This window comes from Salvelinus alpinus, chromosome 12 (assembly GCF_045679555.1).
Source record: "Salvelinus alpinus chromosome 12, SLU_Salpinus.1, whole genome shotgun sequence".
In the NCBI taxonomy this organism is placed as follows: domain Eukaryota; kingdom Metazoa; phylum Chordata; class Actinopteri; order Salmoniformes; family Salmonidae; genus Salvelinus; species Salvelinus alpinus.
The window spans coordinates 5,540,468-5,612,556 of NC_092097.1; the positions used below are offsets into that span (position 1 = coordinate 5,540,468).

Genomic DNA, 72,089 nt, shown 5'->3' on the forward strand with positions numbered 1-72,089 from the left:
TGAAAATAATGAAAATCTAGCAAATCTAGTCATTTTTAAATGTTGATTATTTCTCCTTGCCATTATCATGCACCTGATAAGAAATTTGCATTTTATTTTGCAAACATATGATGGGGGTTCCTGTGTTGCCAGTTTCCCTGGGCGGGGGTCCCAGGGAAACTCCCAGGTCAAGAGAAGGTTGAAGACACCTGGTATAGGCTAATAGTTGAAGGTATGTGAAGCTTGTAGAACTTGTCCACTTTGGTTCATCATCATGTATATGGAAATAAGTTTTAGGCTAACAGACGGTATGCTATTTGCCAGATTCTTGCTGTGGGCACAAGCAGATAAGCCTGCCTGTTCACTGAACATGTGGATTTGTGTTCAGAAAAAAACATCTGGACTGTAGTTTATTTATTTGAAAGGACCTGCACAGTCTATCTCATTACAGTTCATAATCTGTTGATAAAGTGCACTGAGAGTCGGGACGCAAGTTCAGGGAGTGTGTTTTAATAAATAAATGTAACATAATACAAACCACGAACAACGCACAGACAAGAAACAGAAACAATGACACCTGGGGAAGGAATCAAGGGGAGTGGCATATATAGGGCAGGTAATCTAGGAGGTGATGGAGTCCAGGTGAATGTCATTATGCATGTACCGATGGTGACAGGTGTTCGCCTTAACGAGCAGCCTGGTGACCTAGAGGCCGGAGAGGGAGCATACGTGACAACCTCCACCCAATTTGCACATTCTATTAGCCCTCTCTGTGTCTGAAATTCGGCTACTAAAGAGGATGAGGTTATAAAATAGAAAAGATGAGACCAAAAAAGGCGTTGCTGTCTGACTATTTAAGCTAGAGTACCAGTCAAAAGTTTGGACATACCTACTCATTCAAGGGTTTTTCTTTATTTTTTACTATTTTCTACATTGTAGAATAATAGTGAAGATATGAAATCTATGAAATAACACATAATACATGCGTCTCACAAAGACACGGCAGTTGGAACCAAAAATCTAAAATTTGGACTCATCAGACGAAAGGACAGATGTCCATCGGTCTAAAGTCCATTGCTCGTGTTTCTTGGCCCAAGCACCCTTTAGTGGTGGGTTCTTTGCATCAATTCGTCCATGAAGGCCGGATTCACGTCTCCTCTGAACAGTTGATGTTGAGATGTGTCTGTTACTTGAACTCTGTGAAGTATTCATTTGGGCTCTGATTTCTGAGGCTGGTATCTCTAATGAACTTATCCTCTGCAGCGGAGGTAACTCTGGGTCTTCCTTTCCTGTGGTGGTCCTCATGAGAGCCAGTTTCATCATAGCGCTTGATGGTTTTTGCGACTGCACTTGAAAAGTTCTTGAAATGTTCCGGATTGACTGACCTTCATATCTTAAAGTAATGATGGACTGTTATTTCTCTTTGCTTATTTGAGCTGTTCATGTCATAATATGGACTTGGTCTTTTACCAAATAGGGCTATCTTCTGTATACGACCCCTACCTTGTCACTACACAACTGATTGGATCAACCGCATTAAGAAGGAAAGAAATTCCACAAATTAACTTTTAACAAGGCACACCTATTAATTGAAATGCATTCCAGGTGACTACCTCATGAAGCAGTTTGAGAGAATGCCAAGAGTGTGCAAAGCTGTCATCAAGGCAAAGGGTGGCTACTTTGAAGAATCTCAAATATATTTTGATTTGTTTAACACTTTTTTGGTTACTACATGATTCCATGTGTTATTTCATAGGTTTGATGTCTTCACTATTATTCTACAATGTAGAAAGTAAAAATAAAGAAAAACCCTGGAATGAGTAGGTGTCTAAACTTTTGACTGGTACTGTATGACAGATGGTGCTCTGAATTTACCAGTGAGAATTCAGATATTTACACATATATATATTCTATCTACAGAAATGTAATTTTGTAAAACTGAAATATTTATTAACAAAACATCACTCAAACAGTTCTTATTCTTAAACTTTATTACCGTCAACTATTGACATTTACATCCCAGTGGTGATATGACTGATTGCACCAGGTAGGCTGCAATCAAATCAACCGATCATTATAGACAGGGAGATTGACGTTACAACCATTCACATTTTTGGACCAGTGCCAACCACTTAATTCTCCTGACACGTGCTCAACCAGCTGGATTGTCCAAAATTAAGTGTTGATTTAGCAACTCCTTTTAACACGATATTGACAGCTGGACACGTGTATAAAGTTTACCGTATGCTGCCCAGTCAAAACAGTTCATGCATATGACGTTGTTTGTTTTGGTCTTCGGTTTTTTTTATGCTCACATTTTGTTTTGTGAAGCAAATCGAAGCCCCTTCGTCGGTGATTGGTCAACAGTATTACTCGTAGGAGTGGGAGCTGTGGACGGGATTATTCAATTTAGTGTTTGTCATTCAACGAGAGAAGATTCGTTTTCATGCACATTTCTTTCACTTAACGTAAAAGTAACATTTGTGTCGACGAGGCACAAGAAGTGACAGTCTATTGCATACCATAGGTCTATAACTGTAAGAAGGTATAGCCTACCACTGAAACGCAATTTAATTTATTTCTACACCTATGTTTAAACACCAATCACAGTTCGTGTTTCATAGTAAATTAAATTACATTGGAATTGCGTGACAAATGTACGCACCAAGTAGCCACATGAAAATGAAGTTAAAACAAATTCTTTATTTCTCCCATAAATCAACATGTTGATTCATTGCTTCTTCATCTAAATGAGTGGGACCCATCTAGTGGCAATAAAGGATATTGCAGTGACAGGTGGAAAACAATCCACTATACTTGCATTTGTGTATTGGATGATTGTTTATACAGTTTGGTTTGCTTACTGTATTTTAACAATATGTACTGTTGTCATTCAGAGCACCTGTGCATTAGATATAGATTAGGATAACTCAAAGCAATAACAAATTACACATATTTATACCTCATGAACATTGCTACAAGATTTAAATTCAACATTTATTGAATCAAGTAATGACAGGGAATTTGATAAAATTCTCAATTCTACAAACAGTAAAACGTTTCACAAAGACAAAATGCCATAGAAAAGTAAAAGGCGGCAGACATTACAAGGGCATGAAGATGACATATGACGACACATTAATTTCATATCATGGTGAGCAGTATGGAAGTCAAGCATTAAGCATGGGTTGGTTCATTAGGCACCAAACGTAATAAAATACATTGAAACATGTTCCGTTGCGTGCCCTAATGAACAAGACACTGGTCACAGTAATGTGTAGGACAGTTCATTGGTGTGCATCCCAAAGGGCACCCTATTCACTATTTAGGACACTATGGGCCCTGTTCAAAAGTAGAGCCCTATAAAGGGAATATATTTCCATTTTAGACGCAACCTAGGAGTTCCTAATTTGCTCAACCCTACCCTAGTAGGATCTCAGTCCTTATTTGCTTTGCTCAGGTCTGTGTGACATGGAGGTTGGCGTCTTGGTAGAGTTCTCCTCCACCCAGGGATGGGTCAGGAAACCCTGGATAGGGAGCCTGTGGAGAGGGTTGTGTTTCAGCAGCTTGCCTTTCAGGTCTCTGCTGCCGGTGCTGACATTGGCCGGGTACGTAAAATCCACCAGCAAGAACGAGAGGGTATTCAGAGATTTATTATAGGTATATAATACATGCCACATAATACATGATCATTTCCTCCTTTTAATGGGGTGATTGTAGTCTTTTTATTTTTATTTTTTATTTCACCTTTATTTAACCAGGTAAGCTAGTTGAGAACAAGTTCTCATTTACAACTGCGACCTGGCCAAGATAAAGCAAAGCAGTGTGACACAAACAACAACACAGAGTTACACATGGAATAAACAAGCGTACAGTCAATAACACAATAGGAAAAAAAGAAAGTCTATATGCAGTGTGTGCAAATGGCGTGAGGAGGTAGGCAATAAATAGGCCATAGTAGCGAAGTAATTACAATTTAGCAGATTAACACTGGAGTGATAAATGAGCAGAAAAGTAAATAAAAACAAAATGGGGATGAGGTAGGTAGATTGGGTGGGCTATTTACAGATGGACTATGGACAGTTGCAGCGATTGGTTAGCTGCTCAGATAGCTGATGTTTAAAGTTAGTGAGGGGAAATATGTCTCCAGCTTCAGCGATTTTTGCAATTCGTTCCAGTCACTGGCAGCAGAGAACTGGAAGGAAAGGCGGCCAAAGGGGGTGTTGGCTTTGGGGATGACCAGTGAGATATACCTGCTGGAGCGCGTGCTACGGGTGGGTCTAATCGGGTGCACCCAATCTCCTTCTCACCAAGCCCCGCCCCTGTCACTCAAGGAGCGAAGTTATGGTTGCTCGAACACCGATCTCTTCAGTCTGCATGGTCAGTGCAGCAGATGCAACAATATGTTGATTACCACTATGCCGCTTTCCTTAACATAAATCCACAAGCGTTTTATAATAACACTAGTTTGTGCATCTTACTCTCTGCGAAGAGCTAGTTTATATTGTCTTAGCAAGTTGTGGCTAAAATAAATTGCAGCTAATGCAAAATAGCTAATAAATGTACTAGTGGTCCATAGAAAACTATATGCTTTTGTTTTCGAGATGATCAATCTATCTCGAGGAAGGAGCTGGTTTTTACATCGTGCATATTTATTTCCATTTGTTGGTAAAGTCAGTTCTTGAACATTTTTTTATAAATACTTTTATGGTCGATAGCTGGTCAGGCAAACACTGCAGAGTACTAAACTGTAAACGAATCAACATGTGTGTACTATCCATACTAACACCTAGCTAACGTTACGCGATTGGTGTCTATGGTCAGCAAGTCAAGTTTCTTACCAAAATCTTAGCTATGACGATTCAGTAACAAGTTATGACTTCTCTCCCGTCATGGATTGATGAATATTGGTCAAATTGACACCAAACATCAATTTGGATCCCCTCAGTTCCTTCATAGAAGCCACTCCTCCATAGGTATAATTCTGTGAGCCTAATTCAGATAATGCATGTCATTTCAAGATGCCCAGCGCTTCATACCCAGCGCTTCCTAACCCACAGTATTTCAGTCGCACCCTACACTAGTCTGTCCAATGCATGTACACGGCTTGCTCCGTAGCAAGCTGCTCTATCCATTGGTGAAGTAATTTAATGTAGAGTTAAATGCAACCCACCCCCTCACATTAAAAAAAAATGATTTCAGAGGTTTAAAAAAAAATCCTCAATTATTTTTGTCATGTAAAGATGTATTGTATTAGGCTGAAGAAAAGACCAATCGGTTGACTTTAATAGGTAAGTCGTGCGTTGATAATAGTATATGAATGGCATCAACATTATCATCAAGTAACATACTCTACTGCACCTGTTTATAAGTACCATTGCATGTAAATAAAATTATACTTTACCATTGTTCAAATCTTTGCCACTGTCCAAATGTGTTATGAAAGTCATTGAAGTACAGTGCCTTCGGAAAGTATTCAGACCCCTTGACTTTTTCCACATTTTGTTACGTTACAGCCTTATTCTATTTTTTTTTAAATTTAAATTCACTCATCAATATACACACAATACCCCATAATGACAAGCAAAAACAGGTTTGTATGAAATGTTGGTTAATTAAAAAATAAAAAATGTTAAACTGAAATATTACAGTATTCAGACCCTTTACTCAGTACTTTGTTGGAGCACCTTTGGCAGCGATTACAGCATCGATTCTTCTTGGGTATGACACCACAAGCTTGGCACACCAGTATTTGGGGAGTTTATCCCATTCTTCTCTGCAGATCCTCTTAATCTCTGTTAGGTTGGATTGGGGGCGTCACTGCACAGCTATTTTCAGGTCTTTCCAGAGATGTTAGATCGGGTTCAAGTCTGGGCTCTGGCTGGGCCACTCAAGGACATTCAGAGACTTGTCCCAAAGCCACTCCTGCGTTGTGTTGGCTGTGTACTTAGGGTCGTTGTCCTGTTGGAAGGTGAACCTTCGCAACAGTCTGAGGACCTGAGCGCTCTGGAGCAGGTTTTTATCAAGGATCTCTCTGTACTTTGGTCCATTCATCTTTCCCTTGATCCCGACTAGTCTCCCAGTCCCTGCCACTGAAAAACATCCCCACACCATGATGCTGCCACCACCATGCTTCACCGTGGGGATGGTGCCAGGTTTCCTCCAGACATGGTGCTTGACATTCAGGCCAAATAGTTAAATCTTGGTTTCATCAGACCCAGAGAATCTTGTTTCTCATGTTGTGAGAGTATTTAGGTCCCTTTTGGCCATCTCCAAGCAGGCTGTTATGTGTCTTTTTACTGAGGAGTGGCTTCCGTCTAGCCACTCTAACATAAAGGCCTGATTGGTGGAGTGCTGCAGAGATGGTTGTCCTTCTGGAAGGTTCTCCCATCTCCACCGATGAACTCTAGAGTTCTGTCAGAGTTACCATTGGGTTCTTGGTCACCTCCCCACCTTCCCGAATGCTCAGTTTGGCTGGGCGGCTAGCTCTAGGAAGAGTCTTGGTGGTTCCAAACTTCTTCCATTTAAGAATGATGGAGGCCACTGTATTCTTGGGGACCTTCAATGCTGCAGAAAATATTAAGGTACCCTTCCCCAGATCTGTTCCTCGACACAATTCTGTCTTGGAGCTCTACAGACAATTCCTTCGACCTCATGGCTTGGTTTTTGCTCATGCACTGTCAACTGTGGGACCTTATATAGACAGGTGTGCCTTTCCAAATCCTGTCTGATCAATTGAATTTACCACAGGTGGACTCCAATCAAGTTGTAGTAATATCTCAAGGATGATCCATGGAAACAGTATGCACCTGAGCTCAATTCGAATCTCATAGCAAAGTGCCTGAATACTTATGTAAATATGGTATTTCTGTTTTTTATTTTGAATAAAGCTGTAATATAACAAAATGTGGGTAAAGTAATGGGGTCTGAATGCTTTCCGAAGGCACTGTATGTACTGTATTTGTAGTGGAAACAAGATAAGCATAGAGCTCAAGCATGAACAATTTACCCCAAAAATATTTATCTACCCATTTTAATATAAAACAGTTAATTTACCTTAGAGCCGATCTGATTTCCACACTGTCCGATTTGTACAATTGTACAGTTTCACACAATGAGCGAGCTACAGACTGCCAAAAAACAAGGGCCTCTGACATGACATGGCACAACCTCCTCACCAGGGCTTTTTACCCCAGTACAGAGGGCATCCGATGTCACTGCTACCAGGGTGACACCCAACCACCCAGTCACAGCATGCACCCTGTGATCCCTTCTTGACTTTAATTTGCATTGAACACAGTATGAATGCATGTTGATGTGCTGAACAAGTTTGATGTTTAAAGAGGCTATATAGAACGTATGCCTTTGGGGATGCTGTCAAGCATAAGGGGTCCCCTAAATGGATAAAACTAGTTTTGCACTGTCTCTTTAAAATATTTGAATCATGTCTTACTTCATAAAAGTTTTGAACCTCTTATTTGGCTGTTGACTGTGCACAGATCCTTTCCAATCTCAGTCCTGACTTAAATCTGCTTGAAAATCAGAGACAAGGTTTGAATATTGCCGTCCAGCAATGATTTCCAACCAAATTTACTGAGCTTGAGTGATTTTGACAAAAACAATGGAAATATGTTGCACTAAGAGTTGTGCAAATGTAACCGGCGTAAAATTGCTAGCTAGTAGCATTTCAATCGGTGACGTACTTGCTCTGAGACCTTGAAGTAGTTGTTTCCCTAGCTCTGCAAGGCCTGCAGCTTTTGCGTAGTGATAAGTAACGATGCTTCGAGGGTGACTGTTGTCGATGTGTTCAGAGGGTCCCTGGTTCGAGCCAAGATTGGGGCAAGGAGAAGAACAGAAGCAATACTGTTACACAAAGTTGGTAGAATCTTATTCAAAATGATTCACATCTGTAATTGTTGCCAAATGTGCTTCAAGAAGTATTAACTCTGGAGTGTGAAAACATACTATCAGGGCATATATTTTTTATTCATATGAAAAATAAAATGTTCTTTCACATAACAAATGTGGAGTAAGTTGTGTAGATTGTTAGGGGGACAAAGTACAAAGGGTGTGTAGACTTTCACTAGTGTCTGTATAATGATGTGTATAAACCCTGGATGGGTACCAGGGGCCGATGTATTGAAGCCAACTCCCCCACCATTGTAAAAAAAAATACTTTGGACGCTATAGAAATGCAATTTATTAATGTCTGCATTTGTTTTTAACACATTTATTTTATTACAGACACCTTAATGCATACTTTTAAATATTTTCTGGTTCTGTTTTCTGTTACTAATGTTACTGTCCCCACTACAACAACAAAAATACTTACATTTAAGTCATTTAGCAGACGCTCTTATCCAGAGCGACTTACAAATTGGTGCATTCACCTTATGATATCCAGTGGAACAACCACTTTACAATAGTGACTTAAATACATGTATTTTTGTCCTTGAAACATTTAATTGAAATATTGCAGAATTTCATTCATTCCTATGGAGGACTCCTACTAGGGAATGCCAATATATACGACTGGTGGCTTCAAAGACTCTCAATGGCCAATAACACAGTTTATATACGTCATTGGTATATAAACCGTTGAGTGATCAAGGTGGAAGTCAAATAAGGAGGCTGCATGTCTCTTTATCTCTGGTGTGTCCCTGATAATACCCACATCCATTGACATATACCCACATCAGCTTTGTATAGCTTGTTTCGCTAACACTCAGACAGGCTAGACAGATAGTAATGAGAAGAGCTGATCTGTAGGGCCTTGGCTTACTACAGCAGCTACATGGCATCCATCTATATATGACTGCTGGTAAACTGTCACAGACAGCGCTACCAAAGCCTTGACAGTGACATTTTGATGCCAGAAATGTTTCTGTAAAGTCATACCATTTAGAAGACAAACACGGTGACCAGGCCAGGACACACAGACACGGGAGACTAATAAGACATGATGACAACTAACTTTAGATCTTGATTTAACGTTTTTATTAACGTTTATATAATAAACCAATGTGGGAAATTGGTAACTTCGTGTTATGTAGACCAAAATTAGTTTGGTTTAATTAAGAGTGAGGATTGGAGTGTTAAGTACAGAATGGTGGGTCAACCATATGTACTCCAAACATTTTCTCTCATTGATAATAAGTTTACATCCACAAAACTGTAGAAGTGAGGTGAGGTTCTGTAAAGGATATTCTGATTGACCAAACATCATTCCAGCATTCAAATCAAACAAAATGATCATGTCATATTATGGACAACTCTGAAAGTTCTCCAAATACCTATATTTTGAACAGTCACCCATCAATGTTAATTTACTATAATGGAGAAATGCTATAGGTGTGTTCAGCTGGTAAGGATTGTTTTTAAATGACTATAAACAGATCATTCAGACATATTTTTCATTCAAATGTATTTGACCTAATGCCATATACATACTAAACAAAAATTTAAACGCAACATGCAAAGTGTTGGTCCCATGTTTCATAAGCTGAAATAAAAGATCCCATTTTCCATACGCACAAAAATTTTATTTCTTTCAAATGTTGTGCACACATTTGTTTACATCCCTGTTAGGGAGCATTTCTCCTTTGCCAAGAAAATACATCCACCTGAAAGCTGTGGCATATCAAGAAGCTGATTAAACAGCATGATCATTACACAGGTGCACCTTGTGCTGGGGATAATAAAAGGCCACTCTACAATGTGCAGTTGTGTCACACAACGACACACAAAAATGATAGGACAAAACACACATCACGACAAGAAAGACAACACAACGCTACATAAAGAGAGACCTAAGACAACAACATAGCAAGGCAGCAACACATGACAACCAAGGGTACTTCCTTGGTGACGAGTTGTGGCTGAGACAACAGATGTTGACTTTATACACTGAACCCTTTGAGAGAGGTAGTTAGCAAACCAGGCCAAAGACCCGTCAGCGACACCAATACTCCTTAGCCGGCCCACAAGAATGGAATGGTCTAACGTATCAAAAGCTTTGGCCAAGTCAATAAAAATAGCAGCACAACATTGCTTAGAATCAAGGGCAATGGGGACATCATTAAGGACCTTTAAGGTTGCAGTGACTCATCCATAGCCTGAGTGGAAACCAGATTGCATACCAGAGAGAATACTATAGACATCAAGAAAGCCAGTCAGTTGATTATTGACAAGTTTTTCCAACACTTTTGATAAACAGGGCAACATAGAAATAGGCCTATAACAGTTAGGATCAGCTTGATCTCCCCCTTTAAATAAAGGACGAACCGTGGCTGCCTTCCAAGCAATGGGAACCTCCCCAGAGAGGAGAGACAGGTTAAAAGGTCAGAGATAAGCTTGGCGATGATAGGGGCAGCAACCTTAAAGATGAAAGTGTCTGACCCAGATGTTTTTTGGGGGGGTCAAGTTTAAAGGAGCTCCTTTAGCACCTCGGGTAGTGGAAAAAGAGGGAGGAACGTCAAAGCTAGTCGCATTAGAAGGGGTGGCTGAGTCAAATAAGAATCCTGACTTAATTAAGTTTTGATTAAAGAGCTCAGCCATGTGCTTCTTGTCAGTAACAACCAGATCATCAACATTAAGGGACATGGGCAGCTGTGAGGAGGAGGGTTTATTCTCCAGGTCTTTAACCGTTTTCCAGAACTTCTTGGGGCTAGACCCACAGAGAGAGAACAGCTCCTTAAAGTAACTAACTTTGGCCTTCCGGATAGTCTGAATGCACTTATTTCTCATTTGCCTGAACGAGAGCCAGTCAGCCTGAGTATGCATGCATATGCTGAGCCTTTTTCCAAATGTAATTCTAGAGGTAGAGTAACTCTGCAAGATCATGTTCGAACCAGGGGCTGAACCTGTTTTTAATGATCATTTTCTTTATGGGGGCGTGTTTGTTAACAATACCACTGAAAGTATTTAAAAAAGAAGGTCCAAGCTTCTTCGAAAGAGGGGATCAAGCTGATTCTATACCATTTGACAGAAGCCAGTTCATGAAGGAAGTCTTGCTCATTAAAGTTTGTTAGCAAGCGTCTATGACAAACCAGGACAGGTCGTTTCACTGAGCAGCCATTACGAACACAGGCTGTAAAACAGTGATCACTAAGCTCATTACAGAAAATACCAGACTGATACCTAACAGGATTATTTGCGAGTATAACATCGAGGAGAGTAGCCTTTTCTGGGTGTTTGGAGTCATACCATGTGGGATTGGTCAGGTGGTTTAAGCATGTCTCAGTTTAGGTCACCTGGCAGGACAAATTCAGACTTAGTGTAAAGGGCCAGGAGAGAGCTTAGGGCAGGTAAGGATACAGGCCAGTTCTGATGGAGGACGATAGCACCCAGCAACAGTCAAAGTTTAATGCTTAAAACCAGCAAATCAAATTGTTTGGGGACAGACTTGGTGGAGACAACTGAGCACTGAAGGTGATCCTTGGTAAAGATTGCCACTCCCCCACCTTTGGAAGATCTGTCTTGCTGAAAAAGGTTATAACCAGAAAGGTTAACATCAGTATTCAAAACACTCTCCCTTAACCACGTCTCAGTAATGACCAACATATCTGGATTGGAGCTGTGAACCCACACTTTCAATTGATCCATTTTAGGTAATACGCTTCTAGTGTTAACATGCAGAAAACACAGGCTTTTACGAGAGCATAAATCTGTGAAGCAGATATCAGAGCTCAAGTCAGAATTGGGGCTAGCAACAGTAGATGGGCCAGGGTGTACATGCACATTTCCACATATAATTGGCAGTAATACAATCAAGGCACGGCAGAGGACAGGGAGAGCTCTGCAGTGTTGATTTATGATTGTGAATGTGCACCAGACTGCAACAAGATCATATTGTACAGCAATTTCATCAGGTAACATACAAAGCCGGTGAGAGGTGGTTAGAATAGGATGTGGAGGCCAAATGTCTGTGTAACCAATAGCGTCAGTGTCCCGAGTGTGGGAACAAACAGTCTGTCCCACGTTTGGGTAAACAAGAAAGTTCATAGTCAACAAAGCATGCAGGAGTCATGAGGCAAATAGCAAAATGCACAAGAACATTTTTTAATATATAACGACCTCGGGCTAGCCATTGTAAGGTCAGGGTCACTTTCCCCAACAGTGCGTGTGTACTGGAGGCGAGCGAAAGCTCGGGAGAGAGGCGAGAGTGTGGTGGAGACGGGCCAGGGCAGACGGTGAACAGATCACCAGGTGGAATCCAAGCAGCAGTGCAGCAGGCAACGGGAGTAAGTATCATCCATTTGGGAGAAGCTTTTATTTCTGCAGGCAGATTTCTTGTAGAAAATGTCAGTGGGTGGTCTCTGAACAACGGGAGGTGGCTTCAAAGACCTCTGGATTTGGGTTGGACAGGCGGAGTTACTCGTGCCACTTGTTGGGCCCAAAGGCCTCGACTCCTCTCACCTCAGTGCTAATTGAAGTTGTATCTGGTCTGTCCTAGCAGGCCTGGCAGCCTTAACTCAGCATTCAGTCCCCATAAAGTAAAATATATCATTGTAAAGTACTTTATTTTTCTTCTTCTCGGGTTTCAAAATAGAATCAGACCAAACACTACTCAGTTCCAGGTTGGATGGTGTCCTCGGGTCTCTGCTGTATAGCTTGAAAAAAGGAATCCTTGGTAGCAGTAATCCCTCCAGGTAATTTTGTCCAAAATTAGGTTGTTGGTTTGGAGTTCTGATCTGGAGCAAAGGCCATGCTGTGGAGGGTAGCATCCTTCATATGTCCCTGCCGAAAAATCCAAGTTTATCTAACTCCAAATCGATCCTTTTGTAAAAAACATTGAAAAATGCGAGAGCTCACATGCAGCCATCTCTCTCTCTCTCTCTCCCTTCTCTCACTGCTGACTGCAGGAACATCCACCAGAGCTGTTGCCAGAGAATTGAATGTTAATTTCTCTACCATAAGCCACCTCCAACTCATTGGCTGGGCCTGGCTCCCCAGTGGGTGGACCAATGCCCTCCCAGGCCCAACCATGCCCAGTCATGTGTAATCCAGATTAGGGCCTAATGAATGTATTTCAATTGACTGACTTCCTCATACAAACTGTAACTCAGTAAAATCTTTGAAATGGTTGCATTTATATTTTTTATTTAACTGTACTTTATGGGCTAAAAAAAAGTAGTAAAAGTTATGTTTTCTCCATATCCCTTTTGCCATAGAAGTATGCATTGAGTGAAAAACCTGAAACTAACTATCAGAGGTTGTGATTTGAACACTTTACTGTACTAGAGGCACAATGAATGGTTGATACAAGTTTGCATATACTCCTGAACCCAACAATCACCAAAGTAGCTTTGTAAAACCTCTAAAAACACCACATTATTTCACTCTTTGTCCTACTTATCAGCATTCTTGTTTTCATTGCAAAACACTCACATATAACAAAAATCTTAAAGCATTCAGCTCATTTTCCTGATTATGCACTATGCTTCCCTGGAGATCTCATTCATATTGGTGACCAGGGACTGGGTTAAAAAGGTCCACTGCAGCCATTTTACCCTAATATCAAATCCCTTCTGGGAAACAATTAAGTCTCTTACTGTGATGGGTGCACATTTTGGTTTTTTGCCCAAGCACTACAGAGCTGATTCAAATAGCCAACTCGTCATCATCATCAAGCTTTGATTATTTGAATCAGCTGTGTATTGCTTGGGCAAAACACTAAAAGTGCACCTGGGGACAGGGTTTGAGAAACCCTGGTCTGAGTTGGGGAGGGCAAAACTGTAAATTAGATGTTATTAACAGAGAGGTTTGGAACTCTTTAAAATGGGTCTATTAACTAATTTGCCGTATGGTGAAAACTACATCCCACAAAAACAGCCTGTAATTTCAGGTAGTCTTTCCAAAAGGCTCTTACACTAAAAAGGCATTATCGTTTTCACAATTTGACAGTATTATTCCAACCTCAGGGTGGAAATATTATAAAACACAGGAATATCACAACTGCACTGGGCCTTTATACAAAAATCTCTGTAAAATGATAGCACTTGTTTCCACTCCACCAAAAGTAATGCATGAACTGGGAAGACACCGGTAATACAAGTAACATTTCATTTGCATAATTTAAAAGAAAGCTAAGCTCAAACCATTGTGCTCCAAGCCTACCATTGTAGCATGGCATTACAATGCACACTTAGAAAATATTCCCTAATATTACAGACTTTATTCATTAAGAAATACAAAGAGTGAAACCGGTACATTTCAGAGACTTATTAAAAATACCAGAGATAAAAAACATTTCCACCACATGTAAACATTATAGCAGTGTTTGTGGCTCTGCTCTACTTCTCTCCAACTTGAAAATAAAACTATAAAACACTGTAGGAGTACAGTCAGTGTGGGGTTGGGGGGCGGAGGAGGAGTCTGAGGGGGTTGGTGTGGCAGGTAAGAGGGGGGCTAAGGCTGTAGCAGTCAGGTTGTAGACGTACACACTCTCTCTTCAGTTAGCAATTTTCTCAATCTCATCCAGATCATCTGTGTCCAGCTTCTCAATTTTCTTATCTGTGGATGATGGGGAATAAGGATTAGGTCATTCTAAAGACTATTGTCTTATGCAGAGAAATATAACATATTATTGTTTTTCCTCAAAAGAAAATGGATGACTAGCTAAACTGGATAAATCTCTGCCGTGGACATAAGTAGTCTGAAGTTATTTTGATCTTGGTTGATAATTCATTATTTCTGTGTCATATAGCATGCAGAAATTAATATAGAGAAATATTGCACAACATAACATTTCCATCGTGACTTACTGAAGTGATCCTGGATCTTGTTGAGGACATTCATGCTGAACTTGCTGTCCACCATGTTGATGGCCAATCCCCTCTTCCCAAAATGACCTGTGCGGCCAATCCGGTGCAGGTACGTCTCATTGTCTGGGTTACCGTCTCTGTCCACCGGCAGGTCAAAGTTAATCACCACGAAAACCTGCTCCACGTCGATACCTGGAGGGAAGGTCAGAAAGACAGATGAGAAAGGGTGGATGGACAGATCATTTGGCGCCGACAGATAGGGCTGCTGTGCTTCTAGCGCTTAGGAAACTTTGCAGTATTTAGTTTTTTGGGTGCCATTTCTTACATTATTAGCCCAGATTTTTTGGTGTTATTACATACAGCCGGAAATAACTTATGTATATCAGAGTGGCGGCTACTCAGAATTACGACAAGGAATATGATGTTCCCAAATCAGATCCTTTGTTAGTATCCCCCAGGGCAATTGAACTGATTCCAGAAGCTGAACAAAAACACAGCCGGGAGCGGTGAAATACTCGGAGTGGACTTCTAGTCCGACTCAGGAGGTGACCACCCACCGCTTCTGAGTATATTACTCGCTAATGTTCATTCTCTGGATAATGAAGTTGACGAGCTCAGGGCGAGGTGTGATAACAGAGGAACTCAAGTCCTTCTGTTCACCCGACCGTATTACCTCCCAAAATAATTATCTTTGGTTAGGGCCACAGCCATGCATATTCCCCCTCAAGCCGATACCACGACGGCCCTCAACTTCACTGGACTTTATGCAAACTGGAAACGACATATCCCGAGGCCGCATTTATTGTAGCTGGTGATTTTAACAAAGCAAATCTGAGAAAAACGCTACCGAAGTTCTATCAACACATTGACTGCAGTACTCGAGCTGTTAAAACACTCGACCGCTGCTACTCCAACTTCTGGGATGCCTACAAGGCCCGACCTCCCTTCGGCAAATCTGATCATGAGTCCATTTTGCTCCTCCCTTCCTATAGGCAGAAACTCAAAACAGGAAGCACCTGTGCTAAGGTCTATTCAACGCTGGTCTGACCAATCGAAATCAACGCTTCAAGATTGTTTTGATTCCGCAGACTGGGATATGTTCTGGGTAGCCTCTGAGAATAACATTGACGACCACACTGATACGGTTGGTGAGTTTATCAGGAAGTGTATAGGAGATGTTGTAACCACTGTGACTATTAAAACCTACCCTAACCAGAAACCGTGGATAGATGGCAGCATTCGGGCAAAACTGGAAGTGCGAACCATCGCATTAAACCATGGCAAGGTGACTGGGAATATGACCGAATACAAACAGTGTAGTTATTCCTTCTGAAAGGCAATCAAACTGTCAAAACGTCAGTATAGATACAAAGTGGAGTCGCAATTCAACGGCTCAGACACGAGACCCCGACATCTTGCTTCTGGACAAGCTAAACAACTTCGCCCGCTTTGAGAATAACACAGTGCCACCAACGCGGCCCACTACCAAGGACTGTGGGCTCTCCTCCGTGGCTGACGTGAGTGAGACTGGAATATGTTCCGCGATTCTTTCGATGGCATTGAGGATTACACCACATAAGTCATTGGCTTCATCAATAAGTGCATCGATGACGTCGTCCCCACAGTGGCCATACGTACATACCCCAACCAGACACCATGGATTACAGGCAACATCCGCACTGAGCTAAAGGGTAGAGCTGATGCTTTCAAGGAGCGGGACTCTAACCCGGAAGCCTATAAGAAAACCCACTATATGCCCTCGACGAACCATCAAACAGGCAACGCTTCAATACAGGACAAAAGTTTCATCGTACTACACCGGCTCAGACGCTCGTCGGATGTGGCAGGGCTCGCAAACTATTACAGACTACAAAGGGAAGCACAGCCGCGAGCTGCCCAGTGACACGAGCCTACCAAACGAGCTAAATTACTTCTATGCTCACTTCGAGGCTAACACTGAAGCATGCATGAGAGCTTAAGCTGTTCCGGACGACTGTGTGATCATGCTCTCAGTAGCCGAAGTGAGTAAGACCTTTAAACAGGTCAAGATTCACAAGGCCAGACAGATTACCAGGACGTGTACTACGAGCATGCGCTGACCAACTGGCAAGTGTCTTTACTGACATTTTCAACCTGTTCCTGACCGAGTCTGTAATACAAACATGTTTCAAGCAGACCACCATAGTCCCTGTGCCCAAGAACACTAAGGAAACCTGCATAAATGACAACCGACCCGTAGCACTCACATCTGTAGCCATGAAGGGCTTTGAAAGTCTGGTCATGACTCGCATCAACAACATTATCCCAGAAACACTAGACCCACTCCAATTTGCATATCGCCCCCAACTGATGATGCAATCTCTATTGCACTCCACACTGCCCTTTCCCACCTGGACAAAAGGAACACCTATGTGAGCATGCAACACCATAGCGCCCTCAAAGCTCATCACTAAGCTAAGGACACTGGGACTAAACACCTCCCTCTGCAACTGGATCCTGGACTTCCTGACGGGCCACCCCCCCCCAGGTGGTAAGGGTAGGTAACAACACATCTGTCATGCTGATCCTCAACACAGGGGCCCCTCAGGGGTGCATGCTCAGTCCTCTCCTGTACTCCCTGTTCACCATGACTGCATGGCCAGGCACAACTCCAACACCATCATTAAGTTTGTGAATGACAACAGTGGTAGGCCTGATCACAGACAACGATGAGACAGCCTATAGGGAGGTCAGAGACCTGGTCGTGTGGTGCCAGAACAACCTCTCCCTCAACGTGATTGGAGACAAAGGAGATGATTGTGTACTACAGGAAAAGGAGGACCGAGCATGCCCACTATCTCATGGACGGGGCTATAGTGGAACAGGTTGAGAGCTTCAAGTTCCTTGGTGTCCACGTCATCAACAAATTATCATGGTCCAAGCACACCAAGACAGTCGTGAAGAGGGAACGACAAAGCCTATTCCCCCTCAGGAGACTGAAAAGATTTGGCATGGGTCCTCAGATCCTCAAAAGGGTCTACAGCTGCACCATCGAGAGCATCCTGACCGGTTGCGTCAAAGCCTGGTATGGCAACTGCTCGGCCTCCGACCGCAAAGCGCTACAGAGGGTAGTGCATACGGGACAGTACATCACTGGTGCCAAGCTTCCTGCCATCCAGGACCTCTATACCAGGGGGTGTCAGAGGAAGGCCCTATTATGTCAAAGACTCCAGCCACCCTAGTCATAGACTGTTCTCTCCGCATGGCAAGCGGTACTGGAGCGCCAAGTCCAGGTCCAAAAGGTTTCTTAACAGCTTCTACCACAAGCCATAAGACTCCTGAACAGCTAATCAAAGGGCTACCCAGACCCCTCTTTTACACTGCTGCTACTCTCTGTTTATAATCTATGCATAGTCACTTTAACTACGTACATGTATATATTACCTCAACTAACCGGCGCCCCCGCACATTGACTCTGTACCGGTACCCCCTGTATATAGCCTCGCTTGTTATTTTACTGCTGCCGTTTAATTATTTGTTACTTTATTTTCTATTTATCACTTCGTTTTTTATTAACTTCTTAAAGCATTGTTGGTTAAGGGCTTGTAAGTAAGCATTTCACTGTAAGGTCTACTATACCTGTTGTATTCAGGTGCATGTGACAAATAAAATTTGATTTAAAAACGTATATGTGACACAATTTGATTTGAACATTTTACAAAGGTAGTGTACACAATAGTTTCCCAAGTAGAGATAGACCTGTGTAATGAATCAGTCTACTACAGCCATGTGCAGGAGTCAGAGTTGTTCTTGTATGACTACCTTAACTGAAAGTCTTTCTCTAAAAGAGCTCTCAGGTCTATGTGTTCTGATGCATGTCTGTATTGTCCCTGAGTGAGTCCTATACTGTAGACAATTTCCACTGGGGTCAATACAGATCATTCAATACAGTTAAATGCATTCGAAGCTCCCGTTAGTATGGTTGGTTGAGTAACCTCTGGCGCAGACGTTGGTGGTGACCAGGACCTTCTCCTTTCCTTCTCTGAAGCGGTTGATGACAGCAGCTCTCTGCTCCACCTGCATCTCCCCACTGAGCAGCGCCACCTGGTGGCCCTCCCGGGACAGCTCACCTGCCAGCCAGCCCGCCATCTTCCTTGTCTGAGGGAGAAGGGGGGACAGAGAAGGGGGATAAAGTATACTGAGAGGAACACCACATACGAAATCAACCCCCTACCCACTTGAAACCGCTCCCCTAGCACCTTGTGTAGATCTGAGTTGATCAAATAGGTGTAAGCAATATGGTAATACTGCTTACACTATTAAAAAATGTTCAGGTTTAAAGCTTGGCAGTTGGGATTGAAAATGTCCTGATATTCCACATCTCTTATCTGACAAGAAATAAAATATATTGTGTGTGTTTGAGATCGACTACACTGCAGACAGACTGCTCCGAGTCACTGATCTACAAATCACCTTGCTTTCCAAATAACTACTTATTACGTGATCGTGATTAGTGATTCTGCACCTGCAAACGTCCAGATTACTCGCCCCCCCGAATAACTCCTCTAACTCACATGACAGAAGATCATGGCCTGAGCGATGGTGATGGCCCCGTAGATGTTGCAGAGGGCCACGAACTTCTCCTCTTTGCTGTTACAGAGGACGTAGTACTGCTCGATGGTGTCCAGCGTCTCCTCTTCCCTCTTCAGCTTGATGATGTTGGGGTCTGGGACGATGCGCTGGGCAAAGTTCCACACAGTCTCCTCAAACGTGGCAGAGAACAAGAGTATCTGACACTGTTTGGGTAGCATCCTAAAATACAGAGCGAGAGAAGGGGGGGAAAGGGGTCAGTGTGGTGTGTTTTTTTAGACAATATCCTTAAACACAGAGGGCAGAGGGGATCTGTGTGTGTGCGTGCGTGCGCGCGCGCGCGCACGCACGCACGCACCTTTGAAAGCGAATGCTCTGGTCTTGGTGTCCCTGTGTAGCAATCAGGACATCAGCCTCATCCAGGACAAACACTTTAATCTTCTTGGGGTCGATGAATTTAAACTTCAGACACCAGTCCAGCATGGTGCCTGGCGTCCCAATCACTACCTGCTCCTGGAGCTGCGTGCCTCTTTGCACTGTGGGGGGGGGGGGAGAGCGAGATCACCCTTTTCTCACTACAGTGCTAACCCAAACCAAACTGTGGGTCTGGTATTTACGTGAGACTTGCGAAGCAAAAGTCCCGACTTTAGCCCTTCGTCGTACTACTTCTTATTCTTCCGCTGGCTACTCCTCTTACACCGTTTAAGCTAGAAACGCCATTCTAACTTTATAATGTGTAATCTGGGTTAGGTTCCTTGCGTACAACTTTGATTTGCATACATCATTTGCATACATCTTTAATAATTAGTCTTTCTTCTGGTCCATCCATTCACTTTAAAAATGGGACTTTTTTTCTTTCTCAACACTCTAAAGCAGGGGTAGTCAACTACTCTTTGAGAAGGTCCAGTGACACAAATTTACTAGGTGGCAAAGTTCCGAGTTTACATCGTCCTTTATCGGCACTGTGGTACAGCGTAGTAAGACAGTTGTCAACATGTTGTTATATAAAAATGTACATTAAATGAGACTAAGCATTTGAATTAATTACAACTTCCTTTTGAATGTAAACGTGCAACATTGCTAAAGAATAAAAGTGGTTGCATAATTGTTTATGCATAAAGTGTACTGTGAACCATTGTACATGGGCCTTGAATTAAAAAAATAAATTGCATGTATTCTGGAGAAGAAAGGAGAGTTGAACAGAAATAATAATCTGAATGCCAATCTGAACGTCACTGTGGGCCATGCATTATTCACGTAGAAGTCACTCTGGGCCTTTCCATTGCATAAGTGAGAGAAATTACACTGTCTCCTGCCAATGCTTTGAACTTTTGCACAAAAGTGTGAGAGCAACTCAAGACACTGGAGGTGTTCATTGGTGCGCTTGGTGCTGTATTTGTTTTTAAAAAGAAGTTCATTGTGGAGAAGACTGATTCACAGCTGTATGTGGAGCCAAACACGGTCAGGATGTGTAATGCCAGTTTCTTGAGAACAGGGACATCAGCTGCAGGCAGCATCTTTCCCCAAAAAGTTACAAAGTCAATCACCAGCCTGCTCCTTCAAAGACACATTTTCTTGCAGCTCAATCAACTCCATTTGCAGTGATGCAACATCTACCAATCTGAAGACCTGTTTTGCTTCTTCTGACAACTTTGTCATATTTGTGACCAAGAAGTGCTTCTGGATGAGCAGCAGCAGTTCTCTTCCAATAGTAAAGTCATCAAAGCGAGCCATGAAGTTATCCATCAGCTTCTGGATGAAATCAACATGGTTGGCAACATCTTTGTCTCTCTGCATTCACACCAGAAGATTTGGGAAGTGGACAAGTTCTCCCTGGAGATCATTCTTGAAAAAGCTCCAATTTCTTCTGGAAAGCCCGGACTGCTGTTATATCATACACTGTGTCGTCCCATCCCTGCAGATTAACATTCAGTTGATTAAAGGAGTGATGTCATGTCTGTCAAAAATGCAACTGTTTCCATCTTCTCCTCATCTTCCAAAAACTCTGAAAACTAAGTTGCCTGGTCACGCTTTTGCTCCGAGTAAAACAAAAGCTTTGATTTCCTTCCCAAATGGCCCACAAGCATTCCAAAACCCTGCCGTTGCTGAGCCATCTGACATTGTGCAGTAGTAAGTCCTCAAAACTGGCATTGGCCTCTGTCAGAATGCCTCGCAGCAGTTGATGTTTCTCTCAAAATGTTGATCAGTTTAATCATCGTTGTCATGACTTCAGAATATTATTATTTTCCCAGACTGGCACATAGGACAGATTGATGGATGATGCAGTGATATGTCAGGTCTGGGTGGTCCTCTTTCAAATGTGCAACCAGTCCCCTCATTCTTCCTATCATGGCTGGAGCGTCATCTGTGGTGATGGAGACCACGGACTTCAGATCTATCCCCCTTTTTGTCATTCTCCCTTTGATGGCCTCATGGGATATCCTCTCCCCGTGTCTGTGCTTCTAGATGTGTTAAGCCAACAGCTCCTCACAGAATTCCTTCTTTGTTTCGTTATGAAATGTAACAAACACCAGAAGCTGGGCATAATCAGTGTCATCTGTTGATTTATCCACAGCTAATGAAATGCATGTTGCATTCTGAATGGCCTCATCAAGTTGTGAAGTTAAATCTTCAGCTAATATTTCAGTTCTCCTCATTGTTGTGGAATCTAACAGTGGGGTCTGTTTGATCTTTTCTCTGAGCTCATCTTTTTGTTAACCTTCAAGCAAGGTGTCAGCAACTTCACACATGCATTATTTTACCATCTCAGCGTCTGAACATGTTTTTTGGTGTTTTCCCAAAACCCAAGCTATCCTCAGTGAAAACTCCATGGCACATTGTTGGGCTATCAGGGAACTGACAAGGACTTTGGTGAACATCTCATATTGGGATTTGAGTTGGTTAATCTTGTTTGTTCTCACCTCCGTGTTCAGGGGCTACATCTGATCCAATTTACTATGTCTGATGTCATAATGGTGATTAACATTGGGACTTTTCACAAGAGCTAAGGACACACTGCATATCAGGCACATATGTGTTAGTTTTGTGCTAGTTGGAGAATGAATACATGCTGTTCCATCCAATTGTCTTTGAAAATACGGTTTTCAGAGTGAACCTTTATTTTTTACAAGCTATATTAACAAAGATACTGGTAACTAAGTTTCTTCTATCTGTGATTATGACAGTTGAACCACGGTCAAAACTTTGTTTCTTTCTGCCTGCTTATCCCAAGGTTCCGCAGAGGATATTTGGATTGACGTGATTGCGTAAGACGCGGTTTCTTGTATTTGCATATGACTACGCGATTGGATTAGACGGGGCACTAGTAGTAGGTGGCCGTTGCTTCGAGAGAGAGAGCAAGAAAGAGAGGTTGCGGAGTTAAAGAGTGCTGCGCCTGGTAGATTTTTTAAAAGCTGTCTAAAAATTATTTATTAACTTTATGTAACAAAATGCGATGTGGTCCAGTCCGGATTGACCCTTCTCTGGGCCCGGACCCGGTCCACCAGTTGAGTTTGTGTTACGGGATTTTTGTGTTTAATGACTAAAATATGTATACATTTGACTTAGATGTTACTGTATGAATGAAACTTATTATAATCATAATGCTGAATATAATGTGTTCCTTATTAGAAAGAATGGAGTTATCTTCAGACAGGCTGGAATGCTGTGTTCCTTACAGGACATTCTGTCTCTACCCAGGGAGGGGAGAGACCTTGGGCTGGTTGTAGATTGTTTAACAGGTGGCAGACAACGTAATGAGGCTGTGAACTGTATTGCCATTGTATTCTAGAGGAGGATGGACATTAAAACCTATGACATCATCTTTATTATATAACCTGATGTAAATTGTACTATGATTCAGTACTCTCGAGAATAAACGCTATTGATCGATTGATTTTGAGACTGGTTTCTGTCCATTTTATGCTGATAAGTATCTTACAAATTCTTATGTATGGGCAGAGTGTTTTAATTGAATTGGTTGATAAACATAGGAATTAAATTCCTCCAAAAGTTTGGCTCTTCTAAAACTTCCCATTGTGACATCACTAACAGACACTGTAAACAATGTCACTTTTGACACATCAGCTACTTTGACCACTTTGCAATCAACTTAGACAAAAAGTTAAAGCATATGAAATCTTCCTGTATTTCTCTGCTATACAAATCTGAAATATTAACAGAATTATCTGATACCAATAAAAAAAACTTTACAGCTGTTTAAGTAACTGCATCAACAACATTTTATCTAACTTTTTATAAACAACACCTTATGACCATTTCCCCAACAAGTTAGACAAAAAGTTAGAGGGTATGACATCTTCGTATATATTTCTTTCAAATCTGTTTGCAGAACAAAACTATATCAGCTACGGATCTAACGATACATCTGTTTTAGGAACTGCATTAACACATGTATTTTGACCACTCCCCCAACAAGTCAGACAAAGACTTAAGAGTAAGAAATCTTCATATTCAAATCTGGTTTGAACAAAAAATATATTCTACCAATAAAAATAAAAAGTTAGCTGTTTGTAGGAGTTTAGAGTGACAAAAAAAAAGCTAGCTAACAGCTCTCTTATGTCTTATCATTATGCAGCCCAAACAGAGCTGTTGCTATGGATACTCACACAAATTTAGAGGGTATGACATCTTGGTCTATTTCTGTGCTATTAAAATCTGGAACAGAATCTAGAACATAATTATTCTACCAATAACAGCAGTTTGTCAGAGTTTCGAGTGACGAAAAGCAGTTCGCTAACACCTCTCTCATGTCGCTTCATTGAGTAAAGCAAATTGCACCGTTGCTATGGATATCAATGCATTTCGGACGGCAAAAAGGTCCATACACTAGGAAAAAAATATATACAATTCTCGACCTCTCCTCTTTCACCATCAACTCCAAACCAACGCTGAGACGTTCAGACTGACTTGACTTAGATTGCTTGTCAAAAGAATTTTGATACTATACACACTTTTTGAACTAAAACCATTTTAAATGTGCATAAATTAACCTGGATTTTTATTTTATACTAGCATTTTGCAACCTTTTTTAAGAGACAGTAAAGGACTAAGTAACACACTTACGTTTGTTTCCTCTGATGGCGTAGACTAGTTTGACCTCTGAGTAGTACTTCCCCATCTGCTCAATGACCTTCCCTGTCTGTAGGGCCAGCTCATAAGTGGGAGACACACACAGACACTATGGGAGAGGAGAGAGGAAGGTGTTAGATAAAAGTGGTATTAAACATCTCACCTACTAATGCCCAAAATATGCCACTATGAACAATGGAGACACACCCATGCAGTCTTGCCCCTTTACACCTGGGTCATGTTCATTAGGCACGTTTGGACGTACTACCTGTAACTGTGTCTACTAATGAATATGACCCAGAGGTCAGGGTTCAGAGGTCAGACTCACCTGAGGAAACTTGTTGTTGGGGTCGACGTGACTGAGCATGGCCAGGACGAAAGCAGCCGTCTTCCCCGTCCCCGACTGAGACTGGGCTATCAGGTTCTGTGGGCTGGCAGCCGCGAGAGCACGGGACAGATCAACAAAAAGAGTAGTCACCAGAAGAGAGGAGAGAGAGAGAGCTTGACAATCGTTTAATGGCCATGCAGAGAAGTAAAATGAAAATGTATTAAATGGGGAAGAGCAAGATAGAATGAGGGAGGTAGACTCTTGGTAGTGATCTCATGTTATAACTCAAATCTAGAGGAAGCTCTCTGTAAACTCACGGTTCTGCGAGCATCAAGGGTAAAGCGTTCTCTTGGATTTTGGAGGGGCGGTTGAAGCCCATGGCGTATACTCCCTGAAGCAGCTGAGGTTTACTGTGAGGACGGGAAGGGGGGAAAGGACACAGTGAGTATTAAAGGCCGAGTGCAGTCAAAAACACGATTTTTTTCTGTTTTATATATTTCCACACTATGAGGTTGGAATAGTTCTGTGAAATTGTGAAAATGATAATGTACTTTTAGTGTAAGAGCTGTTTGAAAACCCTGCTTGAAATTTCACCCTGTTTTGGTGGGATGGAGTTTTCGCCTGCTAGCGACATTATCAGGCATTACCAGTCTGCGTTTCAAACACCCTCGTCCACTTACCCTCGCCTTATGCCCTTGGGGGAATCCCCATGGCCATATTTGTCTTCGGTCCAAATGATTTGCCAAGCAAGGGAAGTTTGCAGCGTTAGCCCCTCAGCCCTCATTTTTAAATGGAGTTTGCGAGTGTACAATTATGTCCACTTCGGGGCCTGAAACGCCCCATAATTCAATTTGCGATGATTGTACATCCGCTAAGAAAAGTCACCAAAACATAAAACTTCAATGTCGATATGGAGTCAACACAAAAGTGTAAGTAAAAACGAATGTAAATAAGTTTGAAATTGTGCTACTAATCCACAAACACGTCTCGTAAAAGTAATGTTTTTGTTAGGTTAGCTTTTGGAAATTGTAGAAATAAAACATTTTTTTTCTTCAGAAGTAGCTAGGCAGGCTAACGTTAGTTAGCTATTTAATTTGCTAGCTATCATACAGTTAGCGTATATTAATAATTGTATAGTTAATATAAGTAGACATGCAATCATAATTGACTGTAGCGCATATAAAGCACCCACAAGCTATTGGTGGCTGAATACACAATCGTCGCGGGACGAACGAGTGACAAATTTCCAGGCAAGGGCGGTCCATTTAAAATGAAATTTCCTTCCTCCCTCCCTGGCCCTGCAAGTGTAAACTCGTCAGACGTCATGGTACGTCATCAGAAGTGTCCACTTAATTTGAGGGCTGAGGGGAGAGGGTGTGTCTGTTAAGTGTTTGGAATGCAGCCAATGAGTTTCAAACCTAGTTAAGGTTACATATCCCTCCATTAGGCTCGTCCAATTAGGTCCCTCCCTCAGACCACTCCAAGACAGTCTTAAAGTTATTGCTTGAGAAATTGCTCATTGCTAAGCAGATTTGCTTATTTTTTACAATTTTAATTGAAAACAATCACAGTAAGGTACTTAATTGTTACCCAGAAATTATTTGACAGAGATAAAGAGAGAAAATGAGACAGGGCAACATGGGAAAAACACATTGGTTGTGTTCAATAAGACTCACAACTGAAAATGTTTTAAAATATTTTGCAACAGAAAGCAAAAATATATATTTTTTTTTTGGGGGGGGACAAGTTAATTTCAGGTATTCCGTGCCCGTTTGTCTGTTTCCTTCCATTTGATGCCTAATAAACACAACCCCTGTATGTGCACTCTTGACCGTCTATAGCTGGACAGTTTGTAGCATTACTTACAGCCGCAGCTCCTCAAATGATTTTACGGAGTAGAGTGGAGAGTTAGGATCCCGCTGAAGGACCTCTACTTGATTGGTTGTGTTCACTAGATTACTGCGTATCAACTTATTCAACAACGACTGTGCCGCCTTGTCATCTAAGGAACATGAAATACACCAGAAGAGATGTCAGTTTGGACAAGTTGAAGAATGGAGCAGTACTTTGACAACATTGAACATTTCCATGAACATCTGATCATTGAAGGCGACCCAGGCTTTCTGTCAAAGTAAGCTTAAGCATACTATAAATAAGTAACAGTATTCCTTGAGGCCAAGCTGTAATGGTCTGTTGTCTTCTGTCTTGGTTGTGCCCACCTTTATCGTCTTCCTCCTCTGTTTTGTTTCCCTCGCCTCCTTCCATCTTTGCAGGCGTTGAAGCACTTGCTGCTGCGGTTGTTGTCGTGCCTGTGTGGGTTCAATATGTTATTTGTTAGCTTGTATTCTCAGGACAAAGAATACATTTTAAAAGAAAATATGTTTATAGACCTGAGAGGCTGAGAACTTACATCTTACCATTTTCCTCATGCTTGTCTTTGATTTGCAGGCTACCAATCTAGGGAAACAAAAACCTTGACTGTTTTTTGGCACGTGCAGGAATTTTGATTATGTTGTTACTTCAGGTGCACACTTTCAATTACAAACAAAGACTCATTGCTGGCTTTGACTTAGTTCTCGAGAACCCATTGGAGTCATGAGAAGGGCTAACTTTGACTCAGACAACTGACACAGCCAAGTGCACTGACAGGTCGATGAGTGGGTAAAAATCAACAACTATTCACACACGCATGCATGCCCGGCCACTTAGGAATCGTCAGCTCCCTGGACAGGTGACATGCTCATGAACATGTCGCGAGAAGCAATAATTGAAATCTAGTACGAAATCAAATTGTGTGCAATAAGCGTAATGTCATGCAATACCATCAAAACAACCACTTGTTACTAGTTGATCCGGCTAGCCAAGTTAGAATGTTAGCTCACTTGGTTAACTAGCTAGCGTTAGTCATCATGATGTTGATCGGTTTTAGGATTGAGGGAGTGAGTCATGCATACAATGTTCATTGCTTACAATACATTTAGGTAAGTTGCCATGATTAGACAAAATGGATAGACAGAGGACGCGGTAGCTCGATAACTAGACGAAGCATAGGCAGATGACTAACATTTCGTCAAAGCGCAGTTCGGCTAGTGTTTACCGATTCCGTCGCGGCTTCTTGTTCGTCCACAGCCTGGGCCCAGGAGTCCGTTGCCATGATGTCAGCTGTTGTTCAGTCACACTCGTGCTCTTCTCACCACCGGATTCCCTCTAGTTTCAACACCGAACAGACAACTGAGCTAGGAAAGTGTTTCCAAAGTCTGAAAAATAAACGAATTGTACAATGACGTGACGGGATTCGGCTCCAGATGGTTTCCACTAGTTACCACAGCCACAAAGTCAACATCGATTTTTGGTCTTAATTCACGGTTAGGTTTAAAATCAAATTTTAAGACAAGTATTTGTAGAAATAGGCGGGTTGTATGACTTTGTGTCAGTGGTAACTAGTGATGACCGCTCTGGAATGCACCTGTACGTCCGTAAAAAGGTCTGGATGGAGAATGAGCCAAGAGCGAGCAAAATAGTTCCTCCCAACACCCAACTGGCACAAAAAAAGTGCATTCAAAACGCTTTAATTCTATGTTGTGCATTTACAGGAAATCGCACTTTCGGGATAATATTATTGTATTTCCAACGGAGTTTTAGACATTTTCTCAGTAATTGCCGATGCGTTCAATAACTTATCTGCCGTAAAAATGTTCTCACAATATGAAATACTTTACTCAACCTTTAGATGTCGCCCTAAACATCCTGTCTTGGAAAACTGGGATAGTGGTTGCGTTCAAGTCATTTCATAGATTTTAGGGAACAGTTTCAAACTATTTACAATGAAGATGAAGACTTCGGCAGTAGGAATCCATTCATAGCTCATGTAATGGCTGTGTCCAGTTATTTATAGACAGTCTATGGAATTGTGTTCTGAATTTACTCTTGTCACATCGCTGGATGCAAGCAAGCCCAACGCCCTGACCCACATAAGCACAGGGCACCTAAAGACCCTGTTCTCTCTCTCTCTCTCTCTCTCTCTCTCTCTCTCTCTCTCTCTCTCTCTCTCTCTCTCTCTCTCTCTCTCTCTCTCTCTGTCTCACATACACTTTCACTTTCTCTCTCTCTCTCTCTCTCTCTCTCTCTCTCTCTCTCTCTCTCTCTCTCTCTCTCTCTCTCTCTCTCTCTCTCTCTCTCTCTCTCTCTCTCTCTCTCTCACACACACACTCTCACTCTCTCTCTCTCTCTGTGCGCATGTGTTTGTGTGTCCAGCTGCATTGTCCAGACACGGCATTGATTAAACCCACAGAGAGCCAGAGGTCACCTCTCTGAAGCTTGACTTCCCTGCGGCTACTGCTGCTGCTTCATTACATGCAGAATTGATTTAACACCTTGCTTGGTCTCGTTCCGCTGGGATGGATGGACAGAGAGCGAGAGAGAGAGACGGGATGGATAGATGGATGGCGAGAGAGAGAGAGTGAAAGAGAAAGAGAGAGAGGGGGATGGATGGATAGATAGAAAGAGAGAAAGAGAGAAGAGGGAGATGTATATGATGACAGTGGCTTTGGATTGTGTGGAGGAAGACCATATTGATCATTGTTCCCATGTCACTCGTCGATAGTGATCATCAGTGCATGTTGAGGTATCAGAGGAGGTGTGTGTGGGGACTTTCAGAGCTTTAGTTTGGAGATACATTTATCAAGGCTTTAAAAGGAGTCTGAGTTTATTGTTGCCTTACAAACGGCGGCTGCGCTGGAGGAGGTATCCATGGCAACCGAACGTGTAAAAGTAAGGTTTAAGGTCCCCCGAGAATTTTGGAAGAAACAAAGAAGAAAAGCAACATATAATCACATCAATGAAACTCAATGGTGTGTGTGTGTGCGTGTCTGTGTGTATATATTTTGCTTTTTTTTTTTACCAACAAGCAGGTTTGGGGTCCATTACAATTTAGTTTTCAATTCCAATTCAATTCTTGAATTCACTCATTAAGTCGAGTATTGACGTTGAATTCAATTCGACCTTCAACAGTCTTCAAGTTTTGGAATTGGAATTGAATTGGAATTGTAAAAACATTTCATCTTTGGATTTGAATTGAATTGGAATTCAATATTTTTTACATTTCCAAGTTAATGGAATTAATGTACTTAGTATCAAACATTTACTGCAGGATTTGCTTTAAATCATTTTATTTCTATATTTCAAGTATAGCTAGGCAGTCTAAACAGTGATACGATCAGCCTGAGAGAATTGGAATTTGTAGAATTGTTGGGGATAATATTGAATTGGGAATTTCATTATTGGAATTGACCTAACATTGGAATTGAGAGGAATGGAATTATCTCTGAATTCAAACACTGACCTGGAATTTGAATTTAGTTAAATTGAATTCACAGGGAGAAGGAATTAATTTGAATTTAATTTGTGGAATTAACCACAACCATACTTACCAGACTTACCAATGCACCACATCATCTACATATATCTAGTAGACTGTGTTTACCATTACTGCAGGTACCAAACCATTGTCAATGTGACAACTATAGAGTTACGGTAGATATAGTTGTATATGTGACAATACATTGTTTTCACAAATGTTGACCTTCAAGCCTGTGTCTCTTCACTCAGATGCACTTTGGCTAAATCAATTTGACAGTTTTATTTTTTACCAGTGTCGAAGTCACATATTTTTACAGGTACCAAACCATGGTCAATATGGCAATAATACTATGATCAGGTTCCTTCACATCCAGATCCAGTCTTTACTGTTTCCTCAGTCTCATTGTGAAGGTGCTTGGCTGTTCGTTTGTCTGCTAATGAATGAGATCAAAGGGAGGCTGAACCTGTAAACTGGTTGCAGGTCCCTGTGGTCAGATAGCAGGGATTAAAGAAGAATCTCCTCCTCAGTCCTCATTTGCATCCCAATTGGTACCCAATTCCCTATGGGCCCTGGTTAAAAGTAGTGCACTATATAAGGGATAGGGTACCATTTGGGACCCTCTACTGCTCTGTTCCTGGAAGACATTAACATGCAGTCCATGCCCCCCCTCTCTCTTCCTCTATTTCTCTGTCTCCCTCTCTCTGTGCATCTCTATCTCTTTCTATTTCTCTCTGCCTCCCTCAGAAAACATGCACACCCACGCCAGAATTAAAATGGTGATGCAGCAGTTGTTTTCTGTCTTAGAGAGAGAGAGAGACGGAGAAAGAGAGGTAGAGAAAGAGAGTGAGAAAAAGAGAGAGAGATCAAGGCTGGTTGTTATTCTAGAGGCTTAGTGAGCGAAGTGAGCGGTGCATACTGGACATCACTACGGAATTACAATGGCTATACAACATCCCATAATAGAAGCATGTATTAGCTAGGGTTTTCACCACTATTCTTCACTGGGATGCATAGAGCATTGTTGCACACAGAAATGCATTGGATAGACTGGACATGCATATCTGTCCTACATGATAGGGAGTCATTAATTCCATTCCAAATGCCTTCTCTCTATCTGCTACGTACTTCTGAGTGATGATGTGTCCCACAGTGAATACTAAGCATGTTCTTGGTTTACCCGACTGAGTGGCTTCTTGAACAGGGGAGCACTACTACAGTCCTTGAGGGCCGCTGTGTCTGCTATGTTTCACTTCTCCCTTTGGCAGTATTTTGGGTTATTCGTAGCATTAATGGATAAGATAGGTGCCAGGAACAAGAGGGAAACCAGCTAGTTGATCATCCCTGGGTTAGTGGTTATCAGTCTTGCATTGGAACAAACTATTCCAGAACGAATGTAAAAATAAAAAAGGAAAAAACAGTAGTTCTGGGGTTATGCAATGGCTAGTTGTCCACTCCCTAATTTAGAGGGTTCTAGTAATGTCTAAGCAAAACGAGACTGCAGGCTGGAGTCTCAGGGGTGAACTGGGCTACAGTTTGGTAAACCGAGCTGTTTCCCCCAATAGCTGGATCATGACATAACTCATGGGGACCAAATAGCTGCAGGTTCTTTGAAAATATTCAAGGTTGCTTTAACCTAGACCTAGTCCAAGTTGATGCTGTTGATGCTCCCTGCCTTGCTTTGTTTGTCAGGTTCATGGCCCCGCTTCAATGTCCTCCATCACTCAACAATTTTTAATTCCCTAATCATTTATTGATACTATACTGACAATCAAATTGCATATCAATAATGTAGAGCAGGGGTGTCAAACTCATTCCACGGAGGGCCTAGTATCTGCGGGCCTTTGGTTTTTCCTTTCAATTAAGTCCTAGACAACCAGGTGAGGGGGAGTTCTTTACTAATTAGTGACCGCAATTCATCCATCAAGTACAAGGGAGGAGAGAAAATCCGCAGACACTCGGCCCTCCGTGGAATGAGTTTGACGCGTGATGTGGAGGGTTCAGTGTAGTCGTATAGCCGTGTTGATTCAAAATGCTTGTGCCTGTTGTGCTCATCCATGCTTGCAGACTTTGGTTACGTCCCAAATGGCACCCTATTCGCTTATATAGTGCACTACTTTTGAATTATGTAGGGCAGGGCAGGGTTTCCCAAACCCCTGGGTGCACGTTTAGTTTTTTGCCCTAGCACTACACTACCCTAGCTGATTCACATAATGAAAGAGTGATGATGAGTTGGTTATTTGAATCAGCTGTGTAGCGCTAGGGCAAAAACCAAAACATGCAACCAATTGGGGCCCAGGGAAAACCTTATGTAGGGAATGGTGTGCCACTTGGGATGCAGCCATACAGTACAGTGAGCTATGTTTAGTTGCATGTGGTCTGTGGAAATCGCATGATTGTTATCTATCTGTGTAACAGTTTAACTTTAGTATGTCCCCTCGCCCCGACCCGGGCGCGAACCAGGGACCCTCTGCACACATCAACAACAGTCACCCACGAAGCATCGTTACCCATCGCTCCACAAAAGCCGCGGCCCTTGCAGAGCAAGGGGAACCACTACTTCAAGGTCTCAAAGCGAGTGACATCACCGATTGAAACACTATTAGCGCGCACCACCGCTAACTAGCTAGCCATTTCACATCGGTTACATCTGCAACACTGAACTGAAGAGGAGACGAGCAGCAGCATATAGCATCTAGAGCACGACAAAATGTTTGTTGTCATTCTCGAATTTGTTTTTTTATTTTTGCAAGAGTGAATGATATATCGCCTTGTGAAAGGGAGAAATGATACAAACCCCAAGCGACAAGCCATAATACAAAGAACTGATACAATTGATTAGAAGTGAAGTAAAAACAGAGCAACCATGACCAAGATTACATATTGAGAAATAGCAAAATGTTGTATCTAAAAACATGTCATATGTACAGTATCTTAGTAGATGTACACTGTCCTTGGATCATGTCTCATCATCTATTTAAAGGTAGACTCGGGTATATGATGTAGATGCAGAAAGTAAACAGCACCGTGGGTCAATTTCCGCCACAACCAAGAGAGTTGAAGCGTGAGGCTCAACTTTTCCGCTTTTTTGGTCCCCTTGCTACCACGCTGTAACAGCGTAAAGTGGACCCATGCGCAGATACTGTGTGTGACTGTGAGAGAGCGAAGTCTTGCATCTCGCTCATCTCAATATCTCCGGTGCTGCTCGTGGCAATGACATTTCGCTGAGGCTAACTTTAATTCAATATTCGGCTCCTCTTTATTACATGTTGTATTGTATGCAAATGCACCATTGCATTGTTATTCTCCAACTCCAAAGAGGACAACCAGCAACAACAGTTGGCAACGTGTGCTAATTTCATCCACATGATATACAAAAAAAAAACTTTCTCTAACGCCTCACTGTCCTGTGTGTTTTGGCGCAAGCCAATCACGCATGTAGGACAAATTAAGTGACCAATGGCGGATTTCCACCTAGGTCACCATGTTTTATTCAGGAAGCTCGGCACGCGTACACAGTTACATGCCATTTCGCCCCGGGGCCCTATACACAATCCCTGAACGTGCGTCACAAATGGCACCCTAGTCACTATATAGTGCACTACTTTGGACCAGAGCCCTATGGGTGAAAATTATCACCATGCATGAGGCCAGAAAGCATTCCGTTTTTTTGTGTGGTGTTGTTGTGTAGCAAGCAGCCTGGTTTTGATATTGCTGATTGGGGGTGGGGATTTGGGAGTGGGTGGTGGTGGAGTGTGCCGTTCAATGCAGGGGAGAATACAATCTGTGTGTGTGTTGGTGTGTGTCTGTGATAGCAGCTAACTGTAACTTGTTGCTGAGAAAGAGGAACAGAGGGAAAGAGGGACAGAGAGAGATGCATGATGCATATGATTCCTTATGCATGTTGGATGGACACCTACACTACCGTTCAAAAGTTTGGGGCCACTTAGAAATGTCCTTGTTTTTGAAAGAAAAGCTTTTTTTTTTGGTCCATTAAAATAACATCAAATTGATCAGAAATACAGTGTAGACATTGTTAATGTTGTAAATGGCTATTGTAGCTGGAAACGGATGATTTGTAATGGAATATCTACACAGGCGTAGTGATCAGCAACCCACTATCAGCAGCCATCGCTCCTGTGACCCATTGGCACGTTGTGTTAGCTAATCCAAGTTTATCATTTTAAAAGGCCAATTGATCATTAGAAAACCCTTTTGCAAATATGTTAACACAGCTGAAAACTGTAGTGCTGATTGAAGAAGCAATAAAACTGACCCGTCTCCATGTCAACAATGAAGAGGCGACTCTGGGATGCTGGCCTTCTAGGCAGAGTTGCAAAGACAAATACACATCTCAGACTGGCCAATAAAAAGAAAAGATTAAGATGGGCAAAAGAACACAGGAACTCTGCCAAGAATGCCAGCATCCCAGAGTTTCTTATTCACAGTTTTTTTTATTTTACCTTTAATTAACTAGGCAACTCAGTTAAGAACACATTTCTTATTTTCAATGACAGCCTAAGAACAGTGGGTTAACTGCCTTGTTCAGGGGCAGAACGGCATATTTTTACCTTGTCAGCTCGGGGATTCAATCTTGCAACCTTTGGGTTACAAGTCCAATGCTCTAACCACTAGGCTACCTGCCGCCCCAATAGGCTACCTGCCGCCCCAACTGCTGATGTTGAGACTGATGTTTTGCGGGTACTATTTATGAAGCTGCCAGTTGAGGACTTGTGAGGCGTCTGTTTCTCAAACTAGACACTCTATTGTACTTGTCCTCTTGCTCATTTGTGCCCCGGGGCCTCCCACTCCTCTTTCTATTCTGGTTAGAGCCAGTTTGCGCTGTTCTGTGAAGGGAGTAGTACACAGCGTTGTACGAGATCTTCAGTTTCTTGGCAATTTCTCGCATGGAATAGCCTTCATTTCTCAGAACAAGAATAGACTGATGAGTTTCAGAAGAAAGTTTTTTGTTTCTGGCCATTTTGAGCCTGTAATCGAACCCACAAATGATGATGCTCCAGATACTCAACTAGTCTAAAGAAGGCCACTTTTATTGCTTCTTTAATCAGAGCACAGCTGAAAACTGTAGTTAACATAATCGCAAAAGGGTTTTCTGATGATCAATTTGCCTTTTACAATGATAAACTTGGATTAGCTCACACAACGTGCCATTGGAACACAGGAGTGATGGTTGCTGATAATGGGCCTCTGTAGATATTTCATAAAACATCAGCCGTTTCCAGCTACAATAGTCATTTATTTTAACAATGTCTACACGGTATTTCTGATCAATTTGATGTTATTTTTAGTGACCCCAAACTTTCAAACGTTAGTGTATGTTCATGCATATGTTCACGTGAAAGAGCAACTAAGACATGGTGTGAAGTCTGTCACACACAGATCAATGCAGACATCTCTCCTTAAACTCCCAGAACATTGTATTATGCTAAAGGATATATACTGTACACAGCATCTAAAAAGGATTGACGAGTGCATGGGGATGGATGGAAAGCGATCAAGCAGCACAGTGTGAAAAAGGAATCTCTGAGAGCTCACAAGGAGAGGTGGAGATAGAGAGGGAGCAATGGAGAGACGGAAAAGGGAGATGGGAGAGACAGAGGGGGGAATAGAGAGGGGGAGGGGAGAGGGGGGAGAAAGGCCATTTCGTGATGAGACATGTAGTGTTACGACAGCATTATTGTTACTGTGAAATTAAGTTGGTTAATTAACATCTGCTCATGATGATGATGCCACATGCACCAAAATCGGTCTTGCTAAAAAAATCCTCTCCTCTTCTCTCCTCTCCTAGTCAGTCGTTTCCCTCCAAAGGCTTCGCAGCAACAAAGCAACAGTACGAGAGAGCCTGGCAATGGTTGCCATGGCAACCATCCTGGTAGGTCTGAACCGACCGTTTCGCTCTGGTTGTCTGGCGCACGTTTCAACACATTGAGCCTCTGCTCTCTCTGTTTCTCTCTCTACATCTTTCTCGCCATCTCCCTCTGTCTTCCTATCTTTCCTCCCGTCTCTCTTTCTCTCGCTCTTTCTCTCCCGTCTATCTTTCTCTCCCTGTCTACTTTGCTCTCCCCACCTCCTCCTGTGAGCTCACAGATTTCTTGGAAAACGGCACGTTGTTTGACGATAATACAGACTGGTCTCCATCTGTCTGTCTCTTTCTCTCTCACTTCTGATCTAATGATATTGTTCAGTTTCATCTGCTAAAATAAAGGTGTGAGGAGGAGGAGGGGGCGTCAGGCATGAGGCAGAAACGTGTACTGGGTCTTTGGTTTCAGATTGGGAGCTGGCGCAGTAGGCTACCAGAGAAAGAAGGAAACGTGGGAAGAAGATGAAGTCGTGGATCAAAGTCCTTGTTGAGTCATGTCATCTTCACTTCCTGCTGTGACTGAAGTTGGTAGCATATAGATTTCAAAACAGGTATCACGTCCTAAGCTCAACTCTATTTTGGAATCTACCTGTGACAGAAACATGTAAAAACCCTGAAAACAAACATAGCAATCTATTTTCATATCCTACAAAAACAGAATTTTTTTAAACTGGCCGGCTACTGTGATTAAAACACAACAGAAAAACAATTTCCAACAGTAGCTAGGTTTCCATCCAATATGTGCATTTTCCCACCAGTGCTACACTACATGGCCAAAAGTATGTAGACTCCTGCTTGTTAAACATCTCATTCCAAAATCATGGGCATTAATATGGAGTTAATCCCGCGTTTGCTGCTATAACAGCCTCCACTGTTCTGTTAAGGCTTTCCACTAGATGTTGGAACATTGCTGCGGGGACTTGCTTCCATTCAGACACAAGAGCATTAGTGAGGTCGGGCACTGATGTTGGGAGATTAGGCTTGGCTCGCAGTCGGCGTTCCAATTCATCCCAAAGCTGTTCAATATGGTTGAGGTCAAGGCTCTGTGCAGGCCAGTCAAGTTCTTCCACACCGATCTCGACAAACCATTTCTGTATGAACCTCGCTTTGTGCATGCGGGCATTGTCATGCTGAAACAGGAAAGAGCCTTCCCCAAACAGTTGCCACAAAGTTGGAAACACAGAATCATCTCTAGAATGTCATTGTATGCTGTAGCGTTAAGATTTCCCTTCACTGGAACTAAGGGGCCTAGCCCGAATCATGAAAACCAGCCCCAGACCATTGAAAAGGTGGCATCCTATGACGGTGCCACGTTGAAAGTCACTGAGCTCTTCATTAAGGCCATTCTACTGCCAATGTTTGTCTATGGAGATTTGAATGACTGTGTGCTCAATTTTATACACCTGTCAGCAACGGGTGTGTCTGAAATAGTGTCCATGCACTTTTGAATACATAGTGTACATTTCCACCTCATGCGGATTAAATAGCATTGCATGATAAAGTAGTACACACAAAATGTACTTTTTCGCTTAAGTTTTCATGTACCGAATAAAAATCGAAAGTTCAATGTGTTTCCATTGCATTTTCAGCTTTACCGATAGTTGTGTCACAAAAACTGTTTACATTGAATAGCAAATGTGAACACTGGGATTGGCACCTGTGTTCTAGTCAACATCTCGCAGATACAGTGGGGGGGGGGGGGGGGTAGGCTGTGCGGTTTGGCTAGTCTACATAATGAGATTATTATGGATAAACAAGTCGAGCGTTGATCATCATGTCATGTCATCATTGATATTTACAGGGAAGCAGCATTAAGCTCGTCACCGTGCACTTTCACTACCCTATGAAGTTCATCATGACCATTTTCTCGAGTCGCAGTGGGAGGACCGTACACCATATCATTGTGTGACTCCAAATTGACTTTGATATGATGGTTATTATATCGATATTTAAGGCGTTTCCACCGCCATTTCCTGCATGACACATTTTACCGACACAAAAAGATACCATGTCGAACGAACACATTATCTGCCAGCATTTCAAAAATTACAATGAAACTTCCTGTTTCAATCACAGCGTCATGATTTAAATAAAGAAAATACGATATGACTTTACTCGCGTAGAAACTGTGGATGGAAATGTGGTTGCTGACGTTTTAGAATATAGAGAATCAGACATAACATTCCTGGTACTCTTTAGGCACGAGATCCTGTTTTCCCTACTGTTCTTCCCGATCTCCCTGCTCATCAGTGGTCGCATGGTGTACTCCGAGCACTGACGATGCCTGACGACATGACGGGAGACTCCAACCTGAACATACAAATATAAACACCAGAAACAGATGCAAATCTATCCTGGGTAATTTGCTGGGTCATATTTCCTGGGTAATTTGCATGCCACATACACACAGGATCACACTGCATCACACCACAACCATTTACATACTAACCCGATGACGAAGGACAGTGTGGTTTTCCACCCTGTGGTTTTCACTCTCCCTCAGGCTGTACCCAAACCCACTCCTTCACTGGCCTGGCCCCGGGGCTGGGGCGGTGGGTGGGAAAACCCCGGTGGTGTGTCAGGGCAGCCTGCAGAGTGTGTTTATACTGTCTGTGTGTGTTCCATGTGTGTTCCTTGCTACTGCGTCTCGGCTCAGATCAGTTCTGACTTAAAGTGGTGCTGTTGATTCGCTGACATAGAGAGAGCTTGCCTGCCTGGTCACAGAACATGAATCATTTAGTCACCAGAGCAGAGCTGGAAATGTCAAGTCTCATCACGACGCAACACACCTCAGTGGCCCAGCAACCACGCTGTCTACATTATACCAACCTGAGTTAAGAGTTAAGAGGAGGAGGAAGTCTTGAGTAAAGAGATAAACTGAGATTTGAATACCGCAGCAGCAGGGGTTGTTCGTGAAGGATGGGAGAGACACTGATACTATCAAGGACCAATCCTATGCCTGGGATGAGAAAATGAAGACATAACATAACAAAGTTTAATTTACGGAGTCAAGAGACACGAGTCTCTTCATTCCTCTAGTCTCTTGATTCTTAAAGTTAAGCTTATTGAAAACAGTTTTGAAGTGAAACTGTGACTGTCTCCATTATTTCCATTAATGAGCATTATTTTCTTGGTCAAACAGTTCCTGTAATTCCAGTTTCATTCCTTATCTGAGTTTCCCAGGAACAGTAATCTGCTTTCTCACATGGGGGAAAAAAGAGGGCTGACTCGACCTTGACTGTCAAGTGGGAGACCACATGAGCAAAACTTATTTTGTAGTGTTTCCATTCCTCTAGGGACAGTTTCCTGGACAGCGATTAAGACTAGTCCTGGATTAAACACAATTCCGAATAGCCGTTCCATCCCAGGTCTAGGCGTTATCTGTGTCTGTGACACTGACCTTTAAAACTTTGACTTGAATACATTCTATTTCTGTGTTTTGTCAGCAAATACACAGGGCCAAACTTACCAGTAAAGCAGCACATGCACCCATTATTGTAGAGGTGGCACGAGGATGGAGGAAGTTGGAGAATTTTGCATTTTGCAAACACCTGAAACGGCCTTTTCCTGCAATCTAGTACCATAATCATTATGCCTAATTCTATGTAAAAAAAAAAAAAACATGTAAAAAAGTAAAGTATATTGTTCAGCATAGTAATTTTTGTAATTTTAATGAGGGTGTCATTCTGACTGTTGTAAATACCACATCTCAATATAGGCTACTGCACTAATATGCCTAGGATATTACTTCCAAATTTCAGCACACTACATTGGATCATAACACACATCATACATTAAAGTTGCCCTGGTATCCTAGCAGCAGCCTAAGCAGAGAGCTCCTGTACATTTTGTAATTAATTCATTTTTATGTCATTTTTTGTCCTACAATATTTTTGTTTTAAGAATGAATAATCAATATAGCTAATTAATATCATTAGAATCCACCACAGCATTAATATTGAAGCTGGCAAGTCATTTTGTTTGTTTGGCTAGCTAGCTAACGTTAGCTGGCTAGCTAGCTAACGTTAGCTGGCTAGCGGTTTTGATATGAATGCCAGCCAGTGTCCGGAGGTTGATAAGCCGAAAGCAAGACAGCAGAGGTGTGCAGTGATGAGGATCATAGGGAGGACAAAGTTATAAGGCTGCTCTTTAATTATTATTTAAATGTGGTGTGCTTTATGGTGCCATGTTACCGACGTAGCATCATCCAAGTGGGTGCTCAATTTTGACAGCGAGACATCTTTATGAGACCACGCTTCCTGCCTGCCCATGGACCTTCTCTCCCCGCTTGACCACCTCGCGCCAGTAATTGCTTGCTTTTTATAGTCTAGACAAGCTTCTCTAACTTGATTGATAGCCTGAAATGGCTTGGTAGCTAGTTATGAGGTCAGGAGATTGAGGACCTATCTAGCTGGCTAGCTAAAACCAACTTCATTAAATTGCTAGGTGGCTAGTATTACAGAGAAACAAACGAAACATTTTTTTAACGATTTATTCACCAACAAGGAATCAATAGGCTACATATCTTGATCAAATTCATTTTGCAAACATACCTCATGTCACGCCGATCACCGGGAGCTTAAATCAAATCAAACGCTGTATGTGTCAGTCTGCTACACTCTCTCTCCTCCTCCACTGACGATACTGTCTGCATGCACTGCGTCCTGCCTAGCATACCTTTGCTCTGTGGTGCACCTTGGAAGGAACAACTTTACTAGGGACAATAGGTGGGGGGGGGGGGGGGGGGGTACTCCATTTCAGGCTATCAATCAAAGTCTGTGTGCCCCCTCCACAAAATACTGCTGACAGAAGAAGAAAGAAAAACATCTGAGGGGGCACGTGCCTTTGTGCCCCCGATGGGCATGACGCCTCTGACGCAGCACCATTTGGGCAGCAACATAGAATTATCCAACACACATCACAATAAACACTGTAAACTTCTTAATTCACTTCTTCAGAATCTTTATTACAAGATATTAGACTACTGTACAAATCAGTGAGATAATAGTACAGCACAGTACAACGTACGTCATATTAAGACTGTTCTGGAGGATAGTCATTCAAAGTGGGATAGGAGGTGTTCTAGAATACACTAGATCATTTTCAGAACATTGCCATGCATGCATGATTCCATTTCTGCCATGCATCAGTTGGTAATTCAGTGGTAAGAAAAAGCCCTGAACAATGGCAACAACAGAAGAATGACAAAATTGTTACAATTAAACGTATAGAAAGCACAAGATAAGCAACCATGTTGTCTGGTTATCCCTCATGATATTTGGCACACATGATAATGCGCAATGCGATAGAAATAGTTTATCAATAGGGAGTGTGTACAGTTATATTTAACAATCCAGACTTTAGGCCTTTTGGTGCCTTACAAACAAGTGATGTACAGTACTGTATAATGTGTATAAATGACTCTATAGATGCAAAGGATGGTAACAAAAACTGATAAGGCGACATCAAAATTTATAAGAAGGAAAAAAAAGGAAAAATCACTTCATTAATTCTGTCATCGTAATTCTCTACATACAAAACTCTCCCTCAGTCGGGCCTTGAGCACTGCAAAAGACTTCTCCAAAGGGTTAATAAATAAGGTCTCTTTATACAGACACATTACGTTAGATTACAACAAACCATTTCACTGCTCCATTTCTCCGTTGTGCAACAAAACGTTAGCCTGGTCTCAGATCTGTTCGTGCTGTCTTGCCAGGTCCACGTCACGACCAATTGTCACGCCAAACATGACAATTCCACAAGGAGTTGACAAGAGAGCAGAAACCGACTGGCACCCAGGCTAACAGAACGTGGGGCTGCAGATGTAGGGATCTTAATTTGAGCCAGTTTGCTACAGCACAAAAATAATCCTGCAGCAACAGGAAATGTGAATTATTATGTGGATTATAATTAATGGACATTTGTAGGGTTTGATGCATTTCTCACAAGGGAAAATCACGTCTGAAATTTCAAAGTGGAAATGACTAACTTCAGATGCCTTTTTAAACCTCAAATACACTACAAGTTTTATTACTGCAACAGGGTGATAAAATTAAGATCCTACATCTGTACCATTTCTTATTTACAAGTTATTTATATTATTTATTTGATTGCACTCGTCATCAGAAGAATCACGAGCAGAAGAATGGTAATGTAATATCACATGGTTCGAATGATATAAGATTGTGTGTGTGCGCTTTAGTTTATTAGATCATTTCTAGAGTTTGTTCCCTGATTTCTGCGTTTGTTCGACAGCAGTCTTCCTCCATCAGCATCCTCTCCCGGTCACATGGTTTAGACCCTCCTCCTCGAGAGCTATCCCCTCCGGCAGGGTTTTGATCCATCCCTACTCTAATACACCTATTGCTACGAATTAGCTGCTACCCAGGACCATGAAAAGACAGCTTTCAGACTGCTACATTTGTCGGCCGACCTGCTTAGGAGTTATCTACGACCAATAATTGACTAGTGTAAAATGTGTAGGGCTGAAGCAAAAGCCTGCTGCTCACCCAGTAGCTCTCTGGGTAGAAGGCTGGTCATCCCTGTTCTAGACAAGCTCTATGGCCGTAAACCCTGGCATGACAGCATTCACCTGGGCATGTGTATCCATCACCGTCTCCGTCTCCATCTCTGTCTTGGCTGCTTCCCTCATCCTGCCAGTATAAGTCCCAGGAGATCACCATCATGAGGACTGGGAGAGGGTCTTGAAGTGCTTGCTGCCATATGGGATAAAAGTGCTTATATACAGTGTCTTTCGTTTAAAACAGTTAATTTCGAATAGAAAATGAGAATCAATGTCTTTCGGGGGGGGGCGGGAGTGGTGTGTTTAAGCCTCAGTCTGTGTTGTCTCTGTCCCGTTTTTCTGCGCCTCGTCAACGCCGCTCTCATCCTCGACGACTGTGAAAAACACGAGGGAGATGATGAGGAGGCGGCGGTTTGGCACATTATCACATCTAAGAATCTAATCTTTAACTGGTATGAATGCATGGAACTCATGCACTAGGCAACAGCACTGCACGGAAGTAGAACGAGAGAGAAAGACAAAGAGAAAGATGCGTGTGTGTGCATTTGCGCATGTGTATGCAACACATTAAGTTTATTTAAGTGGTCATGTATGACATGCACACACACACACACACACACAGAATACATTCTATAATCCTATAGAATCGCACCGTGTGGAATATTCAGTGGAACAGCATGGCAACACTTAGCCAAGTAAAACTCTAATCCACGATGCGTTCTATTATTTGAGTGCTGAAATACATCGTTTTTTTATTTTTATAAAAACGACATTTTATGTGATGTGTGGGCGGACTGGAGCTCAGACTAGTCGCCGGTCAACTCCGTGATGTCAAGTACATTGTGGAGTTGAGTTTTACACATGGACCTAGAGGCATTTCACAGCAGCACGCACGCACTGCGCATCCAAACTTGTGTTGCAATGCGAACAGAATTCTTAAAAACCATTACCCCATACCATATTCATCCGAATAAACTTCCCATTGAATTGCCGATAGCCTACCATTATTTCCCATCCCATGTTGAGTAAATGGACAATGGAGACATCCCCATAACACAACGGAAAATACTTTGCTCATAGTTACCTCGTTTGCTTCTGCCTATCTGTCCAAGTTTGGGCGGGCGTTTGCCCCCCTGCGAGCCGCTGAAGAAGTTGTTGGTGTCTTGGAGGCGACAGGTGAAGGAAAGGTGTCCCTCATCGTCCTCATTTCCATAATGACTCATTTCGTCTTGTAGTACTTCCGACATTTCCAACTGCGTCTCAATAACCAACCAAGGCACACAAACAAAAAATATGAAGCTCTGCTCAACCTTAGGATCACTACTGTGGCGTTATAACAGCTTGTAACCGCTGATAACGCGGGAGAAAAACAATATAACCTAGGCTACTATCTGGCTGTCCAGTCCTGCTGTCTGTTTACCTCGAAGGCATGTGTCTCCTCTAGTGCGCAACCAAACGGATTGATCCAAATATATTCCTCAATTTCACCTTTCGGAAAGCTTCGGCAACATTATTCAAATTTTCCAATGGGTTCCGCCGTGCGTATTGCTTTGGAAATGCCGGGAGCATGTAGATATTGCTGCGGTGCTACGCCTTATTCTATGATTTCGAGCGGCTAGACCGTCGCACGGAAGGAGAAAAGGAGAAATGCAAATTAGGGAGAGATGCAAAACACGGCTCACAGGGAAACGAGGCGGTGGGAAGGAGCGAGAGAGAGAGAGACTGAGCTGAACGTCTTCTGCAGCCCACATCAGATACAGAACAGAGAAGATTCCAGTTTGTCCTGACAGGCTGATGTTCCATCTGCCTGCTGGGATCTAGCTGAAATTTAAATGACACTAGAATAGTATTTTATTACAGGCTATGGTCGACTGGAAGACTAAATATTGAGATATTTTTTATTCAATATTGATTCATTCATTATTATTGCATGTTCATCAACATATTAAAGGAACAAAAGCAGGATAATTCTCATCTTGGACATTTTAAAAGGAAATTTAAGTCCAATATAGGCTTTTTCTCCAGATAATTTTAAAGAGATTTTTGGCTAATTTTAAAATCTAATGTTGAGTTGATGTATAGGTATAGTCACTGTATTTTGCCCAATATTGTCTGATGATCTATCAACCTGGACTTAGGGGTAGACGTATCATAGTAAATGCAAATACGGGACACTCCAATTAGTATGATGTGATACCTTTCGTATGGTATGTATTCATTTCGGGATGTACATCATCCATTTCATATATTTTATATTTTACGAATTATAATTCATATGATATGTTACAAATTGCAATTCATACAATATGTTATGAATTTGCAAAAAAGGTATGATATGTAACAAATGAAATGTTTTTGTGATTAACGTTAGCTAGGTGGCTAACACTACTGTTAGGGTTAAGGATTAACGTTAGGGTTAGGCGTTAGGTTAAAGGGTTAATGTTAGGCTTAGGGGAAGGGTTAGCTAAAAAACCAAGTGGTAGCAAAGTAGCTAAAAAGGAGCAAGTAGTTGCTAAAGTTGAAGTTCAAACCTTTGGGTTGCCATGCGTTTGCATTATACGCCCACCCATCCACACCGACCGACCACCCTACTTTCGTTTTTTGAGCTAACTGTCTTATGTATCCATACCAAACGTAACATATCATACTCATTTGAGTGTTCCGTAATTACATTTACTATGTTACGTCTTGTCTATGAGACCAGGCTGCTTTTTTTTCTAGCTGGCATGCCGTGTAATGCCTGTGTTACATCAGTGTTGTTATGGATACACCCACCTAGTAGACAAGCATGAAGCCTCACCAGAGCATGGCAGTGTTTTCATATGATCAGACAGACAGGCGGTCGGTCTTTGATCCAAGGAGCACAGCCATGTATATACAGGACCTGGTTCTGTTTCTCACCCTAAAAACCATGAAGGCTACTTAAGCTGAATTGGGACATAATGCCCCTTAAGACTTTTACACCTACAATTTGTTTTGTTGTTCTGTTCTGAATTCCCATATGTGACCCGATTCAGGAAACTAGGCGGATGTTGCAAGTCACGACTTCACGGGAGAGCTGTTTGAATGTAAAAAAAAAAGGTTTTTAATCAAAATGCGTTTTTTTTGGCAGGAATGCCTTCTCGAACATGTGAACTTTCGTGTGCCTTAATATCAAACTTGTATGCCATCTGTAAATATGAATAAAATGGTTAAATTGTAAGACTAGTTGGTTTAGCCACAGAAAAAGTGAGCAACCTTCCAGCTAGCCGTGATTGGCAGAGATAATACGTGGACTGGACATGCCGAGAGAAGAGTTTGTATTGGTCTGCCATATAGCACGCATCTGTCTATTGGAGATGGTCAGTCTGTCTAGGTAATCGTGTCAAACACATTTAATTTTTTTTATTATTGCGTTGTAAAATTGCATAAACCTAATGTCAAGTTAGTGTACAATTAGCTATATTAGTTTGAATCCCCAAGCTGACATGGTACAAATCTGTCGTTCTGCCCCTGAACGAGGCAGTTAACCCACTGTTCCTAGGCCGTCATTGAAAATAAGAATTTGTTCTTAACTGACTTGCCTAGTTAAATAAAGGTAAAAAAGAAACAAAAAAGATAGTCTAGCTAGCTACATTTTCAGATATTACACATTTCTAATTTTGACATTTGCTTGAGTAGTTATAGCCATTGAACCTGGTTGGTAAGCTACCTGCAGATTCATGCAGGGTAGTAACGTCATGAGTTGTGATTATGGTCCATTGTTTAACTAGCTAGCTAGCTACATGTCTTAACAAAAGACTCCTCTCTAATTTTGACAAAGTATTTTCAAGTTAGTGTACTGTTAGCTAGCTAGCTGACGTTAGTTGGCTGGCTCGCTAACTAACGTTACGTCATGCTTTGGGATTCATTGTTTACCAAGCTAGCTATCTAGCTACATTTCTTAACAAAAGACTCTCGTCTTAGTGTGCCAGAGCGCAGAATAACTGATGAATTTTTGAACACTCAACACCCGTTAAATATGTCCGGTGTCAGTAAACGTCGGCAACAAAGCGCAATTCAATTGTTGCCAGCAGCACTGTTAAGGTCACCAATGCTCTGGATAAAATGAAAACTGCCTAACCAGCTCTGATAGGGGGAGTAAAATGTTCAGAGTGGGGTCTTCTCTCATTATGTGTCTGGAAGTAGCTAGCCGATGTTAGCCAGTTAGCTTGGGTGCTTGACTGTCGTTGTGAGGTCAGAGCTTTCGGAACAACCCCACGGTGCATGTACACTAGATAGCGATAAATTGCAGCGTTTCGCTTGTGAATCGCTTGTGGGCGTACTGGCAGCATATGGCAGCATATAGCAGTACGTTAGATTGTGCGACAACAATTCAGGATTGCAAGTTTGTATGAAGATCTGGTTATTAAATGGGTACATAGTTCAATAGTAATATCCTCTAAAACACTCTGGTGACAAAGAAACTTTGGTGCCCTGTTTCCAATTGTCCACATGGCTGGGAGAAGCTATTCAAGTAAGTAAATACATTTTGAAAATGTAAAAAAACTGATGTATTATTAGCTAACTAGCTACAGTGCAGGCTAACTCAAATGAGCTGCTAAATGAGCTAGCTAGTTAGCTAGCTAGATATCTAGCCAACTTCACATACTGTGCAGATAGCTAGCGAAGTGAATTAAATATCACCAGCTACCAAACTTCATATTAGCTAGCTAGCTTGATGTATTTATCACTGTAAAAAACAAACTGCAAATGCATTTGTAGGTTGCTAGCTAACAGCCACGGAGGAGGGTGAAAGGATAGCAGCCCCAACTGTCAAAGTGAGAGAGTAGGCTATTCTGGATAGGGCAGGTACTTTTGTGTAGTTCCTGTCCCTAGAAGTGAGGACGGAGATAATAGTAACATAATATTCAGTGCGGTGTAATTTGACTATAATGAAGTTTGTTTCTTGTCAGGTTTTCTGTCCTCAGATAAAGAGAGCTATGAAAGCCTGTCTACAGATGGAGAGGTCCCAATGAAGAACAGTGGTTCTCAGTCCTGGTCCTGGGACCTCAAAGGGGTGCACATTTTTGTTTTTTGCATTAGCACTGCACAGCTGATTCAAATGACCAACTCATCATCAAGCTTCAAGTGGTATTTATTTATGTATTATTTGTGATGCTATCCTTGCTAGATCTTCCGGCGCCGAAAAGAGATGGCCGCCTCGCTTCGCGTTCCTTGGAAAATATGCAGTATTTTGTTTTTTTACGTGTTATTTCTTACATCGGTACCCCAGGTAATCTTAGGTTTCATTACATACAGTCGGGAGGAACTACTGAATATACGATTAACGTCAACTCATCATCGTTCCTACCAGGAATATGACTTTCCCGAAACGGATCCAGTGTTTTGCCTTCCACCCAATACAATGGATCTGATCCCAGCCGGCGACCCTGTGCGACGCCGAAAAAGGGGAAAACGAGGCGGTCTCGTGGTCAGGCTTCGGAGACGGGCACATCGCGCTCCACTCCCTAGCATACTACTCGCCAATGTCCAGTCTCTTGACAATAAGGTTGATGAAATCCGAGCACGGGTAGCATTCCAGAGAGACATCAGGGATTGCAACGTGCTCTGCTTCACGGAAACATGGCTAACTCAAGGGACGCTAACGGAGTCGGTGCAGCCAGCTGGTTTCTTCATGCATCGCGCCGACAGAAACAAACATCTTTCCGGTAAGAAGAGGGGCGGGGGGGTATGCCTTATGATTAACGAGAAGTGGTGTGATCATCATAACAACACACAGGAACTCAAGTCATTCTGTTCACCTGATCTAGAACTCCTCACAATCAAATGTCGACCGCATTATCTACCAAGGGAATTCTCTTCAATCATAATCACAGCCGTATATATTCCCCCCCAAGCAGACACATCGATGGCCCTGAACGAACTTTATCTGACTCTTTGTAAACTGGAAACCACACACCCTGAGGCTGCATTCATCGTAGCTGGGGATTTTAACAAGGCTAATCTAAAAACAAAACTCCCTAAATTCTATCAGCATATCGATTGTGCTACCAGGGCTGGAAAAACACTAGACCATTGTTATACTAATTTCCGCGACGCTTATAAGGCCCTCCCCCGCCCCCCTTTCGGAAAAGCTGACCACGACTCCATTTTGTTGATTCCAGCCTACAAACAGAAACTCAAACAACAAGCTCCCGCGCTCAGGTCTGTTCAACGCTGGTCCGACCAATCTGAATCCACGCTTCAAGACTGCTTCGATCACGCGGATTGGAATATGTTCCGCATCGCGTCCAACAACAATATTGACGAATATGCTGATTCGGTGAGCGAGTTCATTAGGAAGTGCATTGACGATGTCGTACCCACAGCAACGATAAAAACATTCCCAAACCAGAAACCGTGGATTGACGGCAGCATTCCCGTGAAACTGAAAGCGCGAACCACTGCTTTTAACCAGGGCAAGGTGACCGGAAGCATGACCGAATACAAACAGTGTAGCTATTCTCTCCGCAAGGCAATCAAACAGGCTAAGTCTCAGTACAGAGACAAAATCGAGTCGCAATTCAACAGCTCAGACACAAGAGGTATGTGGCAGGGTCTACAGTCAATCACGGATTACAAAAAGAAAACCAGCCCCGTCGCGGACCAGGATGTCTTGCTCCCAGACAGGCTAAACAACTTTTTTGCCCGCTTTGAGGACAATACAGTGCCACTGACACGGCCCCCTACCAAAACCTGCGGGCTCTCCTTCACTGCAGCCGAGGTGAGTAAAACATTTAAACGTGTTAACCCTCGCAAGGCTGCAGGCCCAGACGGCATTCCCAGCCGCGTCCTCAGAGCATGCGCAGACCAGCTGGCTGGTGTGTTTACGGACATATTCAATCAATCCTTATCCCAGTCTGCTGTTCCCACATGCTTCAAGAGGGCCACCATTGTTCCTGTTCCCAAGAAAGCTAAGGTAACTGAGCTAAACGACTACCGCCCCGTAGCACTCACTTCCGTCATCATGAAGTGCTTTGAGAGACTAGTCAAGGACCATATCACCTCCACCCTACCGGACACCCTAGACCCACTCCAATTTGCTTACCGACCCAATAGGTCCACAGACGACGCAATCGCAACCACACTGCACACTGCCCTAACCCATCTGGACAAGAGGAATACCCATGTGAGAATGCTGTTCATCGATTACAGCTCAGCATTTAACACCATAGTACCCTCCAAACTCGTCATCAAGCTCGAGACCCTGGGTCTCGACCCCGCCCTGTGCAACTGGGTCCTGGACTTCCTGACGGGCCGCCCCCAGGTGGTGAGGGTAGGTAACAACATCTCCACCCCGCTGATCCTCAACACTGGGGCCCCACAAGGGTGCGTTCTGAGCCCTCTCCTGTACTCCCTGTTCACCCACGACTGCGTGGCCATGCACGCCTCCAACTCAATCATCAAGTTTGCGGATGACACTACAGTGGTAGGCTTGATTACCAACAACGACGAGACGGCCTACAGGGAGGAGGTGAGGGCCCTCGGAGTGTGGTGTCAGGAAAATAACCTCACACTCAACGTCAACAAAACAAAGGAGATGATTGTGGACTTCAGGAAACAGCAGAGGGAGCACCCCCCTATCCACATCGACGGGTCAGTAGTGGAGAAGGTGGAAAGTTTTAAGTTCCTCGGTGTACACATCACGGACAAACTGAATTGGTCCACCCACACAGACAGCGTTGTGAAGAAGGCGCAGCAGCGCCTCTTCAACCTCAGGAGGCTGAAGAAATTCGGCTTGTCACCAAAAGCACTCACAAACTTCTACAGATGCACAATCGAGAGCATCCTGTCGGGCTGTATCACCGCCTGGTACGGCAACTGCTCCGCCCACAACCGTAAGGCTCTCCAGAGGGTAGTGAGGTCTGCAGAACGCATCACCAGGGGCAAACTACCTGCCCTCCAGGACACCTACACCACCCGATGTCACAGGAAGGCCATAAAGATCATCAAGGACAACAACCACCCAAGCCACTGCCTGTTCACCCCGCTATCATCCAGAAGGCGAGGTCAGTACAGGTGCATCAAAGCAGGGACCGAGAGACTGAAAAACAGCTTCTATCTCAAGGCCATCAGACTGTTAAACAGCCACCACTAACATTTAGCGGCCGCTGCCAACATACTGACTCAACTCCAGCCACTTTAAAAATGGGAATTGATGGAAATTATGTAAAAATGTACCACTAGCCACTTTAAACAATGCCACTTAATACAATGTTTACATACCCTACATTACCCATCTCATATGTATATACTGTACTCTATATCATCTACTGCATCTTGCCATCTTTATGTAATACATGTACCACTAGCCACTTTAAACTATGCCACTTTATGTTTACATACCCTACAGTACTCATCTCATATGTATATACCGTACTCTATACCATCTACTGCATCTGCCATGCCGTTCTGTACCACCACTCATTCATATATCTTTATGTACATATTCTTTATTACATTTACATTTAAGTCATTTAGCAGACGCTCTTATCCAGAGCGACTTACAAATTGGTGCATTCACCTTATGATATCCAGTGGAACAACCACTTTACAATAGTGCATCTAACTCTTTTAAGGGGGGGGGGTTAGAAGGATTACTTTATCCTATCCTAGGTATTCCTTAAAGAGGTGGGGTTTCAGGTGTCTCCGGAAGGTGGTGATTGACTCCGCTGACCTGGCGTCGTGAGGGAGTTTGTTCCACCATTGGGGTGCCAGAGCAGCGAACAGTTCCCTTTACACTTGTGTGTGTGTGTAAGGTAGTAGTTGTGGAATTGTTAGGTTAGATTACTGTTGGTTATTACTGCATTGTCGGAACTAGAAGCACAAGCATTTCGCTACACTCGCATTAACATCTGCTAACCATGTGTATGTGACTAATAAAATTTGATTTGATTTGATTTGATATGATCCTGTTATTGTCTCATGCTACACATGCACATATGTGTGCCCATGCATCTATCAATCCAATGTTATCATGATTTGTTATCAGGGATATTATACTTTAGTAATCCACAATGACCTGGTGATGTAAAAGTCAAATAATTACATTGTCTTCCATATTCCTACAAATACCTTGTAACTGGAGATTCCTTCAAAACGATTGCCTACAGTTAACATGTAGGGCACTGCAAGGTTGGGTGACCAGGGGTATCTGGGACTGCCTCCTGGAGGAATTCAGGTGTGTGAAGGCTACCTGTGTCCTGCATAACTTCATGAGGATGGACACGAGGACAAGGAGGGGATCTGCAGCTTGCCGACATGTTCCAGAGGAGAAGTCTGCTGCTCTGCAGGATGTTTCAAGGATGGGGTCCAACTACGTAGCAAGAGAGGCTATCCGTGTGCGGGAGATCTTCACCTCCTATTTCTTCGAAGAGGGTGCTGTTCCCTGGCAACACCATAGACTACACTATGCACAACCAAAGGCTCTTTTAAGAGACATTCACATTGCAATAAGAGTATTCTTCCATTTACTTAGCTATGCCAACTGCAGTTATTCAATTCCCAGTTTCTCTCTCTTTGATTTCTACTTCTCAGGTGAGGGTGCTGTTTAGGTAAGGGTGGGATGTCTGTACAAAAACAAAACAGGCTATTTTAAATCACCCATATTGAAAAAATGTAGGACAATTAGGCACCCTATAACCCACACCTACACACTGATGTAGCAATCTGATTGATGGATTGTGTTGTGCAGAAAGCAGGCTCAGGTGTATAACTGTGGCTCCTTCCACCATCAAAGAATAGGCAAGAGGTCCAACCAAGGAGAATAGTAAGACACTTCATTATTTCTATAACTACACTATATTGTTTGTCCTCGTGTGTCCGTTCATGTTTTTCAGCATAAAGTACTCTGCAGCCACTTAGTGTGGACACCAGGTGAGGCCACACACACAGATTCCTGTTGAACACTGTCTCTTTAACTACCTTATTTTCTCAATAACAGTCTCTCCTTCACTTCATCCCTCTCTCCTCTTCTCCCTAAATCCTCTAGGTCATATCAGCTGTGTCGGTGAACCCCTCCCGCCTCTGAACTGGCTACATAGAGGGCACAGCATGATCAGGTCAACAGGAAGTATTGTTAAAGAGATGTTTTACATTGAAATACAGATAAAGATGCAGTAGACCCAGAGTTAATGATCCAAGGTCAGTTTTGCATTTCACCTCCTGATTATTATGATGATTAACAATGTTAGAATAAAAACTAAAAACACAAGGCTTAAACATGCTATCTCTCTCCCTTCATCTGTCTCTCGTCTGCAGATATGTTTTGATGTGAGAGAGGATGCCAACCCCCAGTCCCATCATCGCCACCTCACACGGTTTTAAGATAACCTTCGAGCTGACTAGATACACTATTATGTAATTGTGATGAACTGAGAGAATATTTGGGTAGCACTGTGATTCATTGAGCATATGCTGCCTTCCCTGCTCCTATGTCCTTACCTCTTTCCTTTTCTGTCTTTTACACCTCTCTCGCTACCTCCTCGTTCTTCCTCTGTTTTTATAATGCACAACAGATGTGCATTGAAGTACAGATTGAACTTGTATTTATAATATTACAATTATAATATATATATATATAATGCATGTATTTATAACACTTGGATAATGAACTTCCAATGAAGCGTTTCACATTCTCTACTGGTTTAAATTAAGTCTCTCATTTGATTAAATACTACACCTATCCTGTGTTTATCAGATCAATGCAGATGAAGGACATTAAATATTGAGATGAGCCGGTTTTAGAGTATTTACATGATGCATAGGAAGTGTAGTGTACTGTTTTTTAAATTCTCTCTCTGTATATATCAATTACAAATCAGCCTTTAACTAGTTAAATCCTGTTTGTAAATCCTGTGTAACCATTGATGTGCCAGGACCAAGATTGGTAAACACTGTTGATGTGTATAATTGTAATACATACATGCAGACACAGCATCATTCAAAGACTGGAATTTGATACTCCTGGTATTGGATATGACTGAAAAATAATCTCAAAGACATTCATACCTGAATTTCACCTTTATTTGCCATTTGAAGTAATCACGAAAAAACAGGCCTTATTTTAGGGCATTTTTCACCCTGCCAGCTCCTATTAGTTCTATTGAGCACCGTGGAACCAACTCGCCTTCCGAACATTCTATTCCCAGCCCATTGTTCTACGTCACAATGCCTGCTTCGCTATTGCTGGCACAGAGACCTGCCCACATTGAACTTGGAGGCTTACCTCAGGTGATTTATTATTAAAAAGGTTACAACTACTTTGTGCGCAAGCTCACTGTTCACCTGGGTACACATTTTTGTGACCCACTGAGTTAACGATGACTGGCGCATAGCCATCAAATGTTAAACATTCTATGGTCATGGTTAACCATATTTTTTTCAGAAAAAGGTGTAAACCTGAACAAAATGCATATCGATGTCCTCTTTTTCAAGATGTGGCCGATTTAAACAGCCAGAATACATTTTTTAATTAAGAAATAACCTTTTTTTTTTTTTACGATTTGTTGTTTCTAAATGGCTGCTGGGGAATTTGATATGCGTCTAAATATATTTGTTAGTGTGCATCAAATTGAGCGAATGTTACGCGGTTTCACTGAGTTGCAAACCAAATGGATAGGTCTAGCTCATTGATTTGTAGATCTGATGTAGTTGCTACCTCAGATTATGAACCTAACAAGTGTTACGAATGAGTTATGTAGTACCCACAGAAGGCCACAGGGAGGAGCAAGAGAGCTATAAACCCATACTGTTTTTTGCCTTAAAAACCCTAACCCCTAACCCTGACTTGTAACACAATGCACCTATAGCTGTAATGGTACCATTTTTCTAACCCTAACTTTTTAGGGATAGGGGGCAGCATTTTCACTTTTGGATGAATTGGTGCCCATAGTGAACTCCCTCCTACTCTGTCTCAGATGATAATAAATGCATATTATTATTACTATTGGATAGAAAACACTCTGAAGTTTCTAAAACTGTTTGAATTATGTCTGTGAGTATAACAGAACTCATATGGCAGGCAAACTTCCAAACAGGAAGTGAGAATTCTGAGAAGGGTCGATGTGAAAGTCATCGCCTATTCAATTCCCTGTAATTTATGGATCTGTTTGCACTTCCTACGCCTTCCACTAGATATCAACAGTCAGTAGAACGTGGAATAAAGCCTCTAGTATGATGTGGGGCCGGATGGGAGCTATTTGAGTCAGTGGTCTGGCAGAATGCTAGTTCCTGGTCGCGCGCTAGTCATGGAATGGCCATGTGTGCCATTACTTATACAGACATGAAGAAATTCTCCGGTTGGAACGTTATTGGATATATATGATAACAACATCCTGAAGATTGATTCTCTACTAAGTTTGACCAGTTTATTCGACTTGTAATATAACTTTTTGAAGTTTTCGTCCGACGTTTGCCTGCATCTGCGCCAGTGTTTGGACACGTGTACTACACATGCTAGCTAAAGTTGCTAATTTGACATAAGTAATGGACATTATTGAACAAAAAAAACGATTTATTGTGGAAATAGGATTCCTGGCATTGCATTCTGATGAAGATAATCAAAGGTAAGGGAATATTTATGATGTAATTTTGTATTTCTGTTGACTTCAACATGGCAGAGAAATTTTGTTAAATCTGAGCGCCGTCAAAGATTATTGCATGGTGTGCTTTTTACTAAAGTTTAAAAAAAATCTGACACAGCGGTTAAGAACCAGTGTATCTTTAATTATATGTAAAACATGTATCTTTCATCAAAGTTTATGATGAGTATTTCTGTTATTTGACGTGGCTCTCTGTAATTACTCCGGATATTTTGGAGGCATTTCTGAACATGGCGCCAATGTAAACCGAGATTTGTGGATATAAATATGCACATTATCGAACAAAACATAAATGTATTGTGTAACATGATGTCCTATGAGTGTCATCTGATGAAGATTATCAAAGGTTAGTGATTTATTTTATCTCTATTTCTGCTTTTGTGTGACTATCTTTGGCTGGGAAAAATGGCTGTGTGTTTTTTGGATTTGGTGGTGATCTAACATAAATATATGTTGTGTTTTCGCTGTAAAACATTTTAAAAATCGGACACTGTGGCTGGATTTACAACAAGTGTATCTTTAAAATGATGTAAAATACATGTATGTTTGAGGAATTTTAATTATGGAATTTCTGTTGTTTTGAATTTGGCGCCCTGCAGTTTCACTGGCTGTTGACGAGGTGAGACGCCAGTACCAGGAACGAGATCGGAGCCTCGTCTTAGGGGCCAGACTAAACAATAATAACAGTCTTCATAGCAAATGCTATCTGGCTGCGGGATACTCCTTTCTCATTTATCAAGTTTCACCTTGTGACACATTCCATAAATTTTTTGTTTGTCAAGAAAACTAAAAGGGCGTATCTTTTCTATAAAATATATTTGTGTTCTTTGTATGTCAGAGCTACTCGCCACAACACTTGGGAGTGTTGAGCCGACCAGCCTCATCATTATAGAAGCAATTGCTCTATGCTTTCCTTATTGATACGTTTTGAATAAAGTAATATCCTGATTGGTGATTGACCTTGTCTCTCCTCATTGTTGATTAGAATTTCCACCACAGTATGCTTGTCATCGGCAAGGTCTAAGCCGTTTTTTGGGGGATAAAAATAAATGGAATAGAGCTAAGCACAGACAAAATCCTAGAGGAAAACCTGGTTCAGTCCGCTTTCCAACATACACTGGGAGACTAATTCACCTTTCAGCAGGACAATAACCTAAAACACAAGACCAATTACACCCCTGGAGTTGCTTTGCAAGATGACATTGAATGTTCCTGAGTGGCCTTGTTACAGTTTTGACTGAAAATGGCTGTCTACCAATGATCAACAACCAACTTGACAGAGCTTGAAGAACTCTTCAAAGAATAATGCAAATATTGTACAATACAGGTGTGCAAATCTCTTAGAGACTTACCCAGAAAGACTCACAGCAGTAATCTCTGACCAAATGGATTCTAACATGCAATGACTCAGGGGTGTGAATGAGATATTCCTGTATTTAATTTTCAATACATTTGGCAAAATTTCTAAAAACATGTTTTCACTTTGTCATTATGGGGTATTTGTATGTAGGTTTTGAATTCAGGCTGTAACACAACAACAAGGTGGAATAAGTCAAGGGGTATGAATACTTTCTGAAGGCACTGTACCTGACCTTAAATGAAGACTAAAAAGCACATTTTTGTTTTTATGATTTTGACTTTGTGGCTGTGGTAACTAGTGGAAGGAAACACAAAAGAGCTGATGAAAGATATTTTGTGATAATGGCTACCGCAAATTACAAGGGGTATGAATACTTTTTGAAGGCGCTGTAACACATGAACACTGGAAGTGGTACCAGTCTACCAAGTTTGGAACCAACACGACCCTGAACAGCTTCTACCCCCAAGTCATAAGACTACTAAACAAGACTGCTATTCAAATGGCTACCCAGAATAACTGCATTGACCCTTTTTTACACGAACCCTCTTGCACTGACTCTATGCACACACTCACACATACTTACACTGACATCTCAATACACACACACACATACAGACCACATACGCCCACACACACATAGCAAGCGCACACATGCGTACTGATGCAACACACAAACAAACACACACACACAAACACTCAAAAACACATTCCCACTCACCACATACACTGCTGCTACTGCCCATTACATTTTTTTTTATCGCTTTGGTACTATTTTCACAAGTACATTTTCACAACTTTTAGTACAAAACTCCAAACTGGTCACACTTGTAACGTACGGTGGAAAATGACAAACTCTGTTATGCACATGCGGTGTACAATCCTTAGACCTGTACATTTCCACTGTCTGTTTGAAAGTCTTGTAAGAAGAAGCTGGTATTTTCCCACTCTGCCTCTGTTCAACTTAGTCCCATGCCAAAGACAAAGAGCCTCGGAGTGACCACGGTTTTTGGTCCATCCTGTTCTTTTCGTATCTTTCAAGGGCACAGCTGTGTGGAGATACGAAGAGAACAGAGGCTACCTTGAGTAGCTGTGAGAATTCTATCAGCAGAAAGGAGTAACAAAACTGCTGTTATCACTTGTTTGTGCGCTATGTTCCCACCATGCTCTCGCACACCTGCTAAACTGCCAAGTAGACAACGTTTATAAAAGCTGAGACGCAACTCTTGTCGTTGGGCTCTTAAATTTGCACCTTTTGAGTGATGGGATGACTAACTCCGCTTGCTGATCGTTCCCGGGGAACCCAAGGTTAACTGCGCAGGGGCCACGTTAATCGTGGGAGCCCACACTCCACTCAAAGGAGCAGAAGGGACCCACATCGGACCCGGCAGGGAGCGTCAGTGGACGGATACGCCATTCCGAACAGATAAAATTAATTAAGGGTGAGACTGATTTTCTTTCAAACGTCATAGAAAATCCTGTTGTGGGAACAGGTAGTGCACATTAGATCTTGGTTGAAGCAAAGACACTCCTAGTTAGAAACTCTGTTATTGCAGAGTTATTTCTGATAGGGGAAGTCCTAGTATCTTTAAGTCTGAACTCTGCTGAAACAGATATCTTTAATTAAAGAAGAAATTCTGGGACGAGTTGCCCTGTTGGAACAGGGTAGAGCTCTCTGTTGAAGCAAAGGAGCGGCCATAGGATGACATGACATGGTTTACTATCGTAAGGTGCAGATGTATGAGCTATGTGATCCCAGGGCACAATCCTGAGGTGGTTCGAAAATGTTCCTGTAGAAGGTCGCAATGTGACCAAGGGAGCCGTCGGAGACCAGTCAAAAGTTTGGACACACCTACTCACTCAAGGGTTTTTCTTTATTTTTACTATTTTCTACATTGCAGAATAATAGTGGAGACATCAAAACTATGAATGAACACATGGAATCATGTAGTAACCAAAACGGTGTCAAACAAATCAAAAAATATTTTATATTTGAGATTCTTCAAAGCCCCCCTTTGACTTTGCAAACTCTTGGCATTCTCTCAACTAGCTTCACGAATAAGTCGCCTGGAATGCATTTCAATTAACAGGTGTGCCTTGTTAAAAGTTAAATTGGGGAATTTCTTTCCTTCTTAATGCGTTTCAGACAATCAGTTGTGGTGTGACAAGGTGGTATACAAAAGATAGCCCTATTTGGTATAAGCCCAAGTCCATATTATGGCAAGAATAGCTCAAATAAGCAAAGAGAAACGACAGTCAATCATTACTTTCAGACAACATTTCAAGAACTTTGAACATTTCTCCAAGTGCAGTCTCAAAAATCATCAAGTGCTTGATGAAACTGGTTCTCATGAGGACCGCCACAGGAAAGGAAGACCCAGAGTTACCTTTGCTGCAGAGGATAAGTTCATTAGATTTACCAGCCTCAGAAATTGCAGCCCAAATAAATGCTTCACAGAGTTCAAGTAACAGACACAGCTCAACATCAGCTGTTCAGAGGAGACTGCGTGAATCAGACCTTCATGGTCGAATTGCTGCAAAGAAACTACAACTAAAGGACACCAATAATAAGAAGAGACTTGCTTGGGCCAAGAAACACAAGCAATGCACAGACCGATGGAAATCTGTCCGTTCATCTGATAAAATCCAAATTTGAGATTTTTGGTTCCAACCGCCGTGTCTTTGTGAGACGCAGAGCAGGTGAACAGATGATCTCTGCATGTGTGGTTCCCAACGTGAAGGAGGAGGTGTGATTGTGTGGGGGTGCTTTGCTGGTGACACTCTGTGATATATTTAGAATTCAAGGCACACTTAACCAGCATGGCTACCACAGCATTCTGCAGCGATACGCCATCTCATCTGGTTTGCGCATAGTGGGACAATCAATTGATTTTCAACAGGATAATGACCCAACACACCTCCCGGCTGTGTAAGGGCTATTTGACCAAGAAGGAGAGTGATGGAGGGCTGAATCAGATGACCTGGCCTCCATAATCATCCAACCTCAACCCAATTGAGATGGTTTGGGATGAGTTGGACCGCAGAGTGAAGGAAAAGCAGCAAGCAAGTGCTCAGCATATGCGGGAACTCCTTCAAGACTGTTGGAAAAGCATTCCAGGTGATGCTGGTTGAGAGAATGCCAAGTGTGCAAAGCTGTCATCAAGGCAAAGGGTGGCTACTTATATGAATCTCAAATATAAAATATATTTTGATTTGTTTAACACTTTTTTGGTTAAAACATGATTCCATGTGTGTTCTTTCATAGTTTTGATGTCTTCACTATTATTCTACAATGTAGAAAATAGTAAAAATAAAGAAAAACCCTTGAATGAGTAGGTGTGTCCAAACTTTTGACTGGTACTGTACTTGGGAAATAATTGGTTATATTTAAAAAACAATTACAACAATTTGCATGCAGGAAACACTGTATGGGTACTGAATCCTAAATTACATAAAGAAATGTACAAATATTTTGATGGAGAAGAATTACTCCTTTTAAACTAGCATTTATTCAATTTTAGAAAAGGAAGACATTCCTCATCAAATATAGTTGTTTATATGAGTTTTTGAGTGTGTGTAGATTGAGTTTTTCACAATGGGAACCAAAAGAAGTAGGGGAGAACCTTGCCTGCCCGACCCGCTGACTGGACCTGTGAAGGTAATGGTGGATAAGTGGGGCAGGGACATTCTGGAACAGGTACCGCTCTGGCACAAGTTAGCAGACTTTCCCTTGAAAGGCACATTAAGTGAAGTTTTGTTAGCAGAATGTAGAAAGAAGTTGCAGGACTTTGAGTCAACCAAGAATGACAAAGCAAGTAAAATAGACTGTGATGATTTTAGGAAGTGGGAAAGAGAAGCAGAGAATGATTAAAGAAATTAAGAAGGAGAAACAAACAAAGGATGACAAGAAAATGACAAAACAGGGATGATGATAATGACTTTCCACCCCCTTATTATATCCTTGTATCCACTGCAACAGCACCAACCCTGGTGGTCCAACAGCAGCCCGCTCAGCTGCCTCCCCCACCGCAGCTCTACCCCCAACAAGACCTGATGCAACTGCAGGACCAACAAACCCCTCAGAGGCGGCCCATGAGAAATGGGAATCCATTCTACACACTGCATTGACTCCCGTCTCTGGTGTTGATGGACTCTGAGAACTTAGTCCACCATCAACGGCGACCCCTACCACAAGTCCCTCACCCCCAATAGTCACAACCAGAACAGGGCCTAAAGGGGATCCAGACACGGCTATTCTCCAGGCACCCCTGGTTACGTTCCCAACCCACAACCCTGGCCAGCGGCTGGTGAGGCTGGCCGCGCCGATTGGCGGCCAGGAGTGGACATCCAGAAAACTTGGAGACAGGACGAGATTTCAAAGGACCTTCCTGATCCCACAAAAGACTGTGGTGATTTCACCGCCCAGCTGCTCAAATTGGTACGGCTGTACAAACCATTGGCAGCTGAGATCGCCCACATTTGCCGTATCAAGATGAAACTACAGTGGGCAGATGTGGAAGGTGGATTTTATGAAAATTACCTCTGGGGAAATGATGGTCCCTATCAGACTCAACAAACTGCACTGTGTGATCGCATAAAATAACCTTACCCACCCATGACTGACTGGGCAGCTGTTCATAGCTGCACGCAGAAAGCTAAAGAGTCATTGGAGGACTACCAACATCGACTGGATACCTGCTTCTGCCAGCACAGTGGCCTCAAACCAATGACCAACGGCCAACGCAATGATGAATACGACAGTGTTAACTTCTCTAGGATAGGGGGCAGCATTTTCACATTTGGATGAAAAGTGTGCCCAGAGTAAACTGCCTCCTACTCAGTCCCAGATGCTAATATATGCATATTATTATTAGTATTTGATAGAAAATACTCTGAAGTTTCTAAAACTGTTTGAAACATGTCTGTGACTGTAACAGAACTTATTTGGAAGGCAAAACCCCGAGGACAAACCATTCAGAGTTTTTTGTTGTTGAGGTCACTTTCTTTTCAATGAATTTTCATTGGGAATCCAGATTTCTAAGGGACCTTCCTGCAGTTCCTATTGCTTCCACTGGATGTCAACAGTCTTTAGAAATTGGTTGAGGTTTTTCCTTTGAGAAATGAAGAAGTAGCCATGTTCAGAATGAGGCTCCAGTGAAGTGTACTGTTTATTAGAGGCGCGTGACCAGAAAGCATGCTACACATTGTTTTCCTCCGGTATTGAACACAGGTCATCCCGTCTTCAATTTTATTGATTATTTACGTTAAAAAATACCTAAAGTTGTATTACAAAAGTAGTTTGAAATGTTTGGACAAAGCTTACAGGTAACTTTTGAGATATTTTGTAGTCACGTTGTGCAAGTTGGAACCAGTGTTTTTCTGGATCAAATGGACAAATAAATTGACATTTTGGATATATATCAACGGAATTAATCGAACAAAAGGACCCTTTGTGATATTTATGGGACATATTGGAGTGCCAACAGAAGAAGCTCGTCAAAGGTAAGGCATGAATTATATCTTTATTTCTGCGTTTTGTGTCGCGCCAGGAGGGTTGAAATATGATGGTCTGTGATTGTTAGCTGGGGTGCTATCCTCAGATAATAGCCTTGTTTGCTTTTGCTGTAAAGCATTTTAGATTTTTTTTTTGGCTGGATTCACAACAAATGTAGCTTTAATTTGGTATATTGAATGTGTGATTTCATGAAAGTAACATTTTTATAGTAATTTATTTGAATTTGGCGCTCTGCATTTTCACTGGATGTTGGCCAGGTGGGACGCTACCGTCCCACATATTCCAGAGAGATTAACTTCTCTAGGGTAGGGGGCATTATTTTCACCTCCGGATGAAAAGCGTGCCCAAAGTAAACTGCCTGCTACTCAGGCCCAGAAGCTAGGATATGCATATAATTGGTAGATTTGGATAGAAAACACTCTAATGTTTCCAAAACGGTTAAAATAATGGCTGTGAGTATAACAGAACTGATTTGGCAGGCAAGAACCTGAGAAAAATCCATCCAGGAAGCGATGGATTTAGTTTTCTATTCAATGCCATTACAGTATCCATTGACTTAGGACTCAAATTGCAGTTCCTATGCCTTTCACTAGATGTCACTAGTCTTTAGAAATTGTTTCAGGCTTGTATTCTGAAAAATTAGGGAGTAAGAGCAGTCTGAATGACTAGACCCTAAAGTGTCACAGAGCTTTTTCATGCGCAATCCCGAGAGCGCGCCTTTCTTGTTTACCTTTTATATTGACGACGTTATTGTCCGGTTGAAATATTACCGATTATTTAGGCTAAAAACAACCTGAGGATTGAGTAAAAACATAATTTGACATGTTTCTATGACCTTTACGGATACAATTTGGATTTTTCGTCTGCCTGTTGGGCCTGTGGATAACTGAAGAAAATGCGAACAAAACTGAGGTTTTTGGATATAAAGAGAGACTTTATCGAACAAAATGAACATTTATTGAGTAAATTAATGTCTTCTGAGTGCAACCATATGAAGATCATCAAAGGTAAGTGATTCATTTTATCTCTATTTCTGACTTGTGTAACTCTTCTACTTGGCTGGTTACTGTTTGTAATGATTTGTCTGCTGGGCGATGTTCTCAAATAAAGCCTTTTTGAAATCTGATACCGTGGTTGGATTCACAAGAAGTTCATCTTTAAACCTATGTATAACACTTGTATGTTTTCAGAATTTTTATAATCAGTATTTCTGTTTTTGAATTTGGAGCTCTGCAATTTCACTGGATGTTGGTCAGGTGGGACGCTACCGTCCCACGTACCCTATTAACAATGCTCTGAAGTCTATTTTTCTGGCTTCCAGTTGAAGCTCGCATCCGCTACAAGACCATGGTGCTTGCCTACGGAGCTGTGAGGGGAACGGCACCTCCGTACCTTCAGGCTCTGATCAGGCCCTACACCCAAACAAGGGCACTGCGTTCATCCACCTCTGGCCTGCTCGCCTCCCTACCTCTGAGGAAGTACAGTTCCCGCTCAGCCCAGTCAAAACTGTTCGCTGCTCTGGCACCCCAATGGTGGAACAAACTCCCTCACGACGCCAGGTCAGCGGAGTCAATCACCACCTTCCGGAGACACCTGAAACCCCACCTCTTTAAGGAATACCTAGGATAGGATAAAGTAATCCTTCTAACCCCCCCCCTCCCCCTTAAAAGAGTTAGATGCACTATTGTAAAGTGGTTGTTCCACTGGATATCATTAGGTGAATGCACCAATTTGTAAGTCGCTCTGGATAAGAGCGTCTGCTAACTGACTTAAATGTAAATGTAAATGTATTTTCCTCAGGGTAAAAGCAGCTTTGCCTGAACTAAAGGGATAGGACAGCTCCACAAATTTCAGCCAGGCGATTGGGTGGTCATCAAGGACCTCCGCAGAAAGACTTGGCACCAACAGCGCTGAACTGGTCCATTCCAGGTGCTCCTGACGACACACACAGCGGTGAAGGTTGAAGAGAGGTCTACATGGGTCAATGAAACCAGTCCAGTTGAAAGAAACGGCAGCATAGTCCCACGACGGGATCTTCAGGATTGGTGGGTCCCCTGCAGGACGGTTGCGCTAACGTGGGCTAATGCAATTAGCATGAGGTTGTAAGAAACACGAAGATTTCCCTGGACATAGACATATCTGATATTGGCAGAAAGCTTAAATTCTTGTTAAATAACAGCCGCTCCAGCTCGAGCCAACGGCAGGCTCAGGACGGGAGTCCTTGCTCCACTGCAAGACAAAGTAGACGATCCAGCCCCTGGCATAACAGTAATGGGACAGCAGGGCACACTAGGAGAAGTAGCCTCACTGAAAACAGCTGGTATCAATTCACCAAGTTTATGGTTGACAATAGTGTTCACAGGATTGTGTCATGTTTTCTTTGTTCTGAAGTTCCTCATGCATCCACAAAACCATATACTGTTATTCCTGTAGCCTTGCCCGATGAGGAACTTTCATGTGGAATGATAACATTAAGAGTTTTGACTAAGCATTGTGATGGTGCAAGTACTGTTGAATGTTGTGTGAATGCTACCAAAGCCCTCCAGGACACCGGCATAGAAGCTAATTATACAAGCAGTAAGGGAGAAACTTTAAACTGTACAACCATGTGTTACAATCTGTTTTCAGGTGTAACCACCCGAAAGGGCTCTCGCCCAGCACTGCTAACCATTGAAGAACCATCCTCGCCTCATGCACAGTGCGTGTGTCGTAATGTTACTGATACACCATACCTTTGGTGGTTAGGTAAGTCTCACTGTCAAAATTATTCACATTGGTCTAACCCTGCGGATGTTATTCCCTATAATATCACCATGAGAAATGGGCAGGTTAAGTCCTTCCCCATTAGTGCCAGGTCCATTAGGTTACATTTCCTTAATGAACACATATTGGCCCTGCGGAACAAATGTGTGGCCTAGTCTTCCTCCTGGTTGGTCAGGATGCTGCACCCTAGTGAGACTAAACACCTCCCTTATAATATGCAGCAAACAAACCGGTCTCAGAGGAGAAGAAGAAGTTGGAGCAAACCCAGCTCAGTTCCCCTAGGCCATAGACAATCAACCCATTGGGAAACATTCTGGAGAGGACTTGAGATTAACTGAGAATGTTAATTAACCTTTTCTAAATACAGGGGGTGCTGTTTCCACTTTGGAAAATATCGTCTCCAAATTAAACTGCCTCATACTCAATTCTTGCTCGTACAATATGCATATTATTATTACTATTGGATAGAAAACAATCTCTAGTTTCTAAAACCGTTTGAATTATGTCTGTGGGTGAACCAGAACTCTTTCTACAGCGAAAATCATGACAGGACATGCGAAGGTCTGAAAACTAGGCTCTGATCTCGGATCAGTTTAAAGGTCTGTATGTGCCTTATGGGTTGAAATGAACTGCACCCGCCTTCCCCTGGATGTCAGTAACCAATGAGAAGTGGAATGGAGTCTCTAGGTATTTCTCAGAGCTTATAAAGCCCCAAGGAACGAGGTGCGCTTTCTTTTCGACTTCCGCCATTACGCAACGCAAGACCTCAGGATAGCATTTTGAAACGCTCAGTTATCGGCCTTAGATATGTCCGTCTGTAATTTAATTCGATATAGGTGTTAGAAACATCATAACGAAGTTATTTTAAACCGAGTTATATCAGTTTATGCGAGTATATTGCTATTTTCGGTATTTCCTTAGTATTGTACTTTGGCCATTTGGGCATGTCTGTGCGACATGGCTATTGTTAGCTGCTAGTTCCGAAGTTGAAGACGTTTTACAACAAAGCAACGATTCTTTTGGACAAAGGACACCTTGCCCAAGATACTGATGGAAGCTCGTCCAAAAGTAAGAGTTATTTATGATTTTATTCCGTATTTATGTGGAAAAATGTAAACGCAGTTGTCGGCCATTGTTGCGGCACTAGTCTGGCTGTAACGCACACTGTATGTCTAGTAACGTTAATTTTAAAAATCTAAATCAGCGGTTGCATTAATAACCAATGCATCTTTCATTAGCTGTCCAAACTGTATTTTTTTAGTCAATCTAATCGATAAATAATCGTAAACTTAGGTGCCTTTCCAAGATGGCGCCGGCCAGAATGCATGCCATGTTTTGACAGATTACATTGCATAACCACGATTTGTGATGCTAAATATGCACATTTTCGAACAAACTCTATATGCATTGTGTAATATGATGTTACAGGACTGTCATCTGAAGAATTCTGAGAAGGTTAGTGAAAAAATTAATATATTTTGGTGGCGATAACGTTATCGCCCCTTTTGCCTTGAATCAATGCTGGGGTGATGTTAGCTCATGTGGTATGCTAATATAACGATATATTGTGTTTTCGCTGTAAAACACTTAGAAAATCTGAAATATTGTCTGGATTCACAAGATCTGTGTCTTTCAATTGCTGTATGCTGTGTATTTTTCAGAAATGTTTTAGGATGAGTATTTTGGTAATTGACGTCGGTCTCTGTAATTATTCCGGCTGCTTCAAACGCTATTTCAGATTGCAGCTGCAATGTAGAACTGTGATTTATACCTGAAATATGCACATTTTTCTAAAAAAACATATGCTATACCATAAATATGTTATCAGACTGTCATCTTATGAAGTTGTTTCTTGGTTAGTGGCTATATATATCTTTATTTAGTCGAAATTGTGATAGCTGCCCATGCAGGGAAAAAATGGTGGATAAAAAAAGTTTTGTCTTTTGCTATCGTGGTTAGCTAATAGATTTACATATTGTGTCTTCCCTGTAAAACATTTTAAAAATCAGAAATGATGGCTGGATTCACAAGATGTTGGTCTTTCATTTGCTGTGTGCTGTGTATTTTTCAGAAATGTTTTAGGATGAGTATTTTGGTAATTGACGTCGGTCTCTGTAATTATTCCGGCTGCTTCCAACGCTATTTCAGATTGCAGCTGCAATGTAGAACTGTGATTTATACCTGAAAAATGCACATTTTTCTAAAAAAACATATGCTATACCATAAATATGTTATCAGACTGTCATCTTATGAAGTTGTTTCTTGGTTAGTGGCTATATATATCTTTATTTAGTCGAATTAGTGATAGCTACTGATGGAGTAAAAAACTGGTGGAGTAAAAAAAGTGGTGTCTTTTGCTAACGTGGTTAGCTAATAGATGTACATATTGTGTCTTCCCTGTAAAACATTTTAAAAATCAGAAATGATGGCTGGATTCACAAGATCTGTATCTTTCATCTGGTGTCTTGGACTTGTGATTTAATGATATTTAGATGCTAGTATTTACTTGTGACGCTATGCTAGGCTATGCTAGTCAGCTTTTTTACTGTGGGGGGTGCTCCCGGATCCGGGATTGGGAGGAACTAGAAGTTAATGAAATTGACAGGCTGGGTTATGTGCTTGAAGGATATCTTAATGCAAGCATGCTTGGGTTTAGAGCTACCTCTGCGGAAATGAAACAGAATAGGTTAATGACTTTGCAAAATAGGGCGGCCTTAGATTATCTTTTGGCAGCATAGGTGCTCTAGTGGGAACTTCATGTATTTTCGTTACATACTCTACTGGAAATATCTCCACTGCTATAGAACAATTAGACAAGCTAAGGGGCGGCTTAATTGAAGGAGATGCTGGAGAAGGTAGCTGGCTTTTTGCATGGCTGACTTCCCTGTTGGGGGCTTAGGGAGCAAAACTTTTCCATTGGCTAATCTATGGCCTAGTTATCCTTTTTGCCATACTACTCATCATTGCTTGTGTTAAGAAAGTATGTAGCAAAGCGGTTGACAATGTCCTCACTATGCCATTACTTATCACTGAAGATGAGGCATCAGAGCCTTACCCCCCAGACTTGTTTCCCATGCCTGATTACATGTCTGATGAAGATGATGCTAATCAAGAGCATCGGAATGACAATGTCGAACTGATGGCACACCTGGTCTGTAGGCCATGCCCACAGCAAGGATTCTGTAAGTGGTCTTCTAAGGAGCTTAATGAGGGTCATTTTCACCATGCTGAGCCTTACCAGTGTAGACAGTGTAAATGTGAGGATTGTCCTCTTTGTACAGAAGAAGAGTGTACTCCTTGTAACTATTTAAATTATTTGTAACTGTTTACATGATTCCCTTAAGAATGTTTTGCACTATGAGATGTTTGAAAGCCCAGTGGATCAACGGAAGCCATTTACAAAGATAATGTACTGGTGTAAGAAAGCCCTCTCCTACAATGTTTTACATTTTGCTTGGTTGAGGTGTGGCTTATATTATTGACATAATTGGCTTACATGATGAATTATTACTTACATACTTACTTGTAATTTTGTATTAGGTTGAGATTAGTCTCAAAAGGGAGGAATATCATGGAAAATGACAAACTCTGTTATGCACATAAGCTGTACGAGCCTTAACTTCTTCTTAATAGGGGGGCGCTGTTTTCACTTTGGGAAAAAATCGTGCCCAAATTAAACGGCCTCGTACTCTGTTCTAGATCATACAATATGCATATTATTATTACTATTGGATAGAAAACACTCTGAAGTTTCTAAAACTGTTTGAATTATATCTGTGAGTAAAACAGAACTCATTTGGCAGCAAACTTCCAGACAGGAAGTGAAAATTCTGAAAAAGGGGCTCTGTGTCAGGGCCTGCCTATTCAACAGGCTTATATTTATTGATCTGTATGCACTTCATACTAGATGTCAACTAGATGTCACACTAGATGTAAACAGGCAGTAGAAGGTTGAATGGGGTGTCTAGGTTGATGTGAGGCCGAATGAGAGCTTTTGGAGTGACAGGTCCGCTCTTTTGTCAGTAGTCAGCTGCGCACAAGGGAACCTAACATTGTCTTCTGAAATGCGTTTGGTTTACACGACGAAATGCTCCGGCTCTGATTTTATTGGATACATATGAGAAAAACATCATAAAGTAGGATTTTTCAACCGAGTTTGACCAGTTTATTCAACATTTATTGGGACTTTTGAAATTTTTCATTCCAGGCGCCAAGAGTTGATGGGCATGTTCACGCCACAATGCTAGCCAAAGTTGTTAATTCAACAGAAGAAATGGACATTCTAAAACCAAACAACGATTTATTCTGGAACTAGGACTCCTTGCACAACATTCTGATGGAAGATCAACAAGGTAAGAGAATATTTATGATGTTATTTCGTATTTTTGTGGTAAATGTTGGCTCCAACAAGGCGGAGAATATGTGAGCGCTGTCTCACAATACTGCATGCTGTATGTTGTACTAAAGTTATTTTTAAAAATCTAACACAGTGGTTGCATTAAGAACCAGTGTATCTTTCATTTGCTGTACAACATGTATTTTTTAGTAAAGTTTATGATGAGTTCTTTGGTTAGATTAGGTGACTGTCCAAAATATCTCTGGAGAATTTTGTGCATTATGGCTACATATTCACAATGTAAAACCAGGATTTGTAGCTCTAAATATGCACATTTCCGAACAAAACATAAATGTATTGTATAACATGATGTTATAAGACTGTCATCCGATGAAGTTGCCCAAAGGTTAGTGATTAATTTTATCTCTATTTGTCGGTTTTGTGAAAGCTATCTTTACGGTGAATAAATGGCGTTGTGTGTTTGGCTATTGTGGTGAGCTAATAGAAATATATATTGTGTCTTCGCTGTAAAACACTTAAAAAAATCGGAAATATTGGCTGGATTCACAAGATGTTTATCTTTCATGTGCTGTACACCATGTATTTTTCATAAATGTTTTATGATGAGTATTTATGTATTTCACGTTGCTCTCTGTAATTATTCTGGCTGCTTTGGTGCTATTTGTGATGGTGGCTGCAATGTAAAACTACGATTTATACCTCAAATATGCACATTTTCGAACAAAACATAAATGTATAGTATAACATGATGTTGTAAGACTGTCATCTGATGAAGTTGTTCAAGGTTAGTGATTAATTTTATCTCTATTTGTGGGTTTTGTGAAAGCTACCTATGCGGTGGAAACATGGTGAAAACATGGCGTTGTGTGTTTGGCTATTGTGGTGAGCTAATATAAATACATCGTTTTTTCACTGTAAAACATTTTAAAAAATCTGAAATGATGGCTGGATTCACAAGATGTTTATCTTTAATTTGTGTATTGGACTTGTGATGTCATGAAATTATATTATATGATATTCCCTGTCGCGTTAGGCTAGGCTATGCTAGTCAGCTTTTTTGATGAGGAGGATCCCGGATCCGGGAGGGAGACTCGTTAGAGGTTAAACCTGTACATTTCCACTGTCTGTTTGAAGGTCTTGTAAGAAGAAGCAGTTTTTTTCCCACTCTGCCTCTGTTCAACTTAGTCACATGGCCAAAGACAAAGAGCCTCATAGTGACCACAGTTTTTGGTCCATCCTTTTGGTCATAGCTTGAGTAGCAGTGAGAATTCTATCAGCAGAAAGGAGTAACAAAACTGGCGTTATGACTTGTTTGTGCGCTATGTTCCCACCATGCTCTCGCACACCTGCTAAACTACCACGTAGACAAATGTTATAGAATCTGAGACACAACTTTTGTCGTTGGGCTCCTAACTTTGCACCTTTTGAGTTATTGTAAACCAGCTCCTGATTTGCAAATCTTATAATAAAAAGTTGTTTTGAAGAATCTGATTTTCCACGACAAACACAGCCAGTCTTTCATTCAATACCTGTCATTGGGCATACATTTGGATTGTAAACCACACTCACCACACAACCACTGATTCAAAATATATGTTTATTGTGAAATGTAATGACAACATTGGTTTAATCACCAAAACACAACTTAATGATATCTTTTCAATTTGGTTGTTTTAACTACCAGTTAATCCAATAGCAAACAATAGAATATATGTTTCACCCTTAGAAGTGCTGAAACTAATATGCTACAATACTGTCAATTGCAGTAGATTAAACAGTTTTTACATTAGGCAATACACTTACATTACCCAACAAAATGGACAGAAAATCTATAATTTCAATAATATCTATCCAATGTGTAATCAAAGATTTAGATTTTTTTCATATTGGGGTGAATTAATCTGGCAGCCTCTGCCATGGTAAGTCCTATGTTTACCACATGGTCAACGACGATGGCCCGGACTTCATTAGACACAACAGTCCCCTGCCGTCTGCCTCCCTCTCTCTGATGCCCACCTCTCTGATGGGCCCCTTGTCCACAAATACTTTGATTTCTTCCTCTCACTTGCTGTCTATTCTGCTCCATGTTGAAATAAATTGCAAGTGTTCACAACCCCCTTTTATATGGTGACCAGTTGCGCTTACCACTTTATGGAATCAATTAGCAATAATGTATAGTCATTATGTATGGTTATCATGTATCATACATGTCATGTAGATGTTTATACTTTCTATATATACACACACACACATTGAATTTTTGTAGTTCTCAAAATCCATATATAGTAGACAAACCAGTTCAAAATCTATAGGTTTACCAAACGGTTTAGCGATTAACCATTAAGTGGAATTAAGTGATGGTCAAATGCATTTAAACAAAGGAGAAGAGAATCATATGAAAGTATTGGGTGCATTGCATTGTGAAAGGCAATTACTGTATATGAAAGGTATTTTTAGATGAAATACTGATTAGGTTGGCGTAAGAGTTACCTCATACCTCTGCACATCAACTTGGTACTGGTACCCCCTGGATATAGCCATGTTACTTTTACTCATTATTGTTATTCACTGTATAATTATTCCTCGTCACTATTTCTATATTCTTTTAATTCTTTATTTTAAATCTGCATTGTTGGAAAAGGACCCATAAGTAGGCCTTTCGCTGTTTGTCTACACCTGTTGTTTACGAAACATATGACAAATAACATATGATTTGATTTGGATGCATGCACGCAGTTATGAAACCTTGAGATGGCGAGCGAGAGGGAGGATTTAGACAGAGAATGAGAAAGAGAGGTGTGATGGTGAGTAAATCACAGAATATCATTTCTCCCTCCAGAGTTCCAGTACAATTCCCCTCTCATTGTGTCTCAATTACACACAGGTATCGTTTTACAGACCTTATGGAGTGAGAGAGGTGATGAAACCACACACACTAAAAACCAGACACCTTCAATACGCCGTCAACTATTCATAGGAGAG

At 41.8% G+C, this 72,089-nt stretch overlaps 2 protein-coding genes and 2 long non-coding RNA genes across 5 annotated transcripts; 2 read left to right on the forward strand and 2 right to left on the reverse strand.

The window, feature by feature from the left end:
- Positions 1 to 11,983: 11,983 nt before the first annotated feature.
- Positions 11,984 to 13,064, forward strand: LOC139536513 (uncharacterized). The gene is made up of 3 exons (XR_011667317.1): positions 11,984 to 12,221; positions 12,530 to 12,629; positions 12,843 to 13,064. It is a non-coding gene; the product is annotated as an uncharacterized lncRNA (long non-coding RNA).
- Positions 13,065 to 14,135: 1,071 nt separating this feature from the next.
- LOC139536512 (ATP-dependent RNA helicase DDX19A-like) lies at positions 14,136 to 28,277 on the reverse strand. Of its 2 annotated transcripts, none has more exons than XM_071337073.1 (12): positions 27,830 to 28,277; positions 27,150 to 27,189; positions 26,952 to 27,041; positions 26,599 to 26,734; positions 25,050 to 25,142; positions 24,733 to 24,835; positions 24,399 to 24,513; positions 19,672 to 19,849; positions 19,298 to 19,535; positions 18,719 to 18,881; positions 14,745 to 14,936; positions 14,136 to 14,493 (listed from the first exon to the last, which is right to left on the reverse strand). In XM_071337073.1, exons 1-12 carry the CDS (start codon positions 27,884 to 27,886, stop codon positions 14,432 to 14,434), a joined length of 1,467 nt encoding a protein of 488 aa, XP_071193174.1. In that variant the 5' UTR covers positions 27,887 to 28,277; the 3' UTR covers positions 14,136 to 14,431. The 2 variants fall into 2 exon arrangements, with proteins under 2 accessions (XP_071193174.1, XP_071193175.1); XM_071337074.1 differs by having other exon boundaries at positions 27,143 to 27,189.
- Positions 26,730 to 37,641, forward strand: LOC139536514 (uncharacterized). Its single transcript, XR_011667318.1, has 3 exons — positions 26,730 to 26,863; positions 35,898 to 35,981; positions 36,379 to 37,641. It is a non-coding gene; the product is annotated as an uncharacterized lncRNA (long non-coding RNA).
- Positions 37,642 to 40,914: 3,273 nt separating this feature from the next.
- Positions 40,915 to 44,243, reverse strand: LOC139535396 (calcium/calmodulin-dependent protein kinase II inhibitor 2-like). Its single transcript, XM_071334757.1, has 2 exons — positions 43,577 to 44,243; positions 40,915 to 42,866 (listed from the first exon to the last, which is right to left on the reverse strand). Exons 1-2 carry the CDS (start codon positions 43,737 to 43,739, stop codon positions 42,796 to 42,798), a joined length of 234 nt encoding a protein of 77 aa, XP_071190858.1. The 5' UTR covers positions 43,740 to 44,243; the 3' UTR covers positions 40,915 to 42,795.
- Positions 44,244 to 72,089: the final 27,846 nt, after the last annotated feature.

What these genes read in the sequence shown, in the direction of transcription:
- LOC139536512 (XM_071337073.1), bottom strand. Translation starts at nt 27,886, where the DNA reads ATGGCAACGGACTCCTGGGCCCAGGCTGTGGACGAACAAGAAGCCGCG. An exon ending in CCAACAACAAGTTTCCTCAG is followed by an intron (nt 24,514 to 24,732) that starts GTGAGTCTGACC and finishes CCTCTCCCATAG; the next exon opens with TGTCTGTGTGTGTCTCCCAC. An exon ending in CAGAGCATTCGCTTTCAAAG is followed by an intron (nt 19,536 to 19,671) that starts GTGCGTGCGTGC and finishes TCTGTATTTTAG; the next exon opens with GATGCTACCCAAACAGTGTC.
- LOC139535396 (XM_071334757.1), bottom strand. Translation starts at nt 43,739, where the DNA reads ATGTCGGAAGTACTACAAGACGAAATGAGTCATTATGGAAATGAGGAC. An exon ending in GATAGGCAGAAGCAAACGAG is followed by an intron (nt 42,867 to 43,576) that starts GTAACTATGAGC and finishes TGTTTTTCACAG; the next exon opens with TCGTCGAGGATGAGAGCGGC.